We start from the raw sequence: 72,089 nt of genomic DNA, 5'->3' as shown, positions 1-72,089 counted from the left end.
CAGGCTGTCACCTAGCACAAGCAGTAGTTGCGTCTGTAACCTCCTTTCTCCCTCTGCTAAAATGACCTGTGCAGTACTCTGGCAAGGTCCTATCGCTGCTGTGACAAATAAAACTTAAACTATATTATCATATATCCACTGGTTTGAGCCAGAGGAAGGCAAAAAAAACCCAACCTGAAACCAGTGCCAATTATGCCTCAAGAGCAAAAAATTCCTTCCTGACTCCCCTGCCGATCGGAAACATTCCCTGGATCAAGCAATCGTAGTTAACATGAATTAAATACAATGCTGATTCTCTAGTTTATACCATATAAAGATACAGAAAGCACAATATAACAATGCATTCAGGAACACATCCACATTCAGTTATTAATAGATAAAATGAAAACAAAAAGAAGAGAAATTCCTGACATTTTGCAAAATATACAAAAAAGGGGAGGGTGGGTGGGATGTTTTTTACCTGCTTAGGAGATAAGGAAGTGAGGGCTTCTTTTTCTGACATCACATCCCTCTCTTTCTCTGCCCCCCAGCCCAGCCTTCCCCTGCCTTAACTCTTTCCTTCTCACCTAATCACAGTTGCACCTGGTTTTACCATTCTCTAAACATAAATCAGTGTAATTTAATCATTATAACAATGTATCTGATGTCTGTAATCTTTGGGTTACTATATGCATTTTGTTAGTTTTACAATTTAACTTACTGTAGGCACCTACAGGTATAACCGCAGATCCCACCAAGTGGAGGCACTACACTAAGTTGTACCAGATATTCAGCCAATCTTTAAACCACCCACAGACACTGTCTAATACCAACAATTGTTTGTGCCACAGAATAGTGTGTAATTCAGTTCTAGTACCTTGACTCAACAAAAGAAAAAAAAGGAAAGGACTTTGCAATTTGGTTATCCTGTGAAAGAAATGGTCACAGTAATATAAAGGCATCTCTGACAGTGGACTTAGATTAGATGATAGACATATTATTGCCTGGTATCTTAAATCAGTAAAGGGATGTTAAAGATGCAAAGACAGTCTTACACACATGCACACATACACAAAATGTGAAAGAGTGCATACTGGCAACAAAATTGATCATCCGAGAGAAATGTTACTTTGAAGTTCTAAAACAGAATTAAAACAACACACAACCAGTTCAGTAAATGGGCAAAGCTACAAAGCATACAACAAAGGGTTTCCAGCTGACTTATATAAAACAATAGGATAAGAATAAGGCTGATGCCACACTGAGCGTATGGCGTATATTTTCGGCAAGCTGATAATCGCTTGCCGAGAAAACCGCCATACGCTCCTACCTGTGCCTGCACCTGAATGAATGGAATATGCTCGGGTGCAGGCACATGTAGCCGATATCCGCCGAAGATATGAAGTCTTGCGTTTTTTGGCGGATATCAGCTACATGTGCCTGCACCCGAGCATATTTCATTCATACGGGTGCAGGCATTAGCCTATCGCTCAATACTAGACCAAGTATCTCCGGAAATGGTAAAATCCTGCTCAGGACACTTAGGTTTTTTAAGTTAAGGGCATCCCAAACCCCAGCAAGTTAATGGCAGGAGCTCTTTTGGATCTTGTAATAATAATACAGACTGAATCTCCAGCCCTAGTGTTGGTGAGCATTTAGGGAATAGCAACATGGCCTCCTTTGATGTTGCAGAGACAACTGTATAAGTTAGGAATTAGGTCACTAGGCCCATACACAGAATGGAGTAGGAAAAAAGAATGCAACATTGATGCAAGGCAATATGGTGGCAGCTTTAAAAAAAAAACAGAGAACTTCTATATGTAGGCACTCCTTTATTTTGATGAATTTATCCAAACATGTATAGGAATAAAAATGTATGTGAACTTTTGTTCTCTTTAAAAACATTCATTAAGGCGAACATTACTTACTCTAAATAATAATGTTTTGGGGAAAGATTTGGGAAAGTGTGTAGAAAACAGACAATCAGTGGCTAGTAATGCAAATAAAGTATTCTCTGGCATAAAAAAGTGCGGATATAATAAATTATTACTTCCTGGCACAGTTAAAACTAACACCTTACTTAGGCTAGGTTTCTCGGCTTCTGCCGCAGGAGTATTGGGCCTGCAGGCTGTGTTCAGACAAAATAGGCAGGAATTTTAAGGAGTTAGATAAACACGAGGAAGCTTTTTAAAAATAATACAGCAATAATGATATCCCTGTAAAACTCTGTTCACATGAGCAAAACATTAAAAATGCACAGGTTTTCTTCCTAGAAATCCAGCATATTCAGTGGGCACTACATGTGCTTTACCAAAGAGATTACAAATGAATGTTCACTTTAGTAAATGTCATGAGTTCCCTTACTGCATAAACCAGGCTCCCCAAAAGGCTCTGCGCCCCATAAATGACCAGAATAGGAAGAGCTGCAAAGCACCGTTGGCAGCCACCATTTCAAGTCAAGTCCTTCCATGCCACTGATTGCCAAACAGAAGCGTGCTGCCTGGAAGCCTACCTGACCCTGGATTCCAGAACACAATTGCTGCCAGAGATTCAGGGACTGGAAGCAAGGCACGGTGGCACCAAACATTTCCTGGGCAGGTACAGGGAAGCACAGCCATTTGGGGGAAGTCTGCTTGATGTAACTGGGGAGCGGGCCTGGTGCAGGGTGCTTGTGCTTACAAGAGGTTTTGTTTCCCTTTAAAGTGAATGGGAGGTGGCAGTGGGCAGAATGAGGCATTTGTGCACAAGCTGGAGAATAAACTGTGTGTCCCATGAGCTTAAAGTTTACTAGATGAGCAGATCTCTGGCCAATTAGTCCATCCATGAGCTGAACAAAACCATCTGCTTAAATTATTGGCCTGGGAGGATTTCAAAGAGATCTCCAAACCTGCCCAATAGATATCTAGCTGATTTTTGGCCAGATATTGGTCACCCAGCCCCAAGAATCTGTCAAACTGACCAGCTAAAGAAGTGTCTTCTGGTAAAGAAATACAAGAAAAGAAAAGGAATAGTAATGATATGTTCCTTTATATGACCCTTTTTATTACTGTTTCGATAGAATGGTTATTAAAACTGTGCTTTTTTTTACTGACGCACTGAAATTTCATCATGTCCTTTGAAGTCTGTGAACCATCATTTTTATAAGAGACTTGCAGAGAAAAGAGAAGAAAGTGGCTCTAACTCAGCATACAATAAGCCATACGGGATTGAGAGAGTGTGACCTTGCTACACAAGAGTTACCAAGTGAAACCTAGAAAGTATTACAGCTCCTAAAACACAAAGACTGGATTGTGGAGCTGCAATTTCACAATGACATGCTATTTAAACTCTAGTTTCTTGGGCTCGAAACTATTTCTGTCATTCAACTTTTCTTTGTTAGGAGGAAGTTGATGACGTGCGGTGCAACATGCTTTGTTTTCTCCGCTATCCTTGCATGACATAACCATCTCCAGGCCCAATGATTTTATCACATGATGATGAACAGGCTGATGTGTCACTGAATACAATACATTTCATCAGGAAGCAGGATATTCAGTCTATTACGGCAAAGCAGCTACAGTAGGATATCCTGTAATGGTCATTATTGTTTTCTATCTTGTATTTTTTAGGGCTCACCTGCAATATCAAGTCATGCAGTAAGATGCTTTATTTAAAATGTGATTCACTTGTGATGAGGAGTCGGCTGAACATCAATGCACCCCAGAACATCAAGCTTTTGTGGGTAAAAAACTTGTCAGACAGGGAATTTACCAATCCAGGGAAAGAAGTCTTAGCTAAGGGCTGTGACACACTGGGAGATTAGTCGCGCTGCAACAAATCTCCCTTGTCATGGGCGACTAATCTCCCAGAACGCCAACCCACCGGCTAGAATGTAAATCGCCGGTGGGATGGCATACGTAAATCATACGTGGTGGCCCAATTTGCTGAAGTCGCTGAAGTTTCCTCTCAAGGCAACTTTGGCGACTTCGGCAAATCGCGGCGTCGTGTATGCCATCCCACCAGCGATTTACATTCTACCCGGTGGGATGGCATTTTGGGGAGATTTGTCGTGGCGCGACTAATCTCTGCGTGTGTCACAGCCCTAAGGGATTAAAAGGGTTAGTCAGAGAGTAGCATTCTAAGACAATTTGCAAATGGTCTTCATTTTTTGTTATTTGTAGTTTTTAAATGATTTCACTATTAGTTCAACATCTCCTATTTAGTTGCTAGGGACCAAATTACTTTAGGAACCAGGGAGTGGTTTGAATGACAGAATGCAATATGAATAGTAGAGCACCATAATAGAAAGATAATAAAAAAAAAAGTAACAATACAATTGTAGCTGCATTTTTTGGCTGCCAATGAGCCCCATTTGAAAGCTGGAAAGAGGAGGGTGGCAAGTAAAAGCTATAAAAAGTAAATAATGAAGATCAATTAAAAAGTTGATTAGAATTGATCATTGTTTAACATGCTAAAAGTTACCTTAAGTGAACCTTAAACTTTTAGATGTCCAGGCCCAGATTTGTGGAAAGGCCACAAAGGCCCGGGCCTAGGGCGGCACAAGTTTAGGGACGGCATGCCGCCCCGCCGCAACAGAATTTTTAAATTTGGCTCCCATTCGGAGCAGTCGGGACCTCTCCCCACTGCTCCGTATGGGAGTTTAAATGTGCGATTGCGCATGCGCATTGGTGACGCATGATCGCGCATGCGCACTCGGGGGGAAAGGGCGCCGCATGCGCACTTGGGGGGGGGGGCGGGGGCGGCCTCGGGGGCGCCCAGAAGTTAAATCCGGCCCTGTAGATGTCACATGTGGATTTCATCACAGCCACAAAATATTTTACAACAATCTAAAATAATAACACGAGTAGATGAAGTGGAAAACATCCAGTTAAAAATATCAGTTGCCCTAGAGAGGGAGGCTCTGACATGCCCATCTGTGGCCATTGACAGTCACTCATTTTTGAGCCTGTGGGGGCCTCTGTGTGCCTGATATACCAGGGCTTAGGCCAGTTTAGGCCTGCATGACAAATAGGTTGTCTTTGAACTTTGAGCCTTGAAGACTTTTCTTGGAGTTATTGGTTCAGATGTAAATAATACCTGGGTTAAAATAAAAACAACCAAGGTTTTAGCCTTCACTAACTCAGTGGACAAGTACATAATGTTCACAAGGGAACAGTGCTGTAACTATAGAGGACACAAATACAAATATGTGGAGAGCAATTCTCGCACTTCACTTGTTTAAATACTCAGGGGTGGTTCTGCTCCCAGATGTACGGCTATGTCACAATTAAGCAGTTGATACTCCAAAGAAAGCTCTTAGCACTCACCACTTCTTGCTGTGCAATGACTTCTTAATTTAGCCAGATTTGCTATATAAAGATGTTTTTGGGTCCTACAATTCCCTGTATCAGTTAGAAAGGGACAAAGCGCACTATTGGTACACTGCTGCAATGTAAAATGGAAAAGGCAGCCAACTGGCATTCTTGGACTGTGTTATATATTAAAGAGGAGGGAAACCTGAATATTGAATTATACAGGAGCTCAGTATTTGGTGTTTGACTTCCACCATCCACTGGAACAAAAACTGGGGGCCATCAGAACTATACTAAGGGGCAGAGTTATTAAAATGTGACAATAGAACTCACCACAGAAAAATTCATTCACATTCTATTCATTCATGTGGGGTTTTTGAAGCGTTTGTATCAAATAGTGAACATTAACCCATTGATAAAAATCCCACACACTCTAATCTCACACTTCGATAAATCTGCCCCTAAGTAAGGGCTCTGGCACACGGGGGAGATTAGTCGCCCGCGATTTAACTCCCTGTTCGCGGGCGACTAATCTCCCCGAGTTGCCTACCCCTGCCATCCCACCGGCGAACATGTAAGTCGCCGGCAGGATGGCAGACGCGGCGGCGCGATTTCGCGCAAATCGCCGAAAAAGACTCGCGAGTCTTTTTCGGCGATTTCCGGAAATCGCCCCGCCGCGTCTGCCATCCCGCCGGCGACTTACATGTTCGCCGGTGGGATGGCAGGGCTAGGCAACTCGGGGAGATTAGTCGCCCGCGAACAGGGAGTTAATCGCGGGCGACTAATCTTCCCCGTGTGCCAGAGCCCTAAGACCTCAAGTAAGTAAGTCCTCAGCATCATTTTATTTCAAATGTTATGTCAACCCACATCATGAGGACATCATATGCCAGCACATCACATCATTGCCAATGTTCCTACATCGGGAAACCGCATTATGGAAATAGGCGTCAGAAATATTAGAAACGGTACCAGCAGGAAAGTAAGTGCCAGAGTGCACTCGTGTCACCTTCATTCAACTAAAGAAGCGGCTCGGGTGAGTGGTGAAACATTTTCAAGGAAACTCAGAAAGTCCTGTTGCTTTAGGCTTATCACTACTAGATAATGAATTTTTACCTTGTGTGGAAAATTATGGGCAGAGAATGAATGCACAGTTTTTCGCTCACAGGTAGCCATGTATTACGAAGCTTTTAATTTTTCAAAAGTTGAAGCCTTTCTGTAGATAAACTAACCAGCTTTTGTATTACAACTGGCTGAAAAATATAACTGAACTAATAAGGAATGCACAGCACCATCTACTGTTTAACTTTGTTTCAGGAAAACGTTCAGGACATTTGTGGGGATCCAAGCAGGGGCTCCACTATAAGCCCCACGCTAAAGCAGGTACAGGCAGGAAGAATGTAGGAAAGATTAAAGGAGAACTAAAGCGTAACTAAAGAAGTAGACTAGAACTGCTGTACATTAGGTACACAGCAGGGAAGATCTGTGCCCGCAATAACTCTCCAACTTCTTTTCTGCGGATTCACTGATTTTTAAATCAGAATTTAAGGTCTTAGTGATGCAGCGCCCCCTTGCCTCGCTCCAAAGCTGTAAAGTTAAGCAAGGAGGAGTGGGGGGCCCCCATCTATAGCAACAGAAGTAATAAGAAGGAAATGTCAGATACCAGTAGTAGGGAGAAAAGGTGCTTTGCCAAAAAATTTGCTAGCCCCAAACTTTATCTGAAATGCTTTAAATAAATGTGAAGGCGAAATGTACATTGAGATTAAGGAGTGCTTTGTCAGCCAGTCCAAATGGTGCATTGAGTTTAAGGCTTTCTGCTTTCTGAAAGAAGACAAAAATAAAGTGGACATGTTGGATGTGTTGATCTTATAGCAGGGATGTCAGGCAACTGGTGACTTGCCACTTTTTCGTTCCATTTTTTGCCAAAGCAGATCACATGATGAAATTCAAGTGGAGATTCGCAAAGAAAACTATTACAGATGAGAAAAGTCAACAACAAAGTTTGCAAATCTCCCTTGTTGGGTTCAGAGTGTAAGTTGTGCAGGACTCACCGGTAACGCTTAATAACCTATTTATTAGAGCTCCAACATGGCTAACTATGTACAGACATTTCCAAGCAGCAAGTGTACAGTAAGTAACCACAGAGAGCAAGTAGAAATCAGGCTAGAAAAACACATCCACTAACAGAGAGACTACATATTTGGTGAAACAACAAGTAGGCATGTAGTTCCATCTAGTGGGGCACAACAACCCTAATGCTGCAGTTATAATAAAGTTTAACACTGAGGATCCCTTAATCATGTGCAGAAAAATTAATCACTCGAAACAGCAACAGTACCACATTTCTACAAAAGATCTACAATTATCCTAATACCCAAGAGATCCAAAACCATCCGCCTGATCAACTATAGAGCGATAGCTCCACTGTGGTGTAACTATAGAGAAAGCAGAGGTCAGGTTTTCTACCAAACAGATCGACAGAAAATGCAATCCCAATGGCACCGCATAATGTTTTACAACACCAAGACCAAGAGAAACCCAATACATGGGCATGAATGCTGTTTCTGGAATACAGATCAGCATACAATACTATCAGACAGTGAAAACTCATGCTAAAACTGAAGAACTTTGATCTCCCTAGCACGCTATGCAATTGGGTCCTACATTTCCCTATCAACAGACCCCAGTATGTCCGAATCAGCAGGAATATGTTATCCACAATGTTAAAGCAAACATTAACCCAAATACAAAAAACGGTAAGCAAGTCAATAAGCTGGCCCTGTAGTACAATGAGAAACTAATAAAAAATAAATAAAGTTTAATTAAACCCAAAAATACAAATCAGTACCTAAATACCCGTTGACCCGGGTGTGCATACCCCAGGTCCTTCACCATATTCAGCCACGGCCAACTTGTAATAATCAATCAAAATGTTGAATAAGGAGACAACTCACCAACGCACGAGTTTGGTCCGGGTGCCCAAAGCCCCGAACCCGTAGCCCAAGGGAGCAAACTCGAATTTTCTTGTTAAACAGCTTCAAAGTACCACGGACAGCCAAACGTATCGTAAAAGCACAAACTTTATTAACATCTTCTTAAAAACCAAGTCGCCTAGGCGATGTGAATAAAGTTTGTGCTTTTACGATACGTTTGGCAGTCCGTGGTGCTTTGAAGCTGTTTTACAAGACAATCCACAATGTTATCCACAATATTCATGAACACAAGTGCACCACAAACATATTGTCTAAGCCCCAAACTGTTCTTGCTTTACACTTGTATATCCACATATAGTAACTGTTAATTTTACAAGTTCACAGATGATACCACTATAGTCAGTCCCATCAAGGGAGAGGACAAGTCGTCCTATAGACAACTAGTAGTCAATATCATCATATATTGGAAAATTCATGACCTAATCCTAAGCATAGACAGAACTTAAAAGCTTATTATAGATATCAGATGCTTCAGCTACAAATACACCAATATACAAATAGAAGGTAAAGGGATAGAGTAGGTCGACACTATTGAATGTCTGGGCTTGGACATCACTAGCTGGAAAGACAACAATAAAACCATGAGGATAAAGCCTCACTTTTGTTATAAAACACTGTACAAACCCCCCACTTTAGTTATACCTAACTCTACTACTAGTTCTTGCCCTATAATAAGGCTGTGGCTGGTGTAGCAAGACCCAGCTCTCCTTTCTAACTTAAAAATGTAATTGCTTTGTGAATTGTGGATCTATACGTTATTTCTGTTAAAGATACAGTGTGCAGCTAAAAACACCTTTGCTAAAGATTAACATAATAACTACTTAAAATTACATTCTCTCTATTGTTTTAAATTAAAAAATCCATATTTTCCTATTTCTGTTATTATATACACTACAGACACTAATTTGAAAGTTGGGCTATTTTCATGGACCTTATCCCCCTCCCCTTCCTTTATACCCCCTTCCTATCTGAGCAGCCCATTATCAGGTGCTTATCAGTGGACTGGTAATTGGTTTTATCAGCTCCTTTGAAATTTTTGGGGGTCAGGAAGTGACAGGAGCTTCATATTCTTTTCTTGGCAAAAAGTATATCCAGCACAAGCCCTATTCATTGAGCTCACATTAAAAAAGGTGTATATTGTCTCTTTAATGATTTTATTCTAAGGTAAACAATATCACATTTAAAAAAACTAATTAGAATATTCAGCACTTTAAACCAAAAATATTATTTGTACAACAATACTGTGTATTTTAATGAAGAATATAATACTTAACAAAATTACAGGTCAATGGTCTGCACTGTGCGGTATGTTTTTCATTCCTGCATACTTCCCATAGATGGCAGCATTGTACCAATGTAGATACTATTCGGTAAAAAAAAAAAGTCTTATTTTCTCTACACAGTGTTACTACTTTTTCTTCTGCGATTCACTCTATTAATGTAAAAGGGAAAGTCCCAGATGAATGAATAGACAGCTAACCTGTATGAAAACTGAATGTCATTGGAACCTTTTTGTTAGATAAAATAAAAGGTGCATTTATAAAGTCAGTACACCTGGGGCTTTCAACTGTGGGATTTTCCTTCTGGTCCAGTGTAATTATAAATGTAGAGAAAACCATTAAACTAAAGTCAATAAACCCGTGGGCAGATACAAAAGCCCATCATGTATCCTTCGCGCAAATAATCATAATATTGTTATGGCTATACACGGATGCAACCACAATTGGCTGGAATGGCAGTCTCAAACTGATGGAACACAAACAAGCACATAAAAATATCCTTCTTGTCATGCTAATAATACTGTAAAACTATATATTGCAAATATATGTATTTCCAGTTATATCCATGTATGTTCTATATGCAGTTAGTAAGTTTATCCTTGCTGTTATTAATGTCCACCCCCACATACAATATCTATTTCTACCCCCAAAGGGGTAGCCTGACAGTCTAGGATCCACTTAGCTAAGGTGTAATATATAAGTTAAATTTAGGGTTATTCAACAAATTGGCTGACCCAAATTAATAGATCTAAATGAATCTGCATCTGCTTATACGTCATCAATGTGGCAGATACAGTTTGATGTTAGCAAGAGAGCTAAACTGTTTTTTCATAATATAGTCAGGTGTAAAGGAATCACCAGTCAGGTTCTGGGATTGGAGGCTCCTTTGCACTCTAGGAGCCTGTGCTAAAGAAATGGGCACTTAAAGCTAATGGGCAGAGTGATATGATAGTACGAGTATGGGACCTGTTATCCAGAATGCTCAGGACCTGGGTTTTCTGGTTAACAGGTTATTCTGTAATCTGGATCTCCATACCTTAAGTCTACTAAAAAATAATTTGAACTTTAAATAAAGCCAATAGGATTATTTTACCTCCAATAAGGAATCGTTGATAATTTGCAGCTCCCAATAAGAATTCCTTTTCAATATTAGTTAGAACAAGGTACTCTCAATATTACAGAAAAAAAGAAAATCATTTGTAAAAATCAGTTGTTTTTTTTAAATGGAGTCTATAGGATATGACCTTTCCATAATTCAGAGCTTTTGCATAACAGATCCCATACCTGTATAAGTACAGTAGCCATATAGGTGAAATAAGAGTCTATATCATATCATCAAATGATGAATAGTTTATGTAATATGTGTGATATCTGCTGCTACACATTAACCAGGCAGGGACTGATTTGAATTATGAACAATTGAACAATCTCTGTGTTTTCATTAAATATTTATAATAAACATCAACATTTTTCATTTTCATAAAAGATCTGTATGTGCTGGATCTTTTTTAAATCTCTGTTTTTCTGAGCACCCAGGCATTTTTTTTTTGTAAACTGTCATGCACCTAGTCAGAAGGTATATAAATATTTTGTTATGTTTTTGTTTTGTAGCATGGCAGCATTTGGATGTAACCCTTTGGCTGAAGTGTAGATAGCTGGCACTTATGCAGTTCTGCCAGAGGCAGCTTCCATATCTGTATACTTTTGCAAAGCAAAGCTTGTTTAAGCTGTTAGAACCTTGACCTGTCAAGGGGGATGGGATGACAGCTAAATGTGTGACCCCCCCCTCCCCCAAGTAATCTTGTGTAACACTTATGTAACATCTAAAACCAACTGTTTTTTTGTACCTGGAGATCTCCTCCCCTCCCAGCATGAGAGCATGCAAGCAGGCCAACATGACTGAAATTTGTGCTGAATGCATCACACTTGGTCCGGCTGCTTACAAAGCTTATACGCAACTTTTTTATCCTGTGATTTTAGGATGCTCCAAAATATAGTATTTCTGATCCCTTCCTGAGCAAAGCAACATCAGAACAACTTCTTTTGTTCCAACCACACTGTTACATAAACTGACCAGCAGGTGGCAATGTTGTCACAAAATTCATTAAATTGGCCATTAAAAATGGCTGAAACATGAAAAAACTAATAATAATAATAAAAAGGAATTGATGGACATATTATTATGTTCTAAGGTTGAATTAACCTTCTACTCAACATACAGGTTCTGAATATTCTTTCATCCTTAGCTTAAGAATGCTGATGCATTTGTATATGTGTTTGTGTGTTTGTTAGTGTGTGAGAGAAACTTTCTAGTATCATATTAGAGGTTGAAACTGTTTAGTTTAGATTATTACAATCTAGCAGAAGGCAGCTGATAAACAGACCTGTGAAGACATCTTTTTTCAAGAATCATATGGGCGATTTTGAGCAATAATTGCCTGACTTACGAGTACACAGAAAAGGTTCAGGCATCTACAATTCATGTCAATGGCAGGGGAATTCCAAGTATTTTGTTACCCAGATGCCAAGTTGGAAATCTTGCAGGAGGCAAAATGGTAGGAATAGCTTTGTGCATCATTGCTCCAAGACTGCCAACAAAAATGCCAGCCAGATACCCCCTTCCTGTCCCTCTTTCCTCTCCTCAAAGTGCCTTCCCTTCATTGTAGTACAAAACTAAGAAACACAGATAAAATAGCACTGCCATCTAGTGTCCCAATGAAGTAACTACATGGGCTTCTTTATTAATTTTCGAATTTAAGAATCTTAGAGGTTTTTTTTGTACTTTGAATAAACTCCCAATTTTAAAAAAAAAAAACATGGGGGGACCCAAGGTTAAAAAAGAGGGATATACATCATTGCTGACCCCATACCGGTGGAGCAATATTTCTAGGTGCTAGTAGAGCCTTTTAACTCTGTACATGGGTACTTATGTGATCCATTATTGCTTGTGTGTCTCTTGCAGGTGCGGACTGGAGATCTGTGGATTCTGGCAAATGCCAAAGTGGCTTCTGTTGGGGGCTGTTTGGGCCTCTGTGTACTTGGAATGCCTGGACCTATTTTGAATCCCAGGTCCGACCTGGCCTTGTAAGTGTAAATCAATGCAGGAATGCTCTGAGTGCTATGTAATCTACTAATGTTCTGTCACCCCATATTTTAATGTTGAGAGAAATCTGTGCAGTGTCGGACTGGGTGTCAGGGTTTCCAACATGAGGGCCTAACACCCAGCCACAGAGGCCCCTACATCATGACAAATCCCTCAGCTGCCCCCCCCCCCCCCCAACACATACCTCCAAGGTGCACCCTGTAGTTTCTTTTCCTTGCTGTTGTCTGTGCCTGCCACACCTTTATCTCCCAGTGGAGTAAGCAGTGTGTCTCTGCTGGTGGGACCAAGACCCACCAGGTTTTCAACCAGCACCGCACCAGCCTAGTCCAATGCTCAAGGCTGAATATGTGACCCGATACTAGAGTTTTAGTGGAGCTACTTGCCTGCTTGTTATCCTGGAAATCCTGGTATCTATCATATTGACAAATAGAAAAATAACTAAGTGATCTTGCAAGTTTTTAACTAGTAATAACACAAGCCATTGTTAAATAATAATGGCTGGGATTTCTACTGAGCTCATATATTAAGCACTAATTAACCAAATTGGTTCTGCTTTGGAATATTTAGGCTCGAGTTGTTATCTGACTGCATGCCTTGCTTTATAATTAGACTTGCACTTCAACTGCTCTTTCTGTGGAAAGCTTTGAAATGTAAAACATTGTGCAGGAGCCTGAGAAATGTTGCCTTGGGCAAAGCTTTTATAGCAGACAAACTGCGTGCGCTACTGACAAGCTGATGGTGTTGCTGAATGTTTCTTTCCTAAATCATTCACTTCTTAATCCCCTGTATTTGTTTTACAGATTGAGATGTCAGGGTAAGAGAAACACAACATGCCATGCTAAGGAATGGTTTACATTTGGGAAGTTATTTTTAGTTATGGACTGAATCGTATTTGAAAAAATAGAATCGAGTTGATTTTGCATGATGTAACTACTTTTGTGGAAGCTGGAGACGTCACCTGGAACCTGGACCAAAAGAGTAAGTCGGTCAAGCAATGCTTTGTTTATTTGCACCCTTGTTGTCAGTCTCACCAATCAGCATGCAATTCTATGAGATCTGACTAGGTGATAGAATGGAAAATCCAAAACTATTGATAATAATCCCATCAGCACATGTAGAAGGGCATTAGCTAACAGAAGGTGATAGTGTCCATGCATCTCTTCAGTTGGAACATGTTTATAACATTTATGCTTAGGCCCCGGTTACATGGTGTGTTTCCTCAGCTTCTTTACACCTGTGGTTTTAAGTCAGGTGAAGAGAAATGGATCCGCCCTAAAAATGCATCGCCCTGTAGCTGCATTGACAATGATAGCTACGGCATGCATGCAGCTACACTGAGCAAAAGCGGAGATTGTACCTAAAGTGCCTGCTTTTGTATTTTCAGGTCAATCTCTGGTCTGTGTAGCTGCATGCATGCCGAAGCTAGCTGCGATTGTCAGTGCAGCTATACAGGGACGGACTGGGCCAATGGGACACTGGGAAAAAACCTGGTGGGCCCTGCCAACTCAATCCCCACCTGCCCTCCCGTGATTGTGGCAAAAGTAAGTATAAGGTGCGCATGCAGGGGGAAAGGGACGGGCAGTGGGGGCCCCAGAGAGGGTGTGGAAGCCCTAAAGAGTGGCAGCCCCAGTGGGCCTCTCACACCCCAGTCCAACCCTGCGGTGATGCATATTAGAGCGGATCCGCTTCTCTCTGCCCGACTGATAACCACAGGTGGAGAGAAGTGGAGGAGACACTCATTGTGACAGGAGCCTTACGGTTCATTAGAAGGGCTAAAGCAAAATAAAGGCAACATTTAATGGAAGCTATAGAATTACAGATTTTTCCTTCCTCTTCAGGTCTTACAAACTTTAGCTGCAGCACAGATGCAGCAAGAACTGGTTTGTATACACGACCATGGCTTAATATTAAAAATAAACACAGTCATTTAGAATTTGCATTTTAATGGTCCAAACAAGAGTGATTACATTATTTTAAGATATAAAAGATTAAAATAATAGTTAGATTAAAATAATAGTTAAAAGCTTCTCAAATGATATACACTACATAAGCATAGTCAGCCTACAGTGTAATGCCTTTATCATTCTTTATGAAATTAGTTTTAAACTTTCTTATAAGAATCTGTTTTTTTGGAATTATTTATTTTCTATGTAATCACCATGATGTCTTCCAGTGGCTTCCTCTTCAGGTCCGGCACAGTGGCATGCTTACTGGGATAGCCTACAGGAAGCAGCATCAACAATTTCTCATTTACAGGACGCTCAAGCAATACCCGCAGTCGAGGGCCACAGTTCAGAGGGGTAGTGGTCACTGTTACCAAGCCTACATTCTGAAACAAACAACAATAGGTTTCCTGTTATTCACAAATGGAGTTGGTGAATGAGCAATTTCCATCTTGTATTGTTCTAAAATTAAATCCTGCATGAGATATTTAATAGGCCTGATCTCTGTTTTAGTTTTAGTAAAAGTGACATTTTAGATGTAAATATTGTGTCAATAAACACACTTGCACTTCGTACCACAAAGCAGGACAGAAGCAGCAGTGCCATGCGAAAGCACAAGGAGCGTTTTTGGATGGAAGTACCTGAAATGAATGGTGCTGATTTAGCAATGACTTCACCTGACTCCCCACATTGACTTGGCTTGTCAAATGTACCAGGTCTTCTAAAACTGTGGGGCTGAAAGCATGTCCAGGGCAGTGGTGGGGAGAGGGGCCCAACTTGAAGACAAGTTAGGATGAGATTTGGGGAGAATCCTTATTGCTTTTCTAGATACCCCTAAAATCCAACTTGAAGGTCCATTAGAGTGAAATTTGGGGCGAGATACACTGTCTTCGACATTCTTGAAACTATGGATAAATGTTTTTTTAGCCATAAAAAAGTTTGTCCTACATTTAACAACCTTGTTATGAGGGACACAGACAAAATTGGGAAATTTTACTGCATTTCATGGTGTGAAGGGCTTGCTTTATATTGTAAAATGTTACACAGATACATGCCCTATGACCAAGAAGTGTACCTGTATGGCTGCTAGAAGGAGTCCACATGCAATAGACACACTTATTTCATTATAATAATGAGTTCTCTTTTTACTGTTTGGAAGCTGCCCATAAACTTGTTTGAAAATTAAAATAAGGAATGGAGCGGTGTCCAGATATTCTTTTACCCAGTTAGTCCTGCAAAATAAAGAATATAAAAATATTTTACTACCTCTTTAAATGCCATTTAGTAGCTATAGTGTGGCTTAGTGGTTAGATAGCAGGGCTCTGGCCAAGTGTGGAGGACGTGCAATTTCTTCAATAGCATCTTAAGACCATACCTTAGTTTCTTTAGGTCACTAACCCACTTGTCTCCCATTCTTTTGTAGTAGTTGATTTCTTCTTCTTCCTCAATAATCTCCCTAATTTTATGTTTTACTTCTGGGTCTTGAACAACAACAAATGTCCAGGGTTCAGTATGGGCTCCACTGGGAGATGTCCCTATTATTTGCACAAGAAATAATAATTAGTGTAAGGGCCATATTAGATGAGCTGTTTTCTCCACTGGCTTATCTACGCCAGGGAGATCTGCTTTCTCCTACCACAACATCATTGTGCACTGACAGGCACTGACAGACAGCACAAATTGGGCAGATTTGAGCAGAAGGAAGAAAGCGGATCTGTGTTTTCTTCCCGGGTGTAGGTAGGTTAAGAAAACACCTTGTCTGACATGGTCCTTAAGATCGCAGATCAAATCCCATTAGTTACACCTTGAGATCATACCAAATCTGTCCTTGCCCTCGATAACTCACTGCACACAGAGATGGTTTATTATTCTATTTATTTTTTCCTGGTAATTATATAGCTCCAACACATTTACACAGTGCTTTACAGAGACTATACGTGATTGATATCAATTCCTGATACAGTGGAGCTCACAATCTAAGATCATTATAACATTTTAAATAGTCAACTTTTTTAGAAGCCAATTAACTTGCCTGTAGGTTTTTGGAGTGTGGGAGGAAAATAGGGCAACAACAACCATGGGCATATATGCAGTCAGGAAACACCACAGGGTCACAAAAAAAATGTAAAAGTAAAAAAGACTTTATTCAAAGTCACAGTAAAACATCTCCAAAGGCCCTACACATTTCATGCCCTAGGGCAGTGATCCCCAACCAGTGGCTCCTGACCTACATGTTGCTCACCAACCCCTTGGATGTTGCTCTCAGTGCCCCCAAACCAGGTAGTTATTTTAAATTCCTGACTTGTTAGCAAGTTTTGGTTGAATAAAAACGAGATTTCCTACCAAATAAAGCCTCCTGTAAGCTGATAGTGTGCATAGAGGCTGCCTAATAGCCAATCTTAACCCTTATTTGGCTCCTCCATGAACATTTATTATGCTTGTGTTGGGGACCCCTGCCCTTGGGGCACTTAGACTTGGGCTGAGTAATCAGGGTACCCAGGTTGGAATAAAAACTTTGGACCCCAGTGCTGCTACGCAGAAGTGTTACCCACTGAAGATAATTTTTCAAAAAGTTGAGATAAAATTCTGCAAGTCCAGGTGTATTATCAACTCTTACCTTCCAATTTGTGCCTGTATGTTACCCAACCACTTAGACTGTAAGCTCTACGGGGCAGGGACCTCCTTCCTACTGTGTCTAATACCACATGGCACTTATTCCCTGTGCATTTATATATATATATATATATATATATATATATATATATATTGTATTTATTTATTATAACACTTGTCCTCCCTGTGTGTAATTTTGTATTTTGTATTTTGACATACAGTCAAGTTATTTTCATTTAATAACAGTGGACTAACAGTGAATAAAACAATGTGGTTTTCTTTGCGACTACTTTTTTCATAAATATGTGAGTGAGCATGAAGCTGTGATAAAGAATATTTCTGCTGCAACATGCCCATTATTCAATTAAATAGAATCTGTACACAACTTGTTATTAAAATTATAAAACCATATCTTCTTCTGGCCTGCATTGCCAAAGGGCATTAAGGCCTATAATGATAAATGTGTTACTGTTAAAGCAAAGCTAAAAGTGTAATATATGACAATGTGGCTATAAAGTAAAATTACCTGCTGCTCTGATAATGTTATCAATAACCTCTCTTGGAACAGGTTCATTGCTTAGAAACCTGACAGATCTTCTTTGGTTGAGTAACTCATAAAAATCTCTTGATCTTTTCACCATCTCTTCTACTGAGTATCGGGCAGAGGAAAATGGAATGTGCAAGATATCTTCCTCTGGGTCTTGCCAGTCATCCTTATCTTCTAAAGAATCCAAATGTAAATAACAGCTTAGTGATACAGACAGAATATTCTCATCATGCTCATAGTTTGGTTAATTTTAATTGTATTTTTCAGTTCAGTGCAAAGAATGTAACCATATTTCATCTAAAAATCAGTTCCATATTGTATAGACAGCCCAGGGCAAACAAGTTTTGTGGGATCCTATTACATATACAAGGTAAACACCTACAGGTTGGATAACACTGACATTAAAGGGCTCATTTATGTCCCCAAGTGCAGTGGACAATTTGCATTTTTCCCCAAAGTGAGTTGCGAGTAACACCACTTTTATGTAAGGTACTTGCGTCAAAATGTGCACTTCGCTATTCCGCATAATCACACTTGGTGCCACTCAGTCCTTTCTGCCTTGTGTTCTTAATCTCAATTCTGTTGTGCCTATTGATACTGTGGAACCCTGGAGCTACTGCCACCTCTGAGCCAGCTGTAGCTCCAGGGTTCCCTCAGCACCCCAGGTCAACCGTTGCAGCACTCTTACAGAAAAAAAATAGGATGCACTAGCTACCTGTGAGCTGAACATCATAAATGACACCAGCGCAACTGTGCCCGATTTTCAATGAAGCGCACACACAGCGTCCACCCTACCTTGCGTGTCATTCAGAGGTGCAAGCTAGGGAGTACAAGGAGGCCCAGCCTGCATGGGGGCCCTTTCATTACTGACTGCCTTAAGGCAGAGGTGCTGCTCTCTGCAGGGAGTGCCAAATCCTGCTTTGGCAGCAGACCCCTAGGGCTAAGTAAATGACCCTTTCAGTTTCAAATCTATATTAGTGTTTCTGACCTATATTTACTTTGTGCTAATTTCCCACCTAAAGAGGGTGCCCTACAACTAACAAATTCATATTTTTTAAATCTGTGAGAAAAAAATTAAACAGCTGCTCTATAGGGAACTATTATAGCATCCTACAAAATCTTGTACTGTTGCATTCTGTTGCATGATAAGAGGGGTAATTTATGTACTCTAAATGCAGTTCAACTTTAGGTGCAATTGTTGAGCAATAAAATGGCATTCGTTGAAGGCACTTGACACTAAAAAAAACTTGAAAAATTTGAGAATATAGCTTGACTTTGCCTATGACAGCTCCAATTGAAAAATATATATAGGGGGGAGCACGAGACAAAATGCAAAATTGCTACAAAAAAAAGAGCTTTTATTTTTATGCCATACATGACATGTTTCAGGCCCCTTTTGTGCCTTTACAGCTCCAATTGACTTCTATAGAAACTTGCAAGTTTTAGAAGGCAAATTTTTGCATTTGAGTTTTTTGCACTTAATAAATACCAGATATTTAAATTTTTGAACCATAACTCGAATTTGATTTTTTTAAGCGGAAAAAATCTGGATCAAGAAAAAAACTCGAGCTTTGATAAATCCCCTAAGGCTGGAATCATAGGGAGCAGGAAAAAACATGCATCTTGTGCCTGAAATTAAACTTTCTAACACTGCACTTGTGCACTCCCCTAAGATCCTGTAGAAACGCTTTATGGCCTCATTTACATTGCTCAATCAACGTTCAAAGTGCAAAAAAAAGGCTGCTATCAGTATATACAGAATGGTTGCAGGCCACTGCTCTCCTTTTTGTAACAGAGAGATCTATGGCATGGCCCATGCATTGCGCACCAACTGGGTTATCCTGCATTTCCCTACGTGCAGGGGAAGGCACATTGGTATCCCCCCACTCCTAAATTGCATGTGATGTGATGTACATCTGGACCTTAGCGCAGGTGGTATGGACAGACCTGGGCTGCATCTCTTGATACTACTCTCTGACACAGTTTTTTTAATCTGGTGCTCAGTGCAGAGGTCTACAACCCCTTAGCGCTTCTCCACTTATGCCCTCAGGGCAAGTAAATGACCCTTAAAGTCGGACCCACAAAATTCCTTGTATGCATGTTTAACTTTATTTATATAGCACTTAGGGTTGCCACCTGTCCGGTTTTGACCCTGACAGCCCGGTTTTCGGAAGGGCTGCCCACTGTGCCCAGGTCAAAATATCCTGCCTGGTTTTCCAAATTAGTTCTGTTTTCTTGAGAAATTTGTTTCTCAAGCAAAATAAACTTTACTTACAATAGATAAATTATTTAAATGTTGTGTCCTTCAGCCGTGGAATTTACAATCACAGCAAGCAGGCAGGCAGCATTTTGTGGACACTGTTATTAAGGCTTTGCATCATGCCAAAATCTTGTTTATGTGCCTGAATGGGGGACCTGATGCTTAAGCCCATGCACTGGCTACACAATTAGATAGAAGGGAGGGGAAATGTGCAGTGACATCTAGGAAGTACTGAATAGAAAGTGAAAGTAATTGCCTGCATCACCTCTATGCCTAAAGCATAGTAGCAAGCAATATAATATTGGCAGCTGTGATTTTTAAATGCCTTTATAATATGAATGGGTTAATGAAAAAAGGAATTTGGGATTCATGTTTAATTTGAAAAGAACTTTTATTTCATGCTTTTTTTTTTTTTTTTAGCTTTTTATGTGGGTGACAGGTCCCCTTTAAGTGCCAAGACTAGACTAGATAATATTATAGTACAGCACTGCGGAATATGTTGGTGCTTTATAAATAAATGTTAATAATAATAATATTCTATTACTCCAAAAAGTAGGAACTGAGTTTCTTTTTGAAGAGGTTGAGAACATGTGCTCTTTGGAGGTATTCAGGTATAGAATTTCAAAGACAAGGATTATTTTGAAATATTATTCAACAGCATTTGTGGCTTGCCCTGTGTACATAGTTCTGTTCATCTTTGTCTCTCTTACTTGTTTGCTTTCTAAATATTTGTTTAACCTTTACTGACTACTTGATTGAATTAACTGTCTATAAGACTAATGTAATAAAAGGTACAAAGTTTGCATAGGCGTAGTAACTTAGCAACCAATTAGATGTTTGCTTTTAAATAACTGACTGGTAAATACTAATTTCTGACTAGTTGCTATGGGTTACTAGACCTATACTTTGTACCTCTTATTTCATTATGTATTTCACTTAAAATAAGTTATTGTGTATATAATTATTCACAAGTATCAACTGATTCTGATTATGAATTGATCAAATAGTAGCATTACTTGTACTAAATTGATAATTTCTATAATAAGGTTTATTTAGTCACAGTAATTAAAGGGGTAGTTCACTTTAACTTATATAGAATGGCCAATTTTTGACAACTTTTTTTTTTAATCATTTTTTTTTATTTTTTTCCTTCTTTTTGACTCTTTCACGCTTTCAAATGGGGGTCACTGACCTCTGAAGCCCATACATTATTGCTATTGAGGCTACAATCTTATTGTTATTGGCATTTTTTATGACTTATATTTTTATTCAAGCCTTCTCCTATTCATATTCTAGTCTCTAATTCAAACAACTGCCTGTTGCTAGCGTACCTGGGACCGCATAAAACTGTTGATATTCCAAACTGGGGAGCGGCTGAACAAAAAGTTAAATAATCTAAAAAACATAAAAAATAAAGGCCAATTGCAAATTGCCACACAATATTACTCTCTACATTATACTAATTTGGTTTTGGTCTGAACTACTGTCCCACTGTGGATAAAACAAAACAGCCACACTAAACTGGATATACACACACAGAGGCCAGTGGCATGTCACTGGTCACATACAAAAGAGTACTAGTAAGGTAACTGATGCAGATCTGTTCTATAGCAATCCCTCTAATGCTTTCTGATCCTGAAACACTTAACAATATTAACCCACTACAAACAGTCTCCTTGCTCTTCAAAATTATTAACTGTTGTACTTTACCAAATATATTTTTTCCGTTCATAAGCCTTATCACACATATTTTGTCACTGTAACTTTCCAGTGTCATTATGAATCTGACATGTTAGGGGCTGTGGCCAGGGGTATGTTAACTTTTGTTTCTTGTCCAGTGCATTTTAATACATTGCCCATTACAGCAATCAAAGTGATATTTGATTTCATGTTGCTGTTTGGATCTGCACACAGGAGCAGAGACAAATACTAAGTATGAAATGCCCTATGGATACAGAGCTGCATTGTTTGCTTATTTTTGTCCTTAATGTCCTGAATGTGTTATTGCTATATGAAATAACTAGATATTAAAAAATAGAAACAGTGTTAGGTATGGCAAAACATGCTCTGATATAATCCAAAAATGTGCTTGTCTGTGTTTCTATAAGCGCAAGCAAACAGCAACAATTTTTTCTTTTTGAGATTAGTGGTAAGTCATCCGTATTAGAAAGAACAGTTGCCATAGCTTTATTACTAGATAATTGTTTACTACAGGTATGGGATCTGTAGGATCTGTTATCCAGAAACCTGTTATCCAGAAAGTATATCTCCATATACTCCATTTTAATCAAAGAATACACATTTTAAAAAAGTTTAAAATTTCCCTTTTTTCTGTAATAATAAAACAGTATCTATTTCCTAATCCCGACTAATTATATAAATAATCTTTCTTGGAGGCAAAACAATACTACTGAATTTACTCAATGTTTAAATAATTTTTAGTAGACTTGAAGTATGGAGATCCAAATTACAAAAATATCTTTTATCCAGAAAATCCCAGATAACCATACATGTACTAGATTCTAGTCATGCATGTCTATATATATGTGTGTGTGTATTTTGTATATATATATATTTATATGTGTGTGTATATGTAAATATATATATAAATATATATATATATATACACTCAGATACACATGGTCACACATCAAAAGATCTAGGCATAAGTAACATACCACCGTCCTCAAGTAGAATTTCAGTCCCATCTTGCAGATCTTCATCTACCCATGGCTTAGATTCTTTCCTTTTCTTCTTAGTCTCTTGTAACTTGTTAGAGGAATTCCCCCTACTCCTTAGGATCACCACAATAAAGACACATAAAATGGCTATAAACAAAGGTGTTAACAAGGAAAATATTGCCATGGTATGATTGGTCGGCTATACGCCTGGAATTTTTCACTGTTTCTCTCTACAGCAAAGATTTAAGCAAATGTGGGAGGAACATTGCTGTCAAAAGGGCAGGACGGTTACATTTCACAAGTCAACACGCACTTTTCAGAGCATAGTCCAATTAAACCCCAGACGGAGAAGTCAAATGCGGTCATGGAATTCTCATCTTGGACTGTTTGTCTAAACTGAAGAGAAATGGAAAGCAAAACAAGTATTCAGTGTACAGAACTAATGCACCTTCAGACATGGATGTGAATCTCACAGCCCTCAGCATGCTGTCAGGCAGTCACTTTATCAACTAAACATAACAATTAATATCACATTAAATTCAAAAAGTACCCCATATTTCAGACTTAATGAAGGCCAATACCTAAAGCCTTTTAATGTAATTCTAATGTGTCCCCTTAGTAAGTTCAGGATGCAGAATCCTCCTTTCTAGAGCCTAGAGACCTGCGGCTTGCCCATTGCATAGATCACTGTCTGCAGTAAAAATTAAAAAATCACACTATCTTGGTTAAAAAAAAATGGCACAAACTAATGATATTCATTTGATCCATGTACGGTTCTGTATCTAACGTTCTCCAAAATGGAGTTCAAAGACCTGAAATTTGCCCTATGAATATAGCATTCCCAGTGTTTGGCAGCATTGTATTCAAGAGGGGCATGCAGGCAGAGACACATGGGTGTCCTTCTGACACAGAACTTAGGGAGGACAGGGGAGCTCTGCACCTTGCACTTTTTTACAGTTTTAGGTGCAGTGCACTGAAATGCCCTTGCCACAAGTCCAGTGTGAATGAAATCTATTGTCTTATGGAAATAATCTATTACAAAAACTGATTGCACTATTTTTAAAGGATGTGCTGTTTTATGCCACACTAACACAAAACATTAAGCTACTGTTTTATACCAACTCATAACTGGAGTAAGTCATGACAAGTTCAGGTGTAAAATTTTAGGCATCATAATTGGTGTTAGGCTAATGGCACATTTTGTGGATCCTACGCCAGCATTTTTCTATTGGTGGAGAAACATCAGTGCCTACCTGATACTGCCTCCTGCTGTTCACTTAGCTGTATGCACAGTGATAGACAGATTTAAGCCAATTGCAAAAGTCAGAGGAGGTGTATGATGGGAGAACCCAGGGATCCCATGTATGCTATAGGTCATACCTCCCAACATTTTAAAATCTGAAGGAGGGACCTAAATTTTTTAGGTCACGCCTACTTTATGGCCACTCCCTCCCCAACATCCTTCAGCTCCCCCCAACATCCTTCACCTCCCCCAACATCCTTCAGCTCCCCCAACATCCTTCAGTTTCCCCCAACATCCTTCAGTTTCCCCCAACATCCTTCAGCTCCCCCAACATCCTTCAGCTCCCCAACATCCTTCAGCTTCCCCAACATCCTTCAGCTCCCCCAACATCCTCCCCAACATCCTTCAGTTTCCCCAACATCCTTCAGTTTCCCCCAACATCCTTCAGCTCCCCCAACATCCTTCAGCTCCCCCAACATCCTTCAGCTTCCCCAACATCCTTCAGCTCCCCCAACATCCTCCCCAACATCCTTCAGTTTCCCCAACATCCTTCAGTTTCCCCCAACATCCTTCAGCTCCCCCAACATCCTTCAGCTCCCCCAACATCCTTCAGCTCCCCCAACATCCTTCAGTTTCCCCCAACATCCTTCAGTTTCCCCCAACATCCTTCAGCTTCCCCAACATCCTTCAGCTTCCCCAACATCCTTCAGCTCCCCCAACATCCTTCAGCTCCCCCAACATCCTTCAGTTTCCCCCAACATCCTTCAGTTTCCCCCAACATCCTTCAGCTCCCCCAACATCCTCCCCAACATACTTCAGCCCCCCCAACATCCCCCAGCTCCCCCAACATCCTCCCCAATATCCTTCAGCTCCCCCAACATCCTTCAGCCCCCCCAACATCCTTCAGCTCCCCCAACATCCTCCCCAACATCCTTCAGTTTCCCCAACATCCTTCAGTTTCCCCCAACATCCTTCAGTTTCCCCCAACATCCTTCAGCTCCCCCAACATCCTTCAGCTCCCCCAACATCCTTCAGTTTCCCCCAACATCCTTCAGTTTCCCCCAACATCCTTCAGCTTCCCCAACATCCTTCAGCTTCCCCAACAGCCTTCAGCTCCCCCAACATCCTTCAGCTCCCCCAACATCCTTCAGTTTCCCCCAACATCCTTCAGTTTCCCCCAACATCCTTCAGCTCCCCCAACATCCTCCCCAACATACTTCAGCCCCCCCAACATCCTCCAGCTCTCCCCAATATCCTTCAGCTCCCCCAACATCCTTCAGCCCCCCCAACATCCTTCAGCCCCCCCAACATCCTTCAGCCCCCCCCAATATCCTTCAGCCCCCCCAACATCCTCCCCAACATCCTCCAGCTGCCCTTACCTTCCTCCAGTGTCCTCCCCAACGTCCCCCTGCTCCTACCACCACCAGCTTCCTCGGCTGCGCCCCAGGGCTCTTCTTCTCATCCTCGTGACGTCACACGCACGTCTCCCCTTAGCGCCGCAGCTTCTGCACTGTGAATGCCTTTATGTTAAAACTGAAGTGAGCGGCGCAGAAGCTCCGGGACAGCGGGACAGGGTGGCAAAAGCGGGACTGTCCCGCGTAAAGCGGGACAGTTGGGAGGTATGCTATAGGTGACAGCTGTAGAGGTTGAGGCTCTCCATAAGGGTAATGACACATTTAAAGTAAATGGAAACTGCTGCAATGCTGTCTAGCAATAGGCTCAAAAACTCACAGCCCTGTATTATTGAGAGATACATTGATGTTATTACTCTGGACAAGGGCAGAAGCTAGGGGTAGGCAGAAAAGGCAACTGCAGGGAGTGCAATTAAAACATTTTTAAAAATTACTGTATAGTGCAGTCCACACTAAATTCCCTTGCTTGCTATAAGATCCAGAATGGGTTAGTGAGAGTGGTAAGCAAGGGATCTGTGTCAGGAGAAGGGCCCGGATGTTAATGTGAATGAGAGCAGGAACAAGAGGTACTGGCACGGCACTGATGGACATTTCCTTTGAATGATGGGGAGACATGCAGCTACAAAATACTACAAATCTCTCCTTGTGCTATTACCCCAAGTAAAAAATCCAAAACCAAGATGCAGGTAAATTAAAGAGATCAAATAATTTACTTTTTTCCTATACAGGTATGGGATCCCTTATCTGGAAACCTGTTATCCAGAAAGTTCTCAATTATGGAAAGGCAATCTCCCATAGACTCCATTATAAGCAAATAATTCTAATTTTTAAAATGATTTATTTTTTCTCTGTAATAATAAAACAGTACCTTGTACTTGATCTCAACTAAGTTATAATTAATCCTTATTGGAGACAAAACAAGTCTATCGGGTTTATTTAATATTTAAATGATTCTTGGCAGACTTAAGTTATGGAGATCCAAACTATAGAAAGATCCCTTATCAGGAAAAACCCAGGTACTGAGCATTCTGGATAACAGGTCCCATACCTGTAATATTTTGCATACCAATTTCAAAAGGATGATAATATTTTGACAGGAAGGAAGACTATAAAATCATGTGACTACAACAAAAACATTTCTCCTTGCTGGAACCAAATGTGAGAGCAACTTTGCACTCATTTAGCCTTTTAATACCAGCCAATTTCTACCGAGTACAACCTTGAGTTGCTTGTGTTAAATAAATAAGAACCGTAAAAATGTAGAATCTATGGTACAAAAAATCTGTAACTTGAGATTCTATTATCTGTGTCACTTAAAGAGTTACAGAACAGTTCTAGCTTTACAGAACCCTTTGCTAATTTAATGAACATTATTCAGGATTTATTATTTTCACAACTAATAAAAATGTTAATTTGACTGAAGGGTCTAATTTGCTGTAAGCTATCTATTTTTTACATTATACTTAGTAAAAAATAATCTGACAAACATTAGCAGCTTGTATGTTATTAAGAGAGAACCTGAATGGAGTGAGAATGCCTATGGCCATAGGTCAGCAGGTCACACAATGACAGATGGTACAATTAAAGTGGGCGGAGAAACAGAATGAACACAGAGACAGATGGTGAGAGGGGAAAGAGAGCCCAGTGTGTATCATGCAGAAACCCCAGCAATACACATTTTGTATTTAATGTTTTACAGTATTTTTAATTTTAAATATGAATGTGTAATTAGAAAAAAAGGTTGGCCAGCACTGAAATCACTGCTTTGCCCTTGGGGTAATATTTCATGGACCTCCAGTCAGATATGAGGAGAGTCATTGCAAACCTCTATACCATGAACAGATGGGGGCAGGGCATTGTACTGGGATAGCAGATGATCTTCCCCCAAAGAGATGGGCATACTTTGCTGCATTGTACAGTCGCGAATGCAGAAAAACTTCTCAGGAACCATCAACTAATCCACAAGGCTTCAACAGGTATATTTGGTTAAAAAAGGGGGCCCCCATGCAATGGACCTGCATATCTTAGTGTCCCATCTGAGAGGGAGGCAGCTGAAAAGGACTGGCTATTTCCTGAACAGGTCGACCCCCTGCCGACACTGGTTTCATCAAGGCCTTTATAGATACCAAAATTTTTGTGGTAGGACTAAAGGTGACCATACACGTGCCGATAAAATGATACAAAACCTAGTTTTGTAAGGTTTTCGGACTGTATGGGCACTGATTTATTATCCCAATAATTTTAGTACCATGGCGTTTGGTCATTTAGTTAATTAGCCAGGTTAGAAAATTTTGCATGGCTTACAAAAAAATCAGAGCATGTATTGTGTATCCTTCGGGACCTACAGTGCAAGTCATTTTCATACGATTGCTGTCTGCCAACTATTTAATGTTCAGAACATCTTCCGATTTGTATTTTAAGGGACGTATCTTACAATTTCAGTCTGAATTTTAGTTTCAGATCATTGCATTTAAATATACAACCGATATCCTAACGTTCGTCAGAACATGTATGGCCACCTTCACAGGGAACTTCAGAGTTAAAGATACCAGGAATAGCACTCATAGGGATGCATTCAAAATGGCAGGACGAAGAAGCAGTGTAAAATATAGGAAACCTTTAAATCTGAGGACAGATTCAGGGTTTGACTGTATCATGCAATATATTTGTTAGATTTTGTTCAATTGCTGGCTGAAAAGCACATTTTGAATATTTTGTGCTCTTTTACTTTAGGGATGTCTTCTGGAACCAACTTTTCGTTTAGTTTGATGTCTCTCAATTGCATGTTACACACTGCTTCAACCTTCACTCTTACTCATACAGGACAGGTAACGTTCTTTTTGGGATGAGGTGGTGCAAGGATACCAGACCCCACTGTCACTCACTCACTCTATATAATTTATTTAGTTGTCAGGGCAACTATTTCAATGTCTAAAATGTATTTTTGAGAGCCAGGAATCACAATCTGTCACTGCAAATAATGTACTTTGGCACAGAGCCAGCACTAGGGTTAGTCAGGAGAAGCACACTATCTGAGGGGACACATTTTGTTAAAAAATATGCCCCTTGCTATAACATCCACTAGAAAAAAAGATAACTGTGTTTTGGCAGATGATCTGATCAACTATTCTGGCAGTCATTTAGGGCAAATAAAACATTCAAAAAGTAAATAAAATGTGTATGTAACTTGCTTAGGGGATCAAAATGCAGATCAGTAGGGTGAGTGCAGGTATAGGAGGGCCCCATGTTGGAGGGCCACTGAAGGAGTCACAAAGAATATAGGGCTACAAAGGGAATGCAGAATCATGCCCCCTGGCATCATATACATGGTACCTTGCATTTCTATTTTAAGTGCCATTATTTTTGTAGCAGGAAATACCAAGCTTCTGTTGCTAAGCAACTGTCATCTGAACACTGATTATACTATTCACTAATAAAAATGCATCACCAGGGTTTCAGAATTTTTAAACCTTATTTTTAGAAAATAAAAATAACAGAGTTAATTTTAATTCCAGTGGGGAAAGAAAATAAGATTATATTTGGGATGCAGAGAATTGCAGAAGTATTAAATTAACCAACATTAGCAAAAGCAATGTAGGTACACTAGACTTGTGAACATGTGGTTCTCTATAACATTTTTGGAAAAAAGAAATGTGGAGATGTAATAATATTTTTTTCTCCGCATTTGCTAAATGATTTGGGAGCTTAAAAAATTGTATGCATTTTTATATTTGCTGATTAATTTCACTTATCTCAGGTTTAAACGTGGAACAAATCCATATCCAAGATGGCCAAAATTATGTGTCAAAACTATGAGCCTACTGTTTCCATCTCAAAACAGTCATTTGTGTAAGGTGGAAGGAATTCATCACGTCTAGTAAGGTTGATGTAATGTTACTTTGGCACCTCCGCCCTGTTTTTGTGCAGCTAAAGCTACTCTGGGTATCATATTATAGATTTGCAATGCAATGCAATGCAGGCTGGTATTATTCAGTTTCTCAGCACTTTCTGGAGTCTTGACAGGTTAGGACTTCTAGGGCCTCCAGTAGTACTTAGCACACCACCAACAGTTATCCTTGTACCCACAGCATCACTCCTCTCATATTCAAACAGTCGCTGCCTAATAACCCACCACCAGTACCACTATGGTAGGGAGCCTGAATAGAGATGTTGTGTTACTCACAGAATTGTTCCAGCTTACAATAAGTATTGAGAAACTTGCATAAGAACTGAGCCTGAAGCTTACAGTTGTAAAACAGAAAAGACAGTTTAAACAGTAGGGCTTAACATGCACAAGACCTTGTAGTATGAAGCTTACAGATTGTAGCTGTAGAAAAAAGGCTTACAGTAGGAACAGATGTAGTTATCATCGGAAAGATACTAGGGGTCATGTATTATATGCAGGGCAGGGAGCAAAAAACGGGTGCAATTAGCCATATTTTTACACGTTGCTCAGTGAAGTGCAATCTCTAGCTCGCCAAGAGTCAAAACACTTGCAATTGCCTCATTGTTGTCCTGAATAATAACCTGGCCCTAACAATAATCTAACATTGTGGCAGTGAGCTCTTCTGCTCAAAAAATATCTGAATTGTGGGGGTCACACTGATAGCTTGATCCTGCAGGAAATTGCCTAGGCAGCAAAAACATTGTAATTGCCACATGTAGTATTCTTACTAGGGATGGCTATTTGTTCTTTATTTAAAGGCCACCACCCAGGGGATTGTTTTTATAATGCACCAGTGCAATTACTTATACCATCTAAGAATGTATTCTCTCACAGCACAAGGTGTAAAACCAGGACAGGATGTAAAAGTGCAAAAAACATGGTGGTTTGTTACTACTCTTTGCACCCTGCCTGGCACTTTATAAATTATCCCTCTGGTCTGTGCAGGCTCCAATGCAGTTTTTAGTTGTTTCTTGAATCAGATTGAGCTGTCAGTCAATCCAGCTGGAATCTACTATTTCCACAAAGATTATAACCAGACATCCTCTTGTTGGGCCAAAGTTGGAAATAGGTGTAGGCAATGGTGGGGGGTTGCCAGACACGTACCTCTTCTGCCTTCCTACCCAGAGTTCTGACCCTTCTACAGTTCCTCACCTGTCAGGCCACTCCTCCCCCAACCTGCACTGCTCATCGCAGAGGTGGGGAGGGGTAACAAGCAGCGCATCCTGCCTTGGGCACAAGCATCCCAAGGCCCAGCACTGTGTTGGCCATTATGTTTACAAACTAAACAAATTTTCACCACTGTATTGCTAGTACAAAATTGTAATACTTCAATGCAATGATCAGAACAACTGACCTATAGAAGTGCTGGTGTACTACAGAAGTGCTGATGCACCAGAGTTTTACTCATCAAAATGCTTGGCACTAAGGATTATACATATAGGGACCCATTTATCAAAGTCTGAATTTGGGACATTTAAAAGTACAATTGAAAAAAATCGGATTAAATCCGATAATTTCTGATGCGCGTTAAAAGTGCGAAGATTTTGCATTGTGGTCGTACGAAAATATTATGGTACGATCTGAAAGTTCAGATTTTCGTATCTGAATGAATCAGAAACGCAAAAAACTCTCTGACTTTGGACCTTTGGCGCATGTTTTTGGAAGCCTCCCATAGGACTCAATGGTACTCTTGAATGGATATCGAAACTTTCATACTCATTGTGACAATACAATTGTGTCGCATAAATTGTCGCAAAGCACAAAAAAGTTGTGGAAATTAATAAAAAAATTGCAGAAAATACGCACAGTTCTAAAGGTTAGAAAAAATACTATTTTTTCCATTCTGACTCAATCGTACTTTAATGAACAGGCCCCCATAGTGTATGTGAATTTGGTGAACATTCATGCGAGACATGGTAATGTCATGTTTTTTTATCACACCCCATTCTAGGACTGCTACATAAACTCAAATCTACTAAAATTAGTAGGATGTGGATAGGTCCCAGCTCTCTGTTTTAAAAGCTGTGCATTGTAAATTGGATAGGAAATGCTGAGCCCTTTATGCAAAACAGAACCATGTAGGGTACTATACTGTTTCTAATGTATCTAGAAAGCCAAAAAGCATGAACCTCTGATTAACTGGTAGTGATAAAATGTTCAAATTTGGCCCCCAATTAACTTTTACAGTAGTCACCTCTAAACATAGGCGCTACTTGTCAGGTAGGCATTGCCTTGAAGATGATTGCACCCTTGTGCAATGTTTATGTTGGTGATAACCACAAAAGCAAATGGAGGCAATATCATGCTGGACATTACAAGTCAAAATTGCAACTATAAATTGATAATGTTATAGCAGATGTATAATTCTTTGTTCCTTCATTTCTGTTTGCACCATAAAAAAAAGAAAAACGACACATATAGGCCAATATTCTACAGACCATTCTGCCGAAATTTCAAATTACTGGATGATTTTGAAATCCCATGTAAATGTCATATTGCAAAAACTCTCGAGACCATCTATCTCAATGTAAAATGTATTTGTGGTCCTAGATATTCTTGGAAGTATGGTAAATAGACTGATATGCTGATATTTCATAAGCCAAGGGGAATTTGACCAGAGGCTGGACCTGCAAGGGGGGGTGGTCATGGCCTAATGTTGAACATTCAGTGGTTGTTAATTATATCCAAACAATAAATCTGCATGTGTCCAAATTTATACTATCATTTCCTAGATCATGAAGGTGTGAAGTCTGAGTAAAGTGAAATTGCCATATGGAACAAAAATCTACCATAAACTTCTTCTGACAAGTTATGGACAATCGTGCAATAATATCTAGCTAGTTCATTTTTTGATGTTCTAAAAAAATCTTTTTACCCAAGAGCATGTATTTTAGCATTTGATATATTTTTCACTTGAAGTTAAACTTTATTATTTATTTAAGAAGCACAGAATAATTTGGTCTAAAGTCTAGAGAAACTTATTATTTAATTATTCCATTATTTAAATGCTGAAAAGTTCAATTTTCCATCTCAAAAGAACAACATGCCAATGTTGGCACTGGCAGCTACTTTGTTTAACAGAATGAATCCCAGTCTCCCAAGGTGCAAAGGTGTAGCTTGCACATGAAAGGTAGTTATTGAGATGCATAAAACAAGGCACAGCCATTGTCCACCCTTCTCCCTTTCTCACTCCATTATCTAAGTGTTGTTTACATTTTGCACTTCTTTTCTCACACAAACACGCCCTTCTTCCACAGTCAAATTCTTTTTTACATATTCATATTAAGTGTGTGGTTTAACCATTTATTATATAATTCTTTATACAAAATTCCAGAATTTATTGAGATATGGCACTGTTATTTCATATGAATTAGAGCACCAACCAGTAATATAAACCCACAAAAATGTGCAGCCCACCTAAACCAAAGACTGCATTAAAACAGGGTTTTAAACATTGGTGGTGACATCTAATTGCAAGCATAGTTATGTCATCAGATCATTCAAATAGCCCCCCAAAACAGGAAACTATGGACTTTGAAACAGACTCTTTGGATGTCGAAATCTCTGAATATTAGTTTCAGATCACTGCATTTAAACGTACAACTGATATCTGAACGTTCATCAGAAGAAGACTAAAATCTGAATGTGTATGACCACCTTAAATAGTGACTATGTAAATAGTGAATTTGTGAAATTACAGTCAGATACTAAATTCAACTTTTGCAAGGCGTTTTGTACATTCTCACAGGTCTACATGGGTTTCCTTCCACACCCCAGAAATACACATACAGTTAAATGGTTTCTGATGAAACCGACTCTGGTGTGTGTTGTGTGAATGCCATGTGAGAGAGTTTGTAAGCTTCGCTAGGGATGGGAATGATGTGAATGTGGCCAGCCTCTCTAAAGTGTCATGTAAATGTGTTTAAAGGATATCAAGCAAATAAAATCAGAAGTGGCAGCCATAAATAGATACAAAAAACTTTTCTTTGCTTCATCTCTTGGGTGGTCAGTACAGCAAAAATAAAATCAGTAAATATTTTTTTATACAGCATAATATATCTTGGGGTTTATATGATCTTCTTTTAAAACACACACATATATACACAACTGAAAATTAAGAGCTGTTGCAGTTATTTGCAGCATATTAAAGGACATGATAGCTGGTCAAAATGAAAACTTTCAAAGCCACAGAGTCTTGTTAATTTTCATTTCAGTTGTGTATTTTGTTGCAAGGGAATCCACTCCAGGATAATATAACTTAAAAACTTTTATGAACTATTTTAATACCACTGTTCCTTTAAACTGTAGTGGCATAAAGTTAACTACTGCTAACATAACTGCTTAGGGCTACATGTTCTCTTGCATAGCAATGAGCGGTAAATAGGCACAGATGGGCTTACCACACTCATGCTGTCTCCAGCATTATTAACAATGCGCAATTCATCCTCTTCTTCCTAAAACAGAATACACCACAGGAAAGGTAAAGCTCTAAGTGCAACATTATAAAAGAAAACATTTATTTACCACTTTATCTAGATGCACAATACAACTGGAAACATGGAATGCTAGGAGACTTAATTGCCTCAAAATTATCTCTGATTTTAATGAAAAGTAAAGGTGGCCATACACGTTAATAACTGCTCGCTTGACGAGGTCACCAAGCGAGCGGATCTTCTCCTGATATCCCCACCTATGGGTGGGCCATATCGGGTTAATTAGGTAGATGGCCCTGGGGCCAAACGATCAAAGTATAATGGAGGGTATATACGCCGTCAGTTTGGGGACAACAAGCTGATGCGGTTCCCAATCTGACGGAAAAGTCAAACCTGCCCGATTGAGATTAGGAAGATTTCAGGCCAGATGTCGGTTGGGCAGGCCCATCGTTTGCGTCTATACACGGGCAGATAAGCTGCTGGAATGGGTCTAAAGGACCGATATCGGTAGCTAGAATCAGCCACCTTAAAGGACAAGGCAACGCAAGATATAATTTTTAGCCTAATAAAAGAAACCAAAACTCTAAGCAGCTTAGAGTTTGTAATGGTTTTTGAGTTATTTTGTTTATAATTGCTATTAGAAACAGTGTTTGTCTGTCCTTTTCTGTTCACTGCCCTGATGGCTCTGACTGTTGAAACATTGTAACACAAGCAGACTGTAACAGACTAACAGACCTGCCTTGCTGGAGAAGCAAGACCTTTGCAACATTGTTTAAAATGTAACAAGCAGGAGTTCAGCAAATGCTGCTTTCAATAGCAATTACATTTACAAATAACGGTTAAACTTTTAATTATTTCATATTGGAAAGTTGCTTTTTTTTTTTTTTTACCCCTTCTGTATCCTAATTAGCATATGCTAATTAGGATTTGGTTCGGTTTTTTGCTGAATCCCTTACTATGGATTTGGGGGTTTGGTGCATCCCTATAAATGACACTGTATATAAGTTGTTAAGCAAGCAGCTGACAGTCAAATAAATATGTTTGTGAATGCCATCTACCAATCCACTATATTGCCCAGTGCATTTTGCAATGACTGATTAGGAACCCAAGTTCCACTTCACTTCTTGCTGTTTCTAATATGGCCACCACATATCTAGGGCTCATCTAGGGCTCCTAAATGGCCGTTATTTGCCTAGCTTGGCCTGTAAAAACTTGCGTGATCCCAATCAAGCTTTGTTAATAGAGGACAAAAAGATATTAATTTATGAAGACTTGTATTTTTACAGAAAATGTGGCGATCCTACACATTCGGAATCCAATCATTACTGATATACCAAAGAATATTAATTGGCTAGTGGTGTATGGCAACCAGGCCTGCAATGGCCTGAACTAGTCTAACATTACAGATGTTACCTTTACCAGTGAGGCCAATGTTGCCTTATGCCAATGTTATTAATAGGGAAAACACATGCAAACAGGAAGTCCAGCATTTTTTCCAGAAAAGGTGACAACCCTATCAAACTGAAACACCTATGGTGTTTGTATAAATGAATTATAGGTTTGGTAAAGCCATATAACAGCTTTAAAAAACAGGAAATGTCCCTGAAAATGTGCCATCTTCCTAACAAAAACATGCTTTAGTAACAGGTACAACCACTGTACAGACAGGCACATTTGCGGTTTTGTTAATTTACAAAACCATGCCCCCAACCAACCCCAAGCCACACTGTTTCTCACATGAAATATGGCACTGATCCAATACACAGTATATCTACGAGAGCCGCGAAAAACCGTTCGGCAATGTAGAAGGGAGGCACAAACGTAGGGTAAAATAGAATTTCGATAAAGTGGAACGGAGCGCTATCGTAGATATATATTGGCTGGCTGTGAGACAACATTTTGTCCTATTGGATGGATTTATTGCTTACAACGGGTGTGGGAGCGAGTGTTTATTCAACTAAATGAACAGGGGCAGAGGCAAAATACAGATAATTATTGACAACAGAAGCAGCCGTTTTGTATTACGTTACGTATATTTGGAGCCCACAAGCCTCCTTCTTTATTAACGCGTAGCAGCATGTGAATACGAGAGAGAACTCATACTCTCGCATCACAAGGCAGAGATCACAAGGCGCATTGTTTGGCCATTTAGCCGCTACAAGAGTTAACGCTGCTGGGCGTGGCTCCTTGGAACCGGACTCTTCCCACTTCCATGTGGGCGGAGCGAGTAGAACCTTGGAGAGCCCGACTTCCCTCGAACCTCATTCTCTTCTCTTTCCTCCCCCACTGAGGGCAGTGCGCTCCGTCCTTGCTGGTGCCGCCATTTTGGAAGGAGTAAGAGCGCAACAAACACGCTCGCAAACCCTCTCCTGGTTCAGTCCACTAGCACGCACAGCTGACCGGCACAATGAGTTCCCCGATAAACGTGAAGAAGCTCAAGGTATCCGAGCTAAAGGAAGAGCTGAAGAAGAGGAACCTTAGCGATAAAGGGCTGAAGGCCGATCTGATGGAGAGACTGCAAGCTGCGCTGGACGAGGAGGGAAGCGCTTCTGGAGGAGGGGGAGTGGCGGTCCCTGATGAGGCCGAGGATTTGGGCGATCCCGAACAAGGTGCAACCGGAGAAGACGAAGAGGAGGAAGAAGAAGAAGGAATGGAGCTAGGAGGAGAAAACGGAGGCGATGGGGCCGATGAGGAGGCGCCCGACGAGGAGGTACCCGGCGAGGAGGTACCTGAAGCAGAGCAAGGAGATGAGAACGGAGACGATCAGGGTTTCCAGGAGGGAGATGAGGAGGAGGAGGAAGAAGAGGAAGAAGATGAAGGCATTCCGGTTGGACTGGAGGAAGAAGATGATGCGGAAGCGGCTATCGGAGAGAACGGGCAAGATCAAGAGAAGGAGGAAAGCGAGAGTGCGCCCAGCGGCCCACAACCACTAATGGCCATAAAGTGCGAAGAGACGGGCGGCCCCGGGAGGAGCGGTGAGTTTATGGAGGGTACGACACTTTTATTTTTCGATATTATAGTGCAGCGCGGTTTTATTACATCCGCTATGTTACCACAACGCCTCGTAAAATTAGTGACCCCTTGAGTATTTTGTATGTGGGAGGTGGTAGGCCACGGCCTTGTTGACTTGTATAAAATGCTAGCGCTCTTGTTCCCGCCGTGTAAATGGTTATTGCCGAGTACCGCTGACAAAGGGGGTTGGCGCTAGGGGTGCGCGTACTGCGCGCCCATCTTGTCACGTCTCCTCCTGGAATGATTGTGGCGGCGGCGGGCTGAGCGCGTCACTGCTCGGGGAGGGGCTTCCCTGCCCCCATGTTAGGGAGTGCGGCTCTGCTAACGCACCTGCTGCTCCTGCTTGTGTGGGCGGCGCAGCCATTATTGTCTCTTAGGGATCCGCTTGAGTGCCTTTTGTGGTTTTCTCTTTTGTTGTACTCTGTAAGGCCTAGTGGGCTCTCCGGGTTAGTTTATCGCTGTTTAACGCTGATCTGTGTGGCGTTATCTCCATCATGTTAGTCTCCATTGAATTAATACAGGGTGCTTACACAACTCTGCCATTTTGTGCAAGTGAAATGTGTTTTTTTTTAAATGAGTTCTCCACCCAATTTCAAAAAAGTAATTGCATTAAACATTTTCCACAAAGGTATTTGTAAAAGTATTTACTGTTGCCATTAGTATCTGTGTGGCTGTTAATACTATGCACATCTGGTTCTGACTTCAGCAACAATGTATCAGAAACCACCTGATCAAGATTGCAAGAATAAATACCGCTTTTCAGTAGCAATTTATATTTTCACACAATAAAATTAATGTGTTTTCCAAAGGCGCTTAGGATTGCATGTTTATGGCCCCAGTAGCTTAGTCACACAGATTGGGAAAAAGTTTGTAAGTTCCAAGGATCCTGCATGTCCATTGTTTCTAAATCTGTCAGCCTGTATTGCAGTACTGCCACTAGCCCCCCCCCCCCCCCCCCCCCCCCCCAAACTTTTAATAAACCTACTCCCTTGATATTACTAGGTTGTAAATGCATCCTTGTGGGTTGATTGGAGGTGTGTGGCATATAAATCTGGTACTATATTTGCAAAGAAGCATCAAGCAGTACAGCATTAGAATAGCCTTGTAAGTAAGTCGTTGGGCTGAAAGGTACTGAGGAGAAACAGGAAGTAGTATCCCAAAATAGAACAGTGGAAAGCACAAAGGGAATGTTGGGTCGCCTTGCATGCCCCCCAAGCTCGTTTCCCTAGCTGCACAGACACTCCAATTGTAGGGCTGCTGAAAAATGAGCCTTATATCTGACTTCAACATTCATGAACTCATTCATAGAGGAATGCATTTATTTATCTGTTTGCTGGAATACAGATTCCCCCAGAGGCTGGCTTACACTCCAGTGACCTCTTGTATGTGATCTTAGAAACCTGAAAAGCAGACAGGAACTTTGTTGTAGTAGTCCTTTGCTATTTGCCTTCTGGCCACATAAAAAGCCACTACAGAATTCCACCAAGTAGAACATTTTGTTAGGCTAAACATTTGTGCATGTGCTCTTACTTTCAATTTCATATTAGTTCGACATACACATACTGTGTAGAACATTGTGTGCACTGAGACTAAAACAGTTTTTTGTCTGTCTTGACTTGTTGGGTATAGATTTTCCTCCTGCTGAGCAAAAAAAAAAACTGGAAAAGAGGGTGGAAATACAAATACAAGAGTAGTATGTAATTGAATTAACAATAGATCATCATTTTGTCTGAAACCAAAGAGATGCTTGAGTTAATGGCACACATGGCAGCTTCCAGCAATAATTGATAGACTGAACCAAGCGACTGTTGGCCTGTCATACTGAAAGTGATTGGGGTAATTTTGAGTGTTTTGGGGTGATAAGTCAAGCAGGCATTCAGCCATACTTAGGACATTAAAGTATAGATATGTATTTTACAGCTCTGCAGGTTATGCAGACTATTACAGGAGTAGGCTGTGTTAACTGGAATGCTTGGGAACTGGGGTTTTACGTATAAAGGATTATTTGGATCTCCATACCTTGTCTGCAAAAATGAATTATAAAATTAAATAAATGCAATAGGATTGTTTTGCCACCAACATGGATTCACGTAGCTTAGTTACCATCAAGTACAAGGTGCATTTTTATTATTACAGAGTAAGGAAATTTTATTTAACAATTATATTTGCTTAAAATTAACACCATAGAAGATGGCCTTCACATAATTTGGAGAATTCTGGAAAACTGTTCCTGATAAAGGATGCCATACCTGCACATTAATGATAAAAACAATCTCATTTTGTGCTTGTGGAGATAAATACTGTACTTGCTACTTGTGAAGTTAGTCTGTGAGAATTACATTGGATTTAATTTCTTGATCATGTAAGAATAGCTGCAAGTGTTTCATTGTAAGTGTATGGATGTGGTTTATAGCTTCACATTCTTATTTCTAGATGGAAAAGATCCAAAAGAGAAGAAAAGGGGTGTGAAAAGGCCACGTGAGGACCATGGTCGTGGCTATTTTGAATATATTGAAGAAAATAAATATAGCAGGTAGGTACAGTTTTGTCCAGTGCCATTCTACTTTGCATTTTTACATGGCTTTAACTATATTCTTATTTCAGGGCAAAGTCTCCTCAACCACCAGTTGATGAAGAAGATGAGAAGTTGGATGATACCATGGTACTTCTTGATACTTGTAAGTCTTTCAGATTAAGTTATTTGGGAAAACCGTGTTCATTAATGTACCCAGGATAATGTATTATCTGCTTTTCTGTTGTCAGTTTTAAAAAAACCCAAAAGAATTTTCAATTTGGTTGTGCCGGCCACCCAGTCATCCCAGGGCTCTGTTTAGACCAGGGGTGGCCAATACATTGATCGCGGTCCACCAGTCGATCCTCCGTGGATTTCTGATGGACCGCGATGAAGTTGGGATGAGGAAGTGCTGTGTGAATGCGTACGTATGCTGCATCACATACGCATTCACGCTGCATTTCCGCATTCCCCGGTGGACCAGCGTAGATGTTTGGACCAGCGTAGATGTTTGGACCAGCGTAGATGTTTGGACCAGCGTAGATGTTTGGACCAGCGTAGATGTTTGGACCAGCGTAGATGTTTGGACCAGCGTAGATGTTTGGACCAGCGTAGATGTTTGGACCAGCGTAGATGTTTGGACCAGCGTAGATGTTTGGACCAGCGTAGATGTTTGGACCAGCGTAGATGTTTGGACCAGCGTAGATGTTTGGACCAGCGTAGATGTTTGGACCAGCGTAGATGTTTGGACCAGCGTAGATGTTTGGACCAGCGTAGATGTTTGGACCAGCGTAGATGTTTGGACCAGCGTAGATGTTTGGACCAGCGTAGATGTTTGGACCAGCGTAGATGTTTGGACCAGCGTAGATGTTTGGACCAGCGTAGATGTTTGGACCAGCGTAGATGTTTGGACCAGCGTAGATGTTTGGACCAGCGTAGATGTTTGGACCAGCGTAGATGTTTGGACCAGCGTAGATGTTTGGACCAGCGTAGATGTTTGGACCAGCGTAGATGTTTGGACCAGCGTAGATGTTTGGACCAGCGTAGATGTTTGGACCAGCGTAGATGTTTGGACCAGCGTAGATGTGATCATTTGGCCAGTACATGTCTGTCTGAAGACTTTATAACCCTTTCTTTTGATAATGTATAGAGACTTTTTAACCATGCCGTATTGTATGTAGGTGCTGTGTATAGCTTCTCAGCTAAGATGTTGTCTATCCATAATCATATTTTATAGATAACTGTGATCTTCACTTCAAAATTTCTCGTGATCGCTTAAGTGCATCATCACTTACCATGGAGAGCTTTGCACTTCTCTGGGCTGGAGGGAGAGCCACTTACGGTGTATTAAAGGGGAAAGTTTGTTTCGAGATGAAGGTAAGTGCACTTACAAATGCAAAAGCTGTCTCGAACCGACAACTGTTAAATTTTACTTTTTAACCAATCAAACTTATTTTCTACCCCCTAGGTAACTGAAAAGATTCCAGTTAAACATGTATATACAAAAGAAACAGATGTTCATGAAGTTCGTGTTGGCTGGTCATTGAGCTCCTGTGGATACATGCTCGGTATGTAGATAGTAAAGGGAGAATATATCCCTATTAATAAAGTTTGCTAGGCTATAGGTATCCTTCATGCCAGCAGACCTTATCTGTCTTTCTAGCTAGAATTTTGAAGTAGGCCATCCAGCCTCTTTGGCATTGAATAATGCAATATTTCTAAGTTGGTTTTCCATTCCTCTTGAGGTTGTGTTTACAATTTTTGACTTTTTGCAGAACTTCACATAAAGATTAAATATAACCTGTTAATGATCCATTTAATATGCCTTTTAAATTAGGTCTGTCAGTCTTGAAACACATTTAACAGTCACTGCTCAGAAATGTTATGAGGGATTTGCATAAAAATAAATCCTAAAAATGCCTTCTCATTATATAGCCAGCATGTCCATGAAGTTATGTTATCCAAGACAACTGGGGTTTTCATAATTTTGAATTAGCATACTTTAAACTGCTAAATATTTAAAAAATTAAATCTGCTATAATTGTTTGGTTGCAAATATAGATTCATACAGCTTAGTTATGATCAAGAACAAGTTGCTGGTTTTGAAAGTGGAATTAGTAAAAAAAAAACAAAACAACTTTATGGGATATGGCCTTCCTTTAATTTGTATCTTTCTGAATAACTGGTTTCATGGCAAAAGTTACCATATCTGTATTATAATTTGGAAAACAAATACATTAACAGCCTAATACAATTTTATTTTTGCTTTACTAGGGGAGGAGGAAAATTCCTATGGTTATTCTCTCAAAGCAGCAAAATGTTGCAATGGTGTTGCTGAGGATTATGGAGAGAAATATGATGAGAATGATGTGATCACTTGCTGTGCTGTGAGTAATTCATGTTTAATTCCCATTAAAACATCTTGTGTGCTACAGTTGGAGTTCTTTTAAATTTGGCAAAGTATAATGAAATATCTTGCTTTTGATTGGGTTAGCATTTAAAAGTGGGGACACTAATTTTGATCTTCACTGGTTTTTTTCTGTTGCAGAATTTTGAAGAAGATGAAATAGAACTTTCTTATGCAAAAAATGGCCAAGACCTTGGAGTTGCTTTTAAGATTAACAAAGATACCATATTGGAGCAGGCTCTCTTCCCACACATTCTCTGCCACAACTGTGCCGTAGAATTCAACTTTGGGCAAATGGCAGAACCATTTTTTTCTATCCCTGAAGGCTATACATTAATTCAGAACGTTCCTTTAGAGGACAGAGTCAGAGCACCTCTGGGGCCAGAACAAAAGCAGGATTGTGAAGTAAGTATATTTGAAAGTAAACTGAAGAGAACAGTTTTTTTTTCTTCTCCCTCTTTTTGCATCTTTCAATTCATGTTGTCTGGTTTTGGGTGTAAACTATAGGTGGGAGAACTGGAAAGACATTTAGCCAGTGCTTATTGTTGCAGATACTCTAAGATCACTGCTCTGTAGTGCTCCTCAAAGCAAATTAGGCAGAAGGGTGTCCAAGCACTTCTGCCTTGTGCTAGTGCTGAGTTCATCTGGCCTTGGCATGTTTGCATGTTCTCTGTTTCTGTGTGGGATTTCTTCCACACTCATACAGGCAGGTTAATTGCTCATGATTAACACTGATCATGTTGGTGCTATTTAAATACTGGATAATAAAATCTTTACTAGGTTGAAGATAAGTGATACACACGCTTGCCAAGGACAGTTACTGTTAAACTTCATTGGAACTCTTGTTGGTTAATTTATCTTGTGTTTTTATGTGTGGTATAGTGATATGGTTATTCGTGTCATAATGCTTAATATGTGCTCTTTTTTTTAGAATTAAGAATACAAATACATTTATTACATTCAGAGCAAATATGTTTTTTTTTTTTTTAAAGGTTATAATGATGATTGGCTTGCCAGGTGCTGGAAAAACAACATGGGTAACTAATCATACTGAACAAAACCCTGGCAAATACAACATACTTGGAACGAACACTATTATGGAAAAGATGACGGTAAGAATCCTAATATATAATTTTGGTATGTTAACCTTTTTTTTTTTTTTTTTTTCTTGACATTTTTACTTTAAAACCCTTTTCTTTGTAGGTTGGCTGCAAAAAGCAAATGTCTGACACTGGAAAGTTAAATGCTTTGCTGCAGAGGGCCCCACAGTGCCTAAGCAAATTTATTGAGATTGCTGCTCGCAAAAAAAGGCATTTTATCTTGGATCAGGTAAGTTTTTTTTTTATATATATATATATATATATATTATTTATATTGCCATTTTTATACAGGGCCTTAGAGAGACATACCTTGACCGGCAGTGTTTTCTGCTTTCAGGCAATTGTTAAACTTTGTTTAGAAACCTGCTGTCTTCTATATTTTGTTAAATAAAAAATATAATTAATTTTAGTCATGTATGCTTTTAAATATAAATAAATTGTATATTTACCGTTGGCTAGTAAAAATTTCAGAAAACTTACCATAGTCTATAGAAGTAAAATACAAGTTAACCTTTTCTCAGAAGAACCTCAGTAATTGAGGTTGGTAATTAGAAATGTTATTAACTAATGTAGCATATTGTAACAATTTAAAAAAAATCTGAAGTTTTTGCATAAGTAAAGGAATTATTCAAAAGGTGAAAAATGAAACTTTAAATTTTAGTATTAGAATGTCAAGTTATTTCTGATCTATTAGAAAACAGTGGGAGTGAAAATATTTTAAAGGCAAACAATTCTTTAAAGTGATCCATAATTTCACATGTTAATATGATAATTATTAATACAATAACAAACCTTGCTTTCAGCATACAGGGCTTTTTTTTTTTCAATAGAAATAAGTCCATTTTACCTCACTTTGTATAAAACTTATAACTGAAATATAAGCTATAGTAATTAAGACACCTTGAGCTTTCTAACCTTTAAATGCAGTATTTTAAGTACAGGTGTGGAATATATTGTACAAAATACTTAGCACCAGGGAGTCTTTATACAAAATGGAGCACCCTGCCATAAGGCTACTAAGGTGCCTTAATAGTTTTCTAATAATAACCAGAACAGCAAAATCTATTTGTAATCATACAAGGCCCCTCTGCCTTTCATCAGGTTTAAGCTGTAGTGTGTGTGTACATACACTATCAAACTGATTTGTTTCTTGTGTTGAGTGGTGCAAAGTGTTCCAGCTTTGCCTTCCTAAAGTTAACATTTTTTTGTTTGACATTTCTTTTCTCTTTTGCAGACAAATGTGTCAGTAGCTGCACAGAGAAGGAAAATGTGCTTGTTTGCTGGCTTCCAACGCAAAGCAGTTGTTGTTTGCCCAACAGACGAGTTATATAAAGAGAGAACACAGAAAAAATCTGAGGTGGAAGGCAAAGATCTTCCAGAACATGCAGTTCTCAAAATGAAAGGTAAGTAGATTTCCATGTTCTTGATCGCCATTGAGCCTCTTCGCAAGGCAGTTTTTCAGAGCTTATGGCTTCTATGCTATGATCTGACACAAACTTGTTATTGGTCTCTAATTTCTACTTTACTTTGTAACAACCATTCTGATATGGTGCTAATATGATGGCCCCTGATAGAGCACATTTTTTTTTTTCCCTCTCAGGTAACTTTACTCTTCCAGAAGCAAGTGAGTGCTTTGATGAAATCAGTTATGTGGAGTTGCAAAAGGAAGATGCTGATAAACTTATTGAGCAGTATAAGGAGGAGAGTAAGACGTCCCTTCCACCAGAGAAAAAACAAAACATTGGAGCAAAGAAACCAAACAAGAACAAAAATACCAAAGGCAGAGGTGGTATGTCTCACGGTCATGGACACAGAGGCCGGGGAGGTGGAGGATACAATATGCGTGGAGGAAATTTCAGGGGTGGAGGTATGTTTGCACCATGTAGTTGTACAGAATATTGTATACATTTAGTAAAGAGGGCTGAGGCAAACATATCAAAGATGACTTAGTTTCAGAATTTGTTCATTGACCTTTGTCAAAACCACCTTAAATATTTAGGCAGGGGTTCAGTGAAGCTGTGACCACAACAAGAGGTCCTCTTGAGAGAGAGATGCCCTCCCCTTTAAGCAACAGGGATTGTTTGTCCATATACTGCAATATACATCCAGCTGGCCAACTATGTCGGTCATCCATGGTCTGGGCAGTCCTACACTTGCTTTTATCTGATTCATTAAAACACCCAAATGGTTGCCCTTTTATTGGCTCATTGGGATCACCTGACTGTAGCTGGAAAGGGTGGGGGTTACAACATGACGCTTACCACTGCTTCTGTGCAAACTAACAAAAAAGGGAAAAGTTGTGCTCACCGCTAAATTTTAAACCATTAGGCATAAATTTAATAACTAACTATCTTGTAGCTCCAGGAAACCGTGGAGGATACAACCGAAGAGGAAATATGCCCCAGCGTGGTGGTGGAGGCGGTGGTGCCGTTGGGTATCCATACCCCCGTGCACCAGTCTATCCTAACAGAGGTGGCTATGGTAACCGTGGAAACTTCAACCGTGGCGGGGGCGGTGGAATGCCCAGCCGTGGCAACTACAACCAGGTAAAACTTTATATTAAGTTTTAATTGTCCCCTCCCATCTTTCTTTGTGCCATGTTTTAGGAAACAAGGGGGGAATTTGGTTGCTAAATATCTTAATTGAGAAACTCTGCATTGCAGTTTATTGACCTAGAATTTTCTCTGCAGAACTTCAGAGGAAGGGGAAATAATCGTGGCTTCAAAAATCAGTCTCAGGGTTACAACCAGTGGCAGCAGCAGGGTGTAAGTATCTCTCACTGAAATTGCTTAATGACTTGCAAACTTTTTTTCCCTTTTTGCACCCTATATTTTTTTTTAATTTTTTTTTATTTCACTGAGCTACTCTAACACACAGACATTTGCCTCCAGCTTTGGCCATATTCCTATAAAATCTTTTGCCGTAAGTTACATAGGATCAATTTTATTACTACTTGAACTTCTTGGAATTAAGTCTGGATTGGGCTCCTAGGTTAAAGTAGTGGGATGAAACTTAATCAAATGTTACACATGACCTAAGCAGTTCTTGTTGGCAAATAAGCTTAAAAGCTTGTTAACATGTTAATATTTACCCCTTTTTCTAATTGCAGCAATACTGGGGTCAAAAGCCATGGAGCCAGCAGTACCACCAAGGATATTATTGAATACCCAAATAAAAATGAACTGATACATATTTCTCTTCAAAACCTTCACAAGAAGTCGACTGTTTTTCTTTAGGCTAACTTTTAAACAAAAAACAAACATTCCACAAGAGGAAGTGCCTGCGGGTTCTTTATTACTTTTGTTTGGGTTATTCCCATTTATTTTGTTTAGTTGCTTTCTGGGTTGAATTTTTTTTTTTTGTACATTTTAATTGCAGTTTTAAAGCGATGAATAAGAACCTTAGCATTGTGCACGATAAGAATGTGTCAGTATTTCAGGGTTCTTCATTTTTATCTGTAATGTGACTTTTTTTTTCCTTTTTTATTACCATAACAAAAGTAAAGATGTTGCTTTGTAACTGGTGTGTTTTATTAAGGACTGCAATGCCATAAGTGTCCAGGGGCTTTTTAGCTGGGATATCCTGTCACACAACAGTTGAAATGTTGGCATGCTAAGTGGCCCTTGTTGACAGATTGGAACTTTGTAAAAACCCGTTTCCTCTCTACCCTCCACATAGGGAATAAATAAGGCATTTTAAGAGTTTCAGGCTAGCTTGTAGCATTGGAGGAATGCTTTATGAAACTTTCACATGAACCATAGGGTGTAGTATGTTAAAGCTGTTCAATGTATTTTGCTTTCTGTGGAAACCGCAGAGACTTTGACTTGTGAAGGTTCAACACCATTTACTCCGTTTGTTATGCATTTTGATTCGAAGAAAAGGCGTATTGCCTATTTCTTATTAAACTAAACTTGTTGTAAATCTAGTTGTCCAATGGGATCTATATGAAGTTAGCTGTGTGTTTGTATCTCCACTTCCCCCATCCCTCTTTATTTGCCTAGTGTGCTTGTAGTTGCACCAACTTTGTAAACTAATGAAATTGTGAGTCGTTTAATATTCAGCATTTCTTTTGAATCATGTCAGTTCTTTAATGGTTATCTCTCACCTGCTAACCTCTATTGAGGGTGAGCTGAAGAATCATATGCAGACCTTTATTTGCAATAAATAAACGTGAAATACATGCTTGTGTTTGGGATTGTCACACCTCTTAAAAAAAGTCAAAATCCCTCTTATCTGCCATGACTGCTTATCCATGAATACAGATAAAGCAATAAAATGTTTGTGATGTATAGACTCATTCCACTATAAAATAGTGGATTGGGGTTCTGTCCTTTTACAGCAGTTTGGCCTTGGTCTATATGCATCTCAAAGGCCTTCATATGGCAGTTACTCCAGATAAGCACCAGCTGCTTTATTTTCTTACTGCTTCCCAAGACCCGTGCAAAGCAGTTCAGCGTTGTCAGAACCCTGCGATGCGAAGCATGGTATAAAGTAACAAGTTACATGGAGGGGATTTCACCTATGTCCCAGCTGAACGATACAAATGCTTTGGAGCAGCTGACGTTCTGTGGCTTATTGTCCTTTAAGGTAAAGTTTGACAAGTTGATAATAGCTCCCGTCTCTTAATCATGGATGGGAGTGCCTTTATGAGCTGACTTTGTACGTAAAGTACATGCTTCACAACAATTTACTAACTTTCTGGTAAGTTGCATATGTCCATAAATCCCTTTTTCAAAAAGGGAACTTATACCCCTCTTCCTAGTCTTTAATAAAACTACTCCTCAAATTATTTGGTGCCTTCTTTAACGTGTGTGTGTGTGTGGCTTTTTTCTGGAAAATGAGATGTGGGATACCTTGATACTGCCTAAATAGGGCCCAAATAGTGCTTTCTCACAAGGGTAATTATGTACTATAGTAACAGGGCCTGATTAGTTTGAGATCAAACCTAGATATCAGAAAATGTATTAAAATTCAGTATTAGGAGCATGCAAGGAGGCAACAGTACAACAATAAAGGATCATATCTCATAATGGCACATAAATCTCCTAGAATTTTTTTTAAAGAGTTTTTGCACTTGCTTTTAAATTCATTCTAGAAGTATAGGGCTGTACTTAACCACACAATATTGCACAGACGTTTTTGGAAGACAGATTGGTTGTGGATAGTGTTTGTGTGAATGTATAACAGCTTTTAGATTCTCTTAATGCTAGTATCAGTTAATGGCATTGGTTTGACAGAATTGGTGAGAATTCACATTAGCCAATTAGTTTTTTGTTCTTTCAGAGAGTAAAGGCATTGATTTTTTTTATTTGCTCTGCAAAAGCAGATTTTAATTCTGCTTTAAGTTGTTTTTTATTTTATTTTTTCAATTATATATGAGTCATTTTCTAGGCAGTATGTTGATAGATCTAATAGGATTGCGGTAAGTTTGGGGGGTGTTTGGACAATCTGGTGTGATCTGTCTAAACTGCAGCTTTTTACAGCTTTTAATGTTTTTTGCCAAAAAAAAACTTGCTTTGAAAATTCCCCCCCCACAAAGTACCCTTTGCAGAGGGAATTTTTTTTTCTTCAATGCAGTGTTACTGCTCTAATTCAGGTTCCCCCCCCCCCCCTTTCTACAGTGTCTATCGTACCATCTTTTTAGCAAGGTTAATTGTACCTTGGCGTTTTCACTTTTGTGCAGCACCTTATTTGAAAATTAACTTGTGTGTATATATAATTTATTGGAATAAAAACAATGGTTTATTTAAAGATCAAATATTCATATAACTGATTTGGTTTTACTTATTTGTGTTTTTTTTTTTTTCTAGTTGTCGTGGCGCACACCTTCTAACTGCAGAAGTGTGTTTTCATGGTAAGTACATGTAAAGCAGGTAGGTATTTACAAAAGTTGCTTTCTACCCTAATGAGGACTTTGTCCCCTAGCCTATTTGTTGAAAAGTACGTACATTTTAATCTTTGATAGATTGCATGGGGTTGAAGGATTTTGCAAATGACTGCAGGGGATTTTAAAAGGGGCGCTATTCATTGATTTATATTTATATATGTGCACCAGACATGGTACTAGTTAGCATTAAGGATCAACCTAGTCACCCTGGGGAAACTGCTGCCAATACAGCTGCTCCTTTCAGTCAGGGATAGAAGCTTAAAAGATCACTGCATTTTTATTTGTTAGAATGAATGTGTTTGCCACTAATTTATGTTGAATTAAAGTTATTTTCATGTAACAGCACCCTTCAGACAGAGCTGTAGAACTGTAAATGGTCAGGTGAACAAATTACCTGTGCACCCTCTGTAAACTGTAGTTGCTGAGAAACATAACTGGCAGTGTTTTTGTAATGGAGAATAGGTGAAACCTAGACTATGCCTTTTGGTAAAAAAAAACACTTAGAATAGGTCCTAATTTTTATAATACAAAATGTGTATGAGTTACTACACTTTTTAAGTGTTGTTGTATTTTATAGTTAACAAGGAAATACGTGTTGTATATTCATCAAAGGGTCTGCTTGAACTTTTACAGTGTTGAAAAGCTGTTCTTGTGATATAAGGTTGTTAATTTATGGATGGCCCTGATTTTATGACAAAACAGATTAAGTAGACATAACAATACATATACATACAAGATATTTGGTTCATTATCATCCTATTTACTTATAACAGTTGGACTGCACTAACTTAAGAATAAAAGGGAACAAGTTCTTAAAGCTTTTATGCATTTTCACTACTGATCCGTTTTCATAAAAACATGTAACAGCTGCACCATTCAGTAGTTTTTGCTCTCAGTTTAGGGACATTTCATGGAGCTATCCTTTTAGTTTACCATTTATTTTTTTTTCTTTTTAAAGGGCCACATTATTACAACTTAGAAAGGGGCAAAATATTCTGCAGCGCTGTACATATAGGTAGATTAGAAAATTTACCTGCAAGAACTAATATAGATGCTAATATGGTCCTTGCACAAAAAAAGATTAGTCTAAGAGGAGAAGGGGTTACATGACTGAAGGTGTGGGAAAACAGTGATATTAGGAGTGATTGTAGTGAAAGATCTGGTTTCTAGTTTTGTACTTGGGAGGTGGCATATGGTATGCTAAAAGAAAACAGATTAGATGGTAGTATGGCTCTGTAAAAATTGTTAAAATGTTAGTCTGCGAGATTAAATGTAGAGGGTATTTCTAAGGAAGGGGGTGCAGCTCTGGTGACATTTTTAATTTGTTTGTGCAATGCAATGAGGAGTGAATAGTGCATCAAAATATGTTGATGTAGCTGAGTGGAGATTGCAAGGGTTAGTATTTGAATTCATCCTGAAAGGAAGCCTGTGCATGGCAGAGGAGGAATGGTTGATGAGGTACATAACGGGTGTAGTGACTGTCTGGAGAGGAAAGTAAATTTAATAGAAAGTTGCAGTGGTGATATTACAAAATATAAATTTCTGTGCAAATTTTTACAAAGTGACTAATTAAAATTAATGTTGTAGCTCTTCTGAATTGATCCCAAATATGCAAATTATTACTCAATTAAGTGGAAAAAATCTAAAGCACGTAAAATTTTTATTGCTGACACTTCAACCCCTGCAAATGCAATAAATTTGTTAAATTTAAGAAGAGTTATAAATAGGTGTGTTTGTGGGAAAAATCAACTTAAAATTTCAGACTTGCAGCATTTTCTGTATCATATTATGAAAAGACATTTGTTGAGACACGGCATTCATTTTTATTAACTACTTGTCTGAAACTGCATATACTTGTCCATACCATGAGGTATGTGTAGCCCCCTAAAATGAGTACTGCATTTTATGTTTAATGAATGACTCTCCAGCCCCTGCAAACAATACTAAGCCAGGAAACCACTTATGACAACCAACAGATCACCTGTATATAAACATTAATTTTGGATTCTGCAGTATTCTGAATGGGTAAATAGTTTTCTAAACAGTACTAGTGCTAATGTAGAGCAGTCCTTGGCCAAGCACAGTTGACTTTACATTCTTACTGCTTCCACTGTGTCACCATTTTGATCTTCAAATCTACACCCAAATACATGCAACACACAAAGTCTGGGTATAATTAAAAAAAGAAGAAACCATTGGCAACATTGACTGAACATTAGTTTATTCCCTTTGTTCTAAATTCAATGCAGACCAACATATACAAAAAAGATGTATCTGATCTGGTCAGGCTGCTTAAACAGAAAGTGGGGGGAAGTTGCATGTCTGTTTAGCAAAGCAAAATGTTGTGTATTTGAGTTTACTATCTTATGGCAGGAGCACTGGAGGATGTGCAGCAGCAGCATATATGGGAGGTAGGACTGCAGGGAATGGCAGATATGTGGTTGTCTTCTGTCCATTGTTTGGGGGATTTCTCCTGATTTAGGTTCAGGAAAAATTACACAACTTGCTTGTTCCTTAGGGATTTCATCAGGGTTGCCACACTAGCCTTTATTTAAAACTACTGCCAATACTGTCACTTTGTGGCCTGTAGTATTTAAGCATTGTGGGTATGTACCCACTTGCACTTAACAATCTACATGTGTTCCTCTTATGTGGCATCTGCTCCAGTGTGAGAGGACATCAGTGCTGAAGGCAGAAAACAGGTTTCCCTTTACCCCACAGGGCAGACCAGTTGGCTCCAGTTTAGTGCCATGAGGCAAAAGAATTATGGACTGCACTGTGTAATACATCCTATGTAGTGCTGTACCCAATTGTCAACGCCACAGGGCATATTTTATAGAAAAAAAATATAAAGGTGGTGGTCATTTAACAGTTACTGAAAAGGTGTGGTTTATTGTTACTGCCACAAACTCCTATATTCTTTAAATGCAGGTTTTGGAAAGGTGTTTAGCATATGCATTGGAATCCTGTTTTTGATGCGGAAAATCAGGTTTTTGAGTCAGTTGTGTTTTTACGCGTATTTGGATCTATACTGCTGCCTTCAAATAGTATCCTATTTTTAATTCCTTCTTGTAACATCTTTTGCTGGATCCTTACTTTTGCATTATTGTATCTGCAGTGCATCCTGCAAATTAAAACAAAAATACTGTTATTGATTCTGCCAAAAAACTTTTAATACTTTAAAACTTTTAACTTAATTTTAAACAAATGGTAAGCTTAGAATAGCTAAGCTTGTTTGAGTCAATGAATGCTGTTCTTGTATATACACCACCAACATCTTTAGTATGTACATCTAAGTGCCAAATGCTAATAAACCCCAAGAATAGCAGGCCATACTGACAAATGTGTACAAACCAAGGTGTGCCTGGAATGAGTAGTTTGCTCAATGGGCACTGAATGAAGCAGAAAAAATTTCAATAGGGAACACAACTGCTTGATGCCATGTAGTCTTGATTGTGATTGCCACTAACTAGGGAAATAGTGTAAGTATGCGCTCACATTTCATTTCTGATTCCTGCACTCTGAGCCAGAAATGGCAGTTTTCTGTTTGCTAAATGGTTGGACAGCTTAAAAACCTGCATTATGAAAAGAACTAATTCAACAGAAACCCAGATAAAGCTGAAGATGGACTGCCCAGCATGAAGAAATTCCATTCTGAATACATTTTCACTGTGAATTAAAATAATTGTAAAATAAAGCCTTTTTATTTGAAAAAAGTGTTTGGTTTTTTTTGTGGTAGTAGTGCAGTGCATTTATCTGACTGTGTTAAAGCTTTATTTTCTGATTTGAGGAATTTCCTGCTTCTAGGTACTCCAAGCAAGCAATATTCCCTCAGCTGAGCAAATGATTACGCTATAGCACAATTTCACATGCTTAAAGTTAACTTCCAGGCCTCGCCACCTTGAAGCAAAAAAAAAAAAAACTTACTCCTGTTTCATGGTGTCTGGAAACATTTTAAATTGTCTGATTCTGAGGTAGTTTTGTCTTGTAATTACATGGCACACTAAACTAACAGCTTGTGGATGGAGAGTTAGGAGTCCATTTGGGCCTCTAAGAAGCCCTTGCTTTAAAGCTTAGGGGGTAAGTGTGCCATAGTATGTATCTGCAAAAGTTGGTAAAGGAAATGTAACACTAAATTCTTTCTGTATAGGAAGGAGTAAGGCTAGGCTTGATCAATCGATCGTCGCATAGTGGATGCAGCTCCTTCCTTTGCCTTATAACCATAGCTCAATTGACAGGAAGCCAAGTTTTAGCAGATTTTCTATTAAAGCATTTAAAATACTAAGTGGTTTGCAGGATAGGGCAGTTATTGGTGCAGGGTAGAATAGCTTTTTTTTTTTACTTAAAAAAATGTTAGTGTTACTTTTCCTTTAAGGCAAATGAGATGCCAGGTCCAAATGTGTATACACTGCAAGTTATCAAGTCAGACACTACTCAATATGGCTCTACTTGATGTTTGTTATATCCGAGTTAAACACTGAAGGAATCTTTCTATACAGTAAGCTGGCTGGACACATACTGAACAAAACTGGTACATGTATGGTAGCCCAGTTGACTACACCCTAATGGAATGGAGGGGGGGTGGTTATAAGTAGGACAACTTTTTACACCACAAACAATTGGGCTTATTTAAAAATTGGAAAAGACTACCTATACTGATTCAAAATAATAAACCAAGCAGTTCTGGCATCCTTGGTGGGTAACAGTCTATTAACACACAACTGGATCAAGTATTTGGTAGTCACATATGCTACCCAGCTAAGTAGATTTGCTGATCTACCTTTTAAGGCAATGATTCATAATGAATTTTTCGTTGCATCTGCAAAATGCCAGGAAATGGGATACTGAGAAACTGTCGGTAAAACACTCAAATTGCATAATTGCTCTTAAGCACCTTTTGTATGCAAGGTATGTTCTGGCCTTTGTGTATCTGCAACAAAATGCACTGCACCTTTACAACAAATGAACACAGAGGGATATTCTGGAGTTTGGCCAAAGTCATTTTTACTACCCGGGAGCCAAAATGGCTGAATTTCCTCTCCACTGTCTTCCAGAAATTGTCATTGATAATTCAACTGCTTTTAGGTGATTATCTGATTTTTTTTTTTTTTTCAACCCTTGAGTATTAAAACATACCAGCATCCAAGTGTAGTAAGAATGTATCCACCGACAGCTACGTCACAGGATCTTCTCACTCTACCTATAGAAAAAAAAAAAATATATATATATATGGGGTTTTTCATGATAATCTTGCTGCTTGTGGCACACAAGTACAATTTGTAGCTATGGGGCAGACTGGTACCCATTGTGACATTAAATCGATGATTCTTCATGGAGTGAACTAAAACCACTTCGTGGTGGTGTTTTTCATAAAAATAAATAGGTGTGTGCCATTTCCCTTTAAGCCTGTGTCTAATGTATATTAAAGCATCATCTAAAAAAAAAAAAAAAAGGATATTTTCTGTGACTGCATAAACCCACTCTGACAACAACTTTGGTCCTTTATATGTGCATGGAACTCCTAAGAGACTTCTAATGCTCTTAATGGAAGCCCACTATTCCCTATTGTATTTATCCTTCTCTAATTAGCGTTTTCTAATGTGGAAAAACAAAATACCTAAATTTGCCATCTCTTGAAAAGCAAATCTGGTCAAATAAAGTAATATACAGAACAGTTACATAACAATGATTTATTCAGTTGTAAGATGAGGAAGTCAAAAATTTCTTGAGAATATAAAATCAGTGGTCACTTACTTGTTGCTAAGAAATGTCCTAAGCCAAGAACCAGAGACCCAACAGTTCCATACAGTATAGATTCCCGTGCACAAGGTGTATTCTGAACATCAATGATGCCCAATAATTTGAAGGACTACAAAGAAAAACACATTTTAACCACAGAATCCCACAAGATCAAAGAATTTATAGGAAGATACAATTATTTATGCATATTAGTAGTATTACTAGTAAAAACAAAACCATACACTAGCCGATCAGTTATCAAACCCACACACCTAATAGACAGCATATAAGGGACAACATATGATGGCCCTCCTACTGTTTAGGCAAACAGCAGAAAGTAAAAAGGAGCCCATACACTGGCCAGCAGGGTTAATCCACAGATGATGTTTTTAAGCCTGATGATTGAAAAAAAAAAAAACTGCAGTATCCATAATATATGGATTTTAGTTGGGATTGGCAGGCACCATACTGCCTGACTAATGTTTTGTGCCATATTATTGGTACATACACAGTTTAAAGGAATAGTAACACCAAAAACATGAATGGGTATCATAGTAATCAAAATATACTGTTGCCCTGCACTGGTAAAGTCGTGTATGCTTTAAAAATGCTACTATAGTTTATATAAATAAACTGTAGTCAGGAGGGTAGCTTCCCAAATTAAAATGGGTTTAAATAGAACATGTTACTTAGTTTGTAACACCATAGTATTCTACAGAGCTTATCTGTTACCTGCTATGTAATCTGTGCCTTTTCCCCTTTTCTTTCAGCTTTAAAGGAGAAGGAAAGGCTAATAAAGAGTTAATCTCAAGCTGCAGGCATACCTTCATTTGTCTCAATAGTGCCCTTAAGTTTCCCCATTTTTCTCCTGTTCAGATGATCAGAAGCCAAACAGGAAAAAAAAAAGCTAAGCTGTGTAAAGAAAATTCCCATAATTAAGACGCGGTAAAATTTATAGCGCACACTAAAAATAGCGCACATTTTATCGCACTTTAGTGAATCAGGCCCAATAGGTCCAGAGACATTAATGTGAACATACAATTAGTTTTATGGTTTGGAAATGGAGAATGGATTGCATACTGGGATCTATGGTTTTGAGTGTGCATGATCAGTATTTGTTCTGAACCCCTTTTCTCCTATTTATCCTACTTTTACCTTTTTTTAGACCTTGCAGACATTCTCCCAGATTCCATTCATTAACTGGTACAGATGTGCAAATGTCCAAAGTACTAACTCACCCTTACACATAATTGTGCCAGCTAAAGGCAATTTTAGGGGTGATGGAACATGCAGCATTTTGTCAAAGAGTTCAATCGCCTCTCCTATTGGTGAGTAAGTGGCCAAAACTTGCTATTAGAAACTGAGAAAATTGCAGTGGGTAAACCATTATTTATATAACTGCACTCAATTGCCGCCTTCTGCAGCTTTGCAGGAATGGGGAGTTGAACCCATGGCAGTGGCAGCAGCAGGGTATTATTGGCGCATTGTTGTCCCCTTGGGGTATCATGACTTCACTTCCATGCGGTAATTCGTATCCCAAAGACAGTGATATTTATAGGAATGCCATCTGGAAAGGTCCTTACAAATACATTTACTTTTATGACATAAAATAACATTTTTCGTTCGTGGGGGGCCATTCATGTAGCAAAGACTGACCCGGATGCTATCCAGCACTGCTAGGCAATGTGTGGTGTGAATGAACATGATGCATAACTAGAAATCAGAGACACATAAGAAGTGGGTTGTTTTTTTACATTTCCAGCACTAATCTTATAGGCCGAGAGCATTTAATAAACACAAAAAAACACGTGGTTATTCTGCAATCCGAAAAAAAAATCCTACCTTTTCTTTAACTACTTCGCCTTCCTGACCCGCCATGTTGGTTGGCACAGTATCGCCGACCTTCAGAAACGTCCGCCAACCAGCAACGAGAATGGAAAACCTCGTCTAGAAAGTCCCCTTCCTCTATTGCTCAGGGCTAGCCGAACGCACGCATTATTGTTGGAAGGGGAGGGGCTTGCACGCTGGGGCCATGTTAAGGGATTTGAGTCTTTTCACGTAGTTGTAAAATGGATGCGAAGTGCAAAGTGTGTGGTACTGATTCTGTGCCTGCCCCTCTGCAGTCCTGCACTAATTGCGCAGAACATGGCAGCTCCCTATGTACTTATTGGGGGGACGTATACAGTACACCCAAGCTTCGCTATGTTCACATATGTAGTTTTGGCAGCGTTTTGCTACAGCTGCTATTGGACAGTAGCGGGAAAATGATTTGCGTGCTGAGGTTTATTAAAGGAACAGTAACTCCAAAAAATGAAAGAGCTTTAAAGTAATAAAAATATAATGCACTGTTGCCCTGCACTGGTAAAACTGGTGTGTTTGCTACAGTAACACTACTAAAATTTATATAATAAGCTGCTGTGTAGCCCCGGGGGCAGCCATTCAAGCTGGAAAAAAGGAGAAAAGGCACAGGTTACATAGCAGATAACAGATTAGTTCTGTAGAATACAATAGTGTTTTATCTGTTATCTGCTATGTGCCTGTGCCTTTTCTTGAATGGCTGCCTCCATGGCTACACAGCAGCATATTTATATAAATTATAGTAGACTTTCTGAAGTAAACACACAACTTTTACCAGTGCAGGGCAGCAGCACATTATATTTTAGTTACTTTTATACACTTTCATTTTTTGGTGTTACTGTGACTTTAACCTGAGCTGCAGAGCCGAACTTGTGAGGGAGTTACCGTAAGCGTTTCTACTGAATTGGATTTTCCTTGCTGTAATGCTATGGAATAATTTGTAAATAAACAGACCTATTATATTACAGAAAGACTGGCCATTTGGCAATACGTGTTGAAACATGCTAGTTCAGCGAATTGACCTTGATTTGGCTCCTTGCATGCAGAGTCCGTTCAGACTGACAGGGTTGTTGGGCCATAATACAGGGCTACGCAGGCCCTTTCTACTTATCCCTGGAGGCTTTGGTAATCAGCAGGATAATACTTGGTGCGCCTTAGGGAAAGGTGCCCTGGTAACTTTATAGCATGGGGCCCCATGATTAGTAATGGGATGATTTCTTTTTGTCAAATTACTTGGCAAGAGTGCTCTGTTAAAGAAGAAGGAAAGGTAAAAACTGTGTCTGACTTCCTCTCAGAAACATCCATAATTCCCCTGGCCAGAGTCTGCGCAATTCTCTTCTCTCTTCTTTCCTGCTCCCTTCTCCCTTAAGCTGGCCATACACGCACTGATAATATCGTACGATATTCGGTGCGTGTATGGCAAGTCGGCGAGTCGACCGATATCGCAGGAAGCTGCTGATAACAGGTCGACTCGCCGATCGGGCCAGTTAAAAGATTTTGATTGGGCGCCATAGAAGGCGCCTGACCAAAATCTGCCTTCAGCACTGAATCGGCAGAAGGAGGTAGGAATCCTATTGTTTCTACCTCCTTATCTGCCGTTTCAACCCTGAACTGTTTGTGGCCGATTGTACGATCGCAAATCGCCACGTGTGTGGCCACCTTTCAGAATGTGTGATCTTGGCTATAAGGGCTAGAGCTGCAGACAGGAAGCCACTTAAAATGGCAGCTGCTATCTTAAGCAAAGGGAGAAAGCTTCTAAAGCTGTTTACTCGGGTATGGTAATGGTTTCTGCAGAATAAATATAGTGTTCTAGGTGGCACTAATGTGGCAAATCTATTGGCAGTAAAATGCCAAAATGACTTTCCTTCTTTAAGAGGGGTATTCATGACATGGAAAAGGTGCAGAGACACAACTTAACTTTTTTTTTAAAAAAAGAATTAAACTATGAGAAAAGACTGAAGGTTAGTGTTCTTTCTGGACAAAGGTGCTTGTGAGAGGACATGGTTACTCTTTACAAGTATATTAGAGGGCATAGAGTGGGGGATATTTTTTCGCATATAAAAGAACAACTGTGTAGACTTGAGGAAATTTACTTTCACTTGAAGAGGTCGAGCTTCACGGTGAGGGTAGTGAGCTGGAGTGTCCTGCCTGGTGATGCTGTTATGGCAGATTCTATTAATAACAAGTGTCATATCAGAGTTAGTTAACCCTTTAAGTGCCAGCCGAATTCGTCATTTCAGTTCCCCCCAGTGCCAGACGTTTTTTAAGCATTTTGTACTCATTCACTTTAAAAATGTTTTTTGGTAGGAAAACCTCCATGAAACTAGGGAAATTATATATCGTTTTTTTCGTCACTAATTGGGCTTCGACATACATACCAAATTTTATAATTTTTCTGGAGATATGATGTGTATTTTGGGTGAAATATGTAAAAAAAAAATAAAATTATGAAAAATTTCTGTATATTTTGAGTTTTTTTTCCATAGAAAAGTTAATTTTACACACTTTTTTTTGTTGTTTGTAAAAGCCCTGATACTCCCAAGTCCAACGATACCAAATATGTGGTGGTACCCCACAGTTCCTGTCCAGAAGTAACCCCCAAACTAAAGCAATACTTAGTACAATATCACACCAGAACAAAGCGGAAAAGCGCTTGTAACAGTTGATGCAGCATAACTTATATGTAAATCTAGAATATCCCCTCATGTTTGGTATCTTTAGAAACTACAGACCTTCAGGTTTCCAGGTGCAATGTAGTTTTCACTCAAAAGCCAAATACCTTTTGTCAGTGCATTGTGAAATTTGGAACTTTTTTTGACATTTTTTTTTTTTTTCTAAAACGTAAACTTGGACGCATGATCAAATGTGGATTTGACAAAAAAAAATCTCATAAAAATTTTCTAACAAAGGCAAATTTGAAAGACAAACTTCTCCTGAATAAAATGATGCCCCATATGTATGGGTGCACATAAAGACATGGGCATCAAACACTCCAAAGCAGGGGCAATGCACAAGGGCAATTACAGCTAAAAATGTGGGTGCTGTGCTCCATGTGCACTACCTGCAGTTTTTCAGTGTTAACCCCCCCTACTTGTGAAATAACCCCCACAAACTATATATGTCTGAAAAGTGCACACCTTCAGCTATTCAGAGACGCCACTCTCCTCTTTCTACATGGAAAATTGTGGCCGCAGTCCCTTGCAGAAGTCAGCGCTTTGGTCAGAAATCAAGAAAAAAACAGATACAAACCTAGATTTCTCCCCAAAATCTCCATGGCAACTACTAAAAACTTACTAAACATCAATCTGCAAGTTCCCCTGAATAAAACGATACCCCATATGTATGGGTGCACATAAAGACGTGGCCACCAAATGCCCCAAAACAGGGGCAATGCATAAGGGCAATTTCAGTTGAAATTTTGGGGGCTGCGCTCTATGTGCACTTCCTGCAGTTTTTCAGTGTTAACCCCCCCTACCTGTGAAATAACCCCCACAATCTATATATTTCTGAAAAGTGCACACCTTCAGCTATTCAGAGACACCACTCTCCTCTTTCTACATGGAAAATTGTGGCCGCAGTCCCTTGCAGAAGTCAGCGCTTTGGTCAGAAATCAAGAAAAAAACAGATACAAACCTAGATTTCTCCCCAAAATCTCCATGGCAACTACTAAAAACTTACTAAACATCAATCTGCAAGTTCCCCTGAATAAAACGATACCCCATATGTATGGGTGCACATAAAGACGTGGCCACCAAATGCCCCAAAACAGGGGCAATGCATAAGGGCAATTTCAGTTGAAATTTTGGGGGCTGCACTCTATGTGCACTTCCTGCAGTTTTTCAGTGTTAACCCCCCCTACCTGTAAAATAACCCCCACAAACTATATATTTCTGAAAAGTGCACACCTTCAGCTATTCAGAAACACCACTCTCCTCTTTCTACATGGAAAATTGTGGCCGCAGTCCCTTGCAGAAGTCAGCGCTTTGGTCAGAAATCAAGAAAAAAACAGATACAAACCTAGATTTCTCCCCAAAATCTCCATGGCAACTACTAAAAACTTACTAAACATCAATCTGCAAGTTCCCCTGAATAAAACGATACCCCATATGTATGGGTGCACATAAAGACGTGGCCACCAAATGCCCCAAAACAGGGGCAATGCATAAGGGCAATTTCAGTTGAAATTTTGGGGGCTGCACTCTATGTGCACTTCCTGCAGTTTTTCAGTGTTAACCCCCCCTACCTGTAAAATAACCCCCACAAACTATATATTTCTGAAAAGTGCACACCTTCAGCTATTCAGAAACACCACTCTCCTCTTTCTACATGGAAAATTGTGGCCGCAGTCCCTTGCAGAAGTCAGCGCTTTGGTCAGAAATCAAGAAAAAAACAGATACAAACCTAGATTTCTCCCCAAAATCTCCATGGCAACTACTAAAAACTTACTAAACATCAATCTGCAAGTTCCCCTGAATAAAACGATACCCCATATGTATGGGTGCACATAAAGACGTGGCCACCAAATGCCCCAAAACAGGGGCAATGCATAAGGGCAATTTCAGTTGAAATTTTGGGGGCTGCACTCTATGTGCACTTCCTGCAGTTTTTCAGTGTTAACCCCCCCTACCTGTAAAATAACCCCCACAAACTATATATTTCTGAAAAGTGCACACCTTCAGCTATTCAGAGACACCACTCTCCTCTTTCTACATGGAAAATTGTGGCCGCAGTCCCTTGCAGAAGTCAGCACTTTGGTCAGAAATCAAGAAAAAAACAGATACAAACCTAGATTTCTCCCCAAAATCTCCATGGCAACTACTAAAAACTTACTAAACATCAATCTGCAAGTTCCCCTGAATAAAACGATACCCCATATGTATGGGTGCACATAAAGACGTGGCCACCAAATGCCCCAAAACAGGGGCAATGCATAAGGGCAATTTCAGTTGAAATTTTGGGGGCTGCGCTCTATGTGCACTTCCTGCAGTTTTTCAGTGTTAACCCCCCCTACCTGTAAAATAACCCCCACAAACTATATATTTCTGAAAAGTGCACACCTTCAGCTATTCAGAGACGCCACTCTCCTCTTTCTACATGGAAAATTGTGGCCGCAGTCCCTTGCAGAAGTCAGCACTTTGGTCAGAAATCAAGAAAAAAACAGATACAAACCTAGATTTCTCCCCAAAATCTCCATGGCAACTACTAAAAACTTACTAAACATCAATCTGCAAGTTCCCCTGAATAAAACGATACCCCATATGTATGGGTGCACATAAAGACGTGGCCACCAAATGCCCCAAAACAGGGGCAATGCATAAGGGCAATTTCAGTTGAAATTTTGGGGGCTGCGCTCTATGTGCACTTCCTGCAGTTTTTCAGTGTTAACCCCCCCTACCTGTAAAATAACCCCCACAAACTATATATTTCTGAAAAGTGCACACCTTCAGCTATTCAGAGACGCCACTCTCCTCTTTCTACATGGAAAATTGTGGCCGCAGTCCCTTGCAGAAGTCAGCACTTTGGTCAGAAATCAAGAAAAAAACAGATACAAACCTAGATTTCTCCCCAAAATCTCCATGGCAACTACTAAAAACTTACTAAACATCAATCTGCAAGTTCCCCTGAATAAAACGATACCCCATATGTATGGGTGCACATAAAGACGTGGCCACCAAATGCCCCAAAACAGGGGCAATGCATAAGGGCAATTTCAGTTGAAATTTTGGGGGCTGCACTCTATGTGCACTTCCTGCAGTTTTTCAGTGTTAACCCCCCCTACCTGTAAAATAACCCCCACAAACTATATATTTCTGAAAAGTGCACACCTTCAGCTATTCAGAAACACCACTCTCCTCTTTCTACATGGAAAATTGTGGCCGCAGTCCCTTGCAGAAGTCAGCGCTTTGGTCAGAAATCAAGAAAAAAACAGATACAAACCTAGATTTCTCCCCAAAATCTCCATGGCAACTACCAAAAACTTACTAAACATCAATCTGCAAGTTCCCCTGAATAAAACGATACCCCATATGTATGGGTGCACATAAAGACGTGGCCACCAAATGCCCCAAAACAGGGGCAATGCATTACAATGGGGCTGCAATTTATGTGCACATCTCAAAGTTTTTCAGACAAAATTGCCCCTTACCTGTGAAAAAACCCATATAAACTATACATTGATTAAAAATAGACAACTTCAGCTATTCAGAGACACCACTCTCCTCTTTCTACATGGAAAATTGTGGCCGTGGTCCCTTGCAGAAGTCAGCGCTTTGGTCAGAAATCAAGGAAAAACCAGATACAAACCTAGATTTCTCCCCAAAATCTCCATGGCAACTACCAAAACTTACTAAACATCAATCTGCAAGTTCCCCTGAATAAAACGATATGCCATATGTATGGGTGCACATAAAGATGCAGCCACCAAATGCCCCAAAACAGGGGCAATGCATAATAATGGGGCTGCAATTTATGTGCACATCTCAAAGTTTTTCAGACAAAATTGCCCCTTACCTGTGAAAAAACCCATATAAACTATACATTGAAATAGACAACTTCAGCTATTTAGAAACACCATTCTTGGTTTTCTACAGGCAAAATTGTGGATGCAGTTCCCTATACAAGCTGGACTTTAGTCTGAAAAAAAATATAAAGTTAGATTTCTCCCCAAAATCTCAATGGCAACTATCAAAAAACTTGCTCAGTATCAATTAGCAAGTTACCCTGAATAAAATTACACCCCATATGTCTGGTTGCACATAAGTACATGGCCGCCAAACCTGAAAATGCATAATATTGGGGCTGCACTCTATGCACCCCTTGCAGTTTTTTAACTTTAACCCCCCCCCCCCAAATAAACCCCTAAATTGTACTTTACTCACCTATTTCAGTTTAGCGGAGCATCTTTGATTTGAGTTCCATCTTTCCTGTGGTGTTATGATACCAGTTTTTTGCTTCTTCCTACACTACTTTAGAAATGACAAAATCTGCACCACATTTAGAAGGATATTTGCCAAAAAAATCCATAGTAATTTGGCCCATAAATGATGCAAGTGTCCTTAGAAGTTGCACTAAAGGTGCCAACAATAAAGCTTGGGGCATTAGCATCAGAGATAAAATTATGTGCACCATTACGTGCCGTGCAGCAGTCACCAGTGGCACACCAGTATTACGCAAAGTTTTTATATTTAGAGAGCCACTGCAACTTGTGTAACCTAACCAGAACATACAGTAGATATTCAATTTGTACTACAAGCACAAAAAACCGTAATGTATCTGTCATCCTGTGCTCAAGAACCTTTGCAAAAAACTTAAGGCCTACACTTACAGTAGTTAAATGCTGCCCAGAAATACAAAGTATATAATACAAAACTATGCACAGATAACTGCGCTGACAGGCATGCTTTTGAGGTGCCAGTAAAAGGACTTGTGGCATCAGCTTTAGAGATAAAAACATCTCATTGATTCATCACACACCACAAGTTTTATCATGCGCCCTGTCAGTCACCCAGCACCTCAGTTCGCTATACCAACAGCACAATACAAGTCCTACCCCATAACCAAAGAAACACTGCAACTAGCCTGAATAACCATAGCTCAAACACAAAAATCTGAATGCCCAAGAACAAGTCTAAACAACCACAAGCTACAAGCACACACTGTTTTTCTGACAACCTGTGCAAAAAACAAAATCACATACCATAAAACCCTACTTTACTAAAAAAAAAAAAACTTTTGCCAATAATATGACACACCTTACCAAACTTTTCATCACATATATCTATAACCTAGTTATAAGTAAAGTACGGACCTGCCAGAATAGATAAACTCAATAAATAAAAAACAGCGTCACTTTGCCAGCACAGCTAAGTTTGGAGGCCTGCAACCTTGTGCATAAAAACCTAGAACATGCCAAGTCCACTATTCTGATATGCTAAATCCTTATTCCACCAACAAACCCAGAGAACCATAACCTACCTATAAAAACACAAAATTCAAGTCCTCTCATAGTGTACCACAGTATGGTACACTTCAAAACATGGGTGGAAACACAAAGCAGGCTTGCTAGGACACTTGGGACAATAATACCGGACATCTCGCCTAACACCCTTGGAACGGCAAACCTTACATTTTCTCTGGGCATATCTTTTATTAGGTGTTGGTGGAATTTGTGCTATAAAATGCTTACCCACCATTCGGGCAACATTGTCATTACCTGGCATGTCAGGAACCTCCTCTACATCACCAAACAACAAGGCAGGGAGCAACTGCAGCAAATAATTATAATAAGACAATCTGGGGCCTGGTACTGCCGCCTTGTAAACGACATAAGAATTATAAAGGGCCATTTGGATCATATAAATTGCTGCTTTTTTGTACCAGGCCCTGGTTTTTCGGGTGGCATTATAATAATGTTGTATTTGGTCGGATTTATCAACACCACCCATATGCTTACTATATTCTTTACTACACAGGGGCTTTGTTTTTGAGGGCCTACCGCCACTTCTGTGTTGGACAATCATGGTCTCATCGTGGATAGTAGTAAGCATAAGAACAACTTTGGTGTCTGAATATTTTATGGCCAAGAGCTCATTGCTTCTTAGAGCATGTACTTCTCCACGCTTCAGTTTCTTATCCAGCAATTCCCTGGGCAGTCCTTTGCGGTTACGGTGGACTGTGCCGCAGGCTGGGGTGTCCAAAGAATTTAGGGCTCTAAATAAAGGGATGCCTGTGTAAAAGTTATCCACGTATAAGTGGTAACCTCGGCCCAGCAGTGGAGTTATGAGCTCCCAAACAATTTTACCACTGGTAGTCAAGTCAGTGGGACAACCGGGGGGGTCCAAATTAGTGTCCTTTCCCTCATACAGCATGAAATAACTAGTGTAGCCCGTGCTGCTTTCACAGAGTTTGTAAAATTTAATCCCATAGCGAGAACGCTTACTAGGGATATATTGGCGAAATTTTAGGCGCCCTTTGAAGAGCAAAAGGGACTCATCTACACAGACATTTTGGGAGGGGGTGTAAACCTCTGCGAAGCGCTGAGACAGGCTATCTATAAGGGGCCTCAATTTATAAAGCCTGTCATAACCGGGCTCATTAGGGGCAACAGCCGTTGTGTTGTCGTTAAAGTGAAGAAACCGCAATAAAATTTGATAACGGTTTCTTGCCATAACGGCTGAAAAAAGAGGGATGGAAAGGACTGTATTGGTATCCCAGTAGGAAGCTAAAGAATTACGTTCTACGAGTCCCATTGCCAATGTAAGAGCCAGGAATCTTTTTATTTCGTTTATATTTGTGGGATACCATGCCTGGGCTCTTGAAAAACCCGGTAAAGGGTTGCTGGCAAGATACTGCTCAGCATACAAATTTGTGTAACGGACCATGTCCTGTAGGATGGCCTCTGTAATATAGAGATTAAAAAAATCTATAATTTCAAAATTAGTGGTGTCCACACTGAGGCCAGGGACTGCAGTGAAAGGGGGAATTTCAGGGACATAATTACAGGGAGGCCCCCACGCAGGCTCTCCAACTGCTGCATCAGTGCTACCCTCACCCTCTTCTACATCCATGGGTACATCTTGGGCACTACCACTAGCCTCTGCCTCTTCAGCAGTAAGCGTGCCACCACTACTAAACTCTGCGCTAACCGTGTCACTATCCTCTATCTCTGATTCCTCAGTAGAGTGGTCAGATGGAACATACTCAGACCCAGAATCGCTAAATTCTTCTGAGCTGGAGTCCATGCAATACCTAGCAGCTTCCTCTGTGCTGTAAAACCGTTTGGCCATTGTGCCAGAAATATACAGACAACTACAAATCTAGCAATCAGCAGGCAAAGTCAAAACAAGCAAGCAAAAAAAAAAAAAAAAAAAAAGCAAGACAACACTTGTAATGATGTAATAATGTAATAGGAGAACACTTGTAATAGGAGAAGCTAGAAAAAAAAACCTCACTGTAACCTTTTGATAAACTCAAGCCAGCAAGAGATGACCAGGAGTTAACCTTTGGCAATAGAAACTACCAGAACAATCTGAACTTAGCACCTCTGGACCTTTCTAGAACAACTGAAATCAAATGGAATAAAACCACTAAAAGCAATCAAAGAACAATAATTGCAATGAAATCAGTGGTCAGAGCCCTGGATCCACTAATGTCACTGCAAAAGCAACCTTTTTTGGGGCACTAAACACACAATAAAGAACAATGCAAAGATAAAACACCATAAAATCAGTAAAACCCAATAAAACCACCTAAACCAACAGAAGAACAATAATTGCAATGAAATCGGTGGTCAGAGCCCTGGATCCACCAATGTCACTGCAAAAGCAACCTTTTTTGGGGCACTAAACACACAATAAAGAACAATGCAAAGATAAAACACCATAAAATCAGTAAAACCGAATAAAACCACCTAAACCAACAGAAGAACAATAATTGCAATGAAATCGGTGGTCAGAGCCCTGGATCCACCAATGTCACTGCAAAAGCAACCTTTTTTGGGGCACTAAACACACAATAAAGAACAATGCAAAGATAAAACACCATAAAATCAGTAAAACCGAATAAAACCACCTAAACCAACAGAAGAACAATAATTGCAATGAAATCGGTGGTCAGAGCCCTGGATCCACCAATGTCACTGCAAAAGCAACCTTTTTTGGGGCACTAAACACACAATAAAGAACAATGCAAAGATAAAACACCATAAAATCAGTAAAACCGAATAAAACCACCTAAACCAACAGAAGAACAATAATTGCAATGAAATCGGTGGTCAGAGCCCTGGATCCACCAATGTCACTGCAAAAGCAACCTTTTTTGGGGCACTAAACACACAATAAAGAACAATGCAAAGATAAAACACCATAAAATCAGTAAAACCGAATAAAACCACCTAAACCAACAGAAGAACAATAATTGCAATGAAATCAGTGGTCAGAGCCCTGGATCCACCAATGTCACTGCAAAAGCAACCTTTTTTGGGGCACTAAACACACAATAAAGAACAATGCAAGGATAAAACACCATAAAATCAGTAAAACCGAATAAAACCACCTAAACCAACAGAAGAACAATAATTGCAATGAAATCGGTGGCCAGAGCCCTGGATCCACCAACGTCACTGCAAATTCAGCACCCAATAGCAATACAAAAGTTACAGTGCAATAAAAACAGAAATCAATTATGAAAATGCCAAAAAAAACACTAAAATGCAACCAAATAAATCAGATAATTATAGAGCAAGATCAGAAATAAAGTTTTAGTAAAAAAAAAGACTGCCAAAGAAAGCAAAGAAAGAAAGAAAAGAAAAGAAAGAAAGTTTTTTTTTTTTTTTTTTTTTTTTTTTCTAAGTGTAAGTGTGTGTGTAAGTGTCTGTGTGTGCTTTGGAAAGTTGTAAATAAGTGTGTATGTGTGTAAAAGTGTAATAATGACAAAGATAGAAGAAGAAATGGAAAAAAAAAAAAAAAAAAATTTTTAGACAGTTGAGATAAAATAAGCAAAATAAACAGTGGTTAGAGAGTTGTAGTTCAGCTCACACAATGCAGGCAGGCAATCAGGGCGACCAATCCAGCAGGAAGGCAGCAGGAAGGCAGCAGGGGGGCTCCAGCAGTCACACGTGCACAGCAGGAGTGAAGAGGCGACGCGGGGGCGGCGACATTTAAAGGGACAGCAGTGGACACGTCATCAATGCGTGTCCACTGCTGTCATTGGCTAAGGGACCGGATCGGTGCGGCTGGGCGACCGGATCGGTGAGTATGACCTTACTTGCTCGTTGCCTAGGGGGTTGTGCAGGCTTTACAAGCGCTGCGCTGCTTTAAAAGCGAGCGCAGCGCTTGTAAACCCGAAAGTGCCATAGGACGTAGATTCTACGTTCTATGGCACTTTGGTCCTTTAGTGCCTAGGACGTAGAATCTACGTCCTATGGCACTAAAAAGGTTAATATAGATATGTGTATATCTATCTCCACTTGTGTGCCAAAGTACTAGTGAGTTTTTCAGTTTAGATCACAGAGGTTGTCATCATGTTATGGCAGAGTCAGAATGTCCATAGTTACCTTTACTATAATTACATCACATACCTTGAGTGTACTTGTTCCATGCCCCCTATGTCTACACAAGTCCATTACAGTTAAATGATGTCATTGTAGGAAAATAAAGTTTATACCTCAAATTTTATTTAAAAAATCTATAATACATTTAAAATGTACAGCCCGTGTGGTTAATGTGCACACAAACACTTCCCTAAATGATCAAATAATGACAAATTTAGGCTAAAGAACACTCACACTGCAAAAGTGTATTGTCAAAGCATGCTTTTATGACATATAAGTAATGTCTTTCTCACCTGTTTCAATAAACAGTGAGATTGCTCCAAGCATCCAGGCAGGACTTTAAGAATCACAAAATATTTGGTGGCAAGAAATATAGAATATAAATGTCACAATATAAGGCTGATTAGTAATAAATACAGATAATTTCTACATGGGAGCTCAGAAACCAGTGCAGTTAGCATAAGAACTCAATAATTAGCCATGTAGCATCAGCTTATATGACAGGTCAACCTCATGTTTTGATTAATAATTTGCTACAACCCCAAAGCTTAGCCTCTCAACAGCTGTTTAGAACACACTGAGCATGCAAGTGTCGCAGACACTGGATAATTGCTGCTATTGAGATGCAACTATTGCACATTGGCAGCCAGCTTTAAAGCGATAGTGTATTGGCTTGGAATAGTGTATCCAACTGCCAATGCAGTTTGTAAGTAGGCAACTGCTTTTAAACTTTTGTTCATTAAATGGAATTACACTATTGGGCTTATTTACCAATTTCCAAGTTTGTGAATTTGAGTTTGTTTTTCTAAATTGAATAAACACACATATCAAATGCTCATTTATTAATTATGAAAACTAGTTCAAATAAAAAATTGGCATACCAGTTTGCCAACTCAGAAAACTCGAAAAATTTGAGTTTAAAATGATGGCTTTACTTTGCCTAGGACAATTCCCACTGCCTTCTATAGAAACCTGCAAGCTTTTAGATGGTGAAGTTTTAGTTTTTTGCACTTAATAAATACCAGATATTCAAGTTTTTCAACCATAACTCAAATTGTGGGGGTTTTAGCGCTAAAAAACTTGAATCGTAAAAAAACTTGAGTGTTGCCATCCTTTCAGAACCCTGTGTATGTGCCTCCTTCACATGAGATTTGCTGTACTGTTCTGTTGTTAGGGCCTAAAAATCCTCTCAAACTTTAAACACTCTATAAGAAAATTAAATATACTAAAAATGGTCCAAAGCACACTTTTTAAAATTCTGTACCTGCTAGGGTCATTGGTGCTGTATTAACCTGTCCTCCAGAGGACATGAAGGTATTTGCCACCACAAAAAAAAAATTTCAACGTGTATCTTATAAAATAAATATTTGGCATAGTTTTCATGATACTGTTGCTTTAAAGGGGACCTTTCACCCAAATAAATTATTGCTAATTATTTTCTATTTAATTTGTCAAGCAAAATAAACCTCACTTACATAATATAAATCTTGTTTCCTTCAGTCTTGGAATTACACAATCACAGCAAGAAAGCAGGCACCAGGAAGTGGAAAAATGAATGGAAAGTTAAAATAATTGTCTGCCTTGCCTCTATGCCTAAGGCGGGGCAGGCAAATGTGATTGACAGCTGGAATTTTTAAATGCCTTTATAATGGGTGTGGATGTGTTAATATAAATAGGAATTTGGGTTTCATGTCTAATTTGAAAAATACGTTTTATACCTGGGTGACAAGTCCCCTTTAAAGGAGAAAGAGAGGCTAATAAAGAGTTCATCTCAAGCTGCAGGCATACCTTCAGTTCTCTCAATAGTGCCCTTAAGTCTCCCCATATTTGTCCCGTTCAGATGATGAGAAGCCTCATAGGGGGAAAAAAACCCCACTGAACTCTGTATAATGCCTCACTCCTGCACCAAGACCGGTGTACATGCTCAGTTCATAAGACTATGAGGAAGTTTCCTGCTGATTGGCTCAGATCCACATTCCTAAGGGGGGGAGGGAGTTCCTTGCATTCTTCAGGGAGGGGGGAGAGAGGAGAGAGCTGCGGGTCTCTGGCACAGGAAACCAAAGAGACAACAAACCCTGTTTGAGAAGTCAGTGCAGCGTTTCTGTGAGTGCTTATGGCTGTATTTACATAGATAAAGCTTACTTAGTTTTTACTTTTCCTTCTCCTTTAAGATATTTCTTCTAGGCTATATGAAATAATCAGATATTTACAGAGTGACACTACGGTTGCTAAGCCCTTGGGTCAGTGATCACATCAGCCAGTTAATGGGGAGAGTTCTGTCTTGCTCCCACACTTCTTCCTGTTACAGTTAGAGCTGCATTATTTGTGGTCATGTGATCTCTGAGGGAGCACCCAGCCCATCACTAAATGGTGGCTCAAAGTCATCAATGTAAAAAGGCAGAATTTACGAATATTAACTGATATATGGGGGATGGAGCTTTCTGGATACTGGGTCAGCATTAATGAATCCCATACCTGTATAACTAAATGGAGTAGTGTGCTGACCACAAGAAATGTAATCATTATGGTGCCATACAAAGACCTATTAGCTGCCAATCCAGTAATGAGATATCGCTGTATATGGCCTCTTCCCTACCCTACCTATACAAGTCACACAGTGGCTCTTCATTTTGTGTAGGTATTTGTGAGGTGCCACTAGAGGCACTGTTTCAGGAGCTGCCATCCTCTGGCTCTGCAGCTGTTTGTTAATCAGAAGCTTCGGCCTATCAGCAGTGGGGAGAGAATATGCAGAACTCTCCGTAGTAAATAGATGGGAAATTCTCTTTTTCTTAAGCATGCACTGAATCCACTTTTATAGATTTGGACAAATAGAGAATCAATACAGTTTCACAGAAAAAAAATGCTATTTCCATAATCATGTTATTTAAAGTCAGTAGGGGTTCATATCCAGTTTGGCCAGGCACTTGGATTCGCCCATATCCGAACCCTGTCGAATAAAAAAGGCTCTGATCTCAAACCAAATGCAGGATTTGGTGCATCGCTAATTTTCGTACCGATACAACCAATGCACAAGCGTGAATGTGGTGTAAATAATAAATAAAGACCAAACAACTGTGGCAATTTCCATGTTTTTATTTAACCAACACAATTGTTTCTTCTTATATTAAAAAAATACAGTTTTCTCTTTTGGTGGAAAAGAGCCTCATCGCTGAAGGCTGTATCTGCACTGTTATATCAAAAAATTATTCCATATATCGAAAAACAGTAACAGTTTGAGTGACAAAGTTGTGACACCGCAAATAAACTGATTTAGTATCATGAGTGAAACAAATCAATCCGAGATTTACAGCTCATCAAATGCATCCCCTGAACAACATGGCACCCCTTCTTGCACTCGCTGTCGTCATCACTGCTTTTGGTTTCTTTATCTTATGTAAAATGCTCTATGAAATACCAATAGTAATAAAAGGCATTCGGCAGATAGAAAATGATTATTCAATGCCCCGAAACAATGCAGACTCATTCTCAATATGGAGAGAGAAGTGGTGCAAGAAGCTTTCTGTAGTCACTCTCTATAATCTGACCTACCAATGAAGCCTATGGCCAAGCAGGAAATCATACTTAGTCCACAGGCTTCCAAACAGGGCAGTGACCAACTGAGAACCAACATGGAGTTTCACGCCATAACTGGTCATGTTAAAGGGGCTATTCACCTTTAAATTAACTTTCTGTATGGCAGACATTGAAATTCTGAGACAATTTGCAATTGGTTTTCATTTTTATTTTTTTGTGGTTTTTCAGTTTGTTTACCTTAACAACCAGATAGTGGTTTGAGATACAGGAC

The 72,089-nt window shown here is 39.5% G+C and overlaps 3 protein-coding genes across 4 annotated transcripts; 1 reads left to right on the top strand and 2 right to left on the bottom strand.

Moving 5' to 3' along the window:
* Window positions 1–14,566: 14,566 nt before the first annotated feature.
* iyd (iodotyrosine deiodinase) lies at window positions 14,567–22,895 on the bottom strand. The gene is made up of 5 exons (NM_001011267.1): window positions 22,685–22,895; window positions 17,726–17,920; window positions 15,962–16,121; window positions 15,662–15,818; window positions 14,567–14,972 (listed from the first exon to the last, which is right to left on the bottom strand). The coding sequence occupies exons 1-5, from the start codon at window positions 22,869–22,871 to the stop codon at window positions 14,790–14,792; spliced, it is 882 nt and encodes a 293-aa protein (NP_001011267.1). The 5' UTR covers window positions 22,872–22,895; the 3' UTR covers window positions 14,567–14,789.
* Window positions 22,896–35,798: 12,903 nt separating this feature from the next.
* hnrnpu (heterogeneous nuclear ribonucleoprotein U (scaffold attachment factor A)) lies at window positions 35,799–46,673 on the top strand. 2 transcript variants are annotated; one of them, XM_012962565.2, is made up of 14 exons: window positions 35,799–36,696; window positions 39,167–39,266; window positions 39,338–39,411; window positions 40,483–40,622; window positions 40,714–40,813; window positions 41,520–41,632; window positions 41,794–42,057; window positions 42,645–42,764; window positions 42,856–42,981; window positions 43,987–44,155; window positions 44,353–44,619; window positions 45,111–45,298; window positions 45,443–45,517; window positions 45,862–46,673. In XM_012962565.2, exons 1-14 carry the CDS (start codon window positions 36,129–36,131, stop codon window positions 45,913–45,915), a joined length of 2,358 nt encoding a protein of 785 aa, XP_012818019.1. In that variant the 5' UTR covers window positions 35,799–36,128; the 3' UTR covers window positions 45,916–46,673. The 2 variants fall into 2 exon arrangements, with proteins under 2 accessions (XP_012818019.1, NP_001090833.1); NM_001097364.1 differs by having other exon boundaries at window positions 36,100–36,711.
* Window positions 46,674–48,545: 1,872 nt separating this feature from the next.
* Window positions 48,546–56,373, bottom strand: cox20 (cytochrome c oxidase assembly factor COX20). Its single transcript, XM_002942194.5, has 4 exons — window positions 56,221–56,373; window positions 54,394–54,508; window positions 53,776–53,839; window positions 48,546–51,763 (listed from the first exon to the last, which is right to left on the bottom strand). Exons 1-4 carry the CDS (start codon window positions 56,254–56,256, stop codon window positions 51,625–51,627), a joined length of 354 nt encoding a protein of 117 aa, XP_002942240.1. The 5' UTR covers window positions 56,257–56,373; the 3' UTR covers window positions 48,546–51,624.
* Window positions 56,374–72,089: the final 15,716 nt, after the last annotated feature.

Source organism: Xenopus tropicalis, chromosome 5 (assembly GCF_000004195.4).
Source record: "Xenopus tropicalis strain Nigerian chromosome 5, UCB_Xtro_10.0, whole genome shotgun sequence".
NCBI classification, from domain to species: Eukaryota; Metazoa; Chordata; class Amphibia; order Anura; family Pipidae; genus Xenopus; species Xenopus tropicalis.
This window is presented reverse-complemented; position numbering and strand designations above follow the sequence as displayed.

Coding starts and splice junctions, on each gene's coding strand:
- iyd (NM_001011267.1), bottom strand. CDS start 22,871: ATGGCAATATTTTCCTTGTTAACACCTTTGTTTATAGCCATTTTATGT. Junction 17,921..22,684: donor AATTCTACTTGAGGACGGTG/GTATGTTACTTA, acceptor TGGATTCTTTAG/AAGATAAGGATGACTGGCAA. Junction 16,122..17,725: donor TAACATTATCAGAGCAGCAG/GTAATTTTACTT, acceptor TGCAAATAATAG/GGACATCTCCCAGTGGAGCC.
- cox20 (XM_002942194.5), bottom strand. CDS start 56,256: ATGGCGGGTCAGGAAGGCGAAGTAGTTAAAGAAAAG. Junction 54,509..56,220: donor GCGAAGTAGTTAAAGAAAAG/GTAGGATTTTTT, acceptor TTTTCTTTGTAG/TCCTTCAAATTATTGGGCAT. Junction 53,840..54,393: donor AGGACATTTCTTAGCAACAA/GTAAGTGACCAC, acceptor TTTTTTCTATAG/GTAGAGTGAGAAGATCCTGT.
- hnrnpu (NM_001097364.1), top strand. CDS start 36,129: ATGAGTTCCCCGATAAACGTGAAGAAGCTCAAGGTATCCGAGCTAAAG. Junction 36,712..39,166: donor GAGCGGTGAGTTTATGGAGG/GTACGACACTTT, acceptor TCTTATTTCTAG/ATGGAAAAGATCCAAAAGAG. Junction 44,620..45,110: donor AGGAAATTTCAGGGGTGGAG/GTATGTTTGCAC, acceptor ACTATCTTGTAG/CTCCAGGAAACCGTGGAGGA.